The 72,089-nt window shown below is 40.4% G+C and overlaps 2 long non-coding RNA genes across 2 annotated transcripts; one reads left to right on the forward strand and one right to left on the reverse strand.

The window, feature by feature from the left end:
* The first annotated feature begins 23,581 nt into the window (after positions 1-23,581).
* On the forward strand, positions 23,582-39,904 carry LOC149752687 (uncharacterized). The gene is made up of 3 exons (XR_016396602.1): positions 23,582-25,133; positions 38,600-38,668; positions 39,793-39,904. It is a non-coding gene; the product is annotated as an uncharacterized LOC149752687 (long non-coding RNA).
* LOC148702247 (uncharacterized) lies at positions 26,117-38,476 on the reverse strand. Its single transcript, XR_015969263.2, has 2 exons — positions 35,580-38,476; positions 26,117-33,147 (listed from the first exon to the last, which is right to left on the reverse strand). It is a non-coding gene; the product is annotated as an uncharacterized LOC148702247 (long non-coding RNA).
* Positions 39,905-72,089: the final 32,185 nt, after the last annotated feature.

Here is a 72,089-nt window from a genome sequence, read left to right on the forward strand (position 1 = left end):
GTCACATTTAAGTGCTGTTAAAAGAATCCTTAGATATTTAAGAGGAACTACAAACATAGGATTATGATATTCGAGAGACTCCTGTCTAGATTTGCTTGCCTACTCAGATGCTGATTTTGCTGGATGCAAATTAGATAGGAAGAGCACTAGTGGAACATGTCAATTTTTAGAAAATAACTTAGTATCATGGTTTAGCAAAAAGCAGAATTCAGTGGCACTGTCGACAGCTGAAGCTGAATATATAGCTGCCGGCAGTTGTTGTGCTCAAGTACTATGGCTTAAGCAACAACTAGAGGACTATGGAGTTAAGCTAGATAACATTCCTATAAAGTGTGATAATACTAGTGCCATCAACCTTACTAAAAATCCGGTTCAGCACTCTAAAGCCAAACACATTGAAATAAGATATCATTTTATTAGAGATCATGTGCAAAATGGAAACATATGTATTGAGCATGTATGTACTGAGAAACAATTAGCTGACATATCCACAAAACCTTTGAGTGAAGATAGATTTTGCATGCTTAGGAGGGAATTAGGCATATGTGATCCTTTTTATTGAGGAGATATAAAAGGGAGCAAGCAGTCTCATGATACACTCCTCCCATTTCTAAAAACCCATGAAACATGAGTCAAACTTGTCATCTATAGATTCCTTACTCATGTATCATTGTCCCAGTAAGAATTTGTAAGAATTGGAAGAAAGAAAAATTTTTAAAAGAAAAAAGGAAGAGAAAGAAAAATTTCTGAACTTGGGTCGACCTAACCCAGAATAGGGTCAACCCAACGTTGAGTCGACCCAAGAAAAACCTAGGGTCGACCCAACGTCGGGACCCCACTGTTAAAAGGGGGACCCGTGAGCTATCTAGGGCACTATTTTCACTTTGTCCTCTTCCGAAAACCCTATTCCCCACTCTCAAATCTCCTCCAATCATCTCCAAATAGTAGATTACATCAAGATCTTGGAGAAATGGGACCAAGAGAGCCGTAGCCAAGCGATCCGGGAGAGTTTCGCGGATCACACGTGCGGATAGGGATGCTAGAGAGCCATCTACAGTGTCTCCACAAGGTGAGACACGTGTAGAGCCACCTCCTCCTCCCTCCCCTTCAGTACAACTTGCCAAATTTGCGGAGAGACCGGTTACCACGGGGAGAAGGATCCACTCCGAGTTTTTGGATCAAGAAGGGTTCCGTTTGGGGGAATGGATCCGAAGGCAAGGATGGGAGTATCTTTGCTCCCTAGATGTGGTGATCTACCCGGGATTAGTCCATGAGTTCTATGCCTTCCTCAAAACTGGAATGGGAGGGCTTATATCCGAAGTTCGCGGAGTAAGGGTTAGAGTCTCCGAAGAAAGTTTGAGTGAGTTGCTTCATCTCCCCTGCGAAGGAGCAACTCCAGAAAAGCCAGAAAACAAATTGAGAGCCTTGCAGTTGATTCTTGAGAATGAATACTTCGACTACTCAGAAAATGTAATAGCAAGCTCTCTTTCAGCGGAAATGAGGTTGTTGCACAACTTCATTGGTCGGATTTTATTTCCGAAGAGCGGGAGATTTGATCTCATTTCAGAGCGAGATCTGGTTGTTATGGAGCACATTATTCAGGGCATTCCCCTGAATCTCCCGGCTATGATACTGAGGCAGATGAGGAAGGTAATATGCAACTCCAGAGTCTCCCTGCCTTATGGTATGATACTCACCCTGATCTTCCGACAGCATAATATATCAGTAGAGGGAGAGATCTCCAGGCATCTACTATTCACTGACACATACACTGCACGAACCCTTATTCGCATGGGTTATGAGAAGGTGAACGGGCAGTGGGTACGTACTGGAGCTGGGATTCAGGGTGATGCACCAGAGATTGGAGACCCCATTCCTGAGGATGAGGAGCATACGGATCATCCTACTGCACCTTCAGAGGCTGGACCTTCGTCATCTGTTCCTGCGGGAGACACAGATGAGTTTTGGAGTAGGATGACTGAGCTTATGTCAGCTCAGGCGAGGACTATCACTGATGGGTTGACGAGCAGACTAGATATCATGACTGCTGAGATCAGTAATCTTAGAGAGCAGATAGGAGCTCTACGGAGAGAGAGAGAGGTTCATGGACCATCTGTGCCACAGGCAGCTGAGTCAGAGATTTCGGCACAGAGTCATCCAGCTCACCGAGCTCCACGCCAGACTCAGTCCCATCAGGCTCGACCTCCCCTCGCCACTTATGCTAGGAGGATGAGGACTAGATCACAGCCATTAGATACTCCTTAGGCTGATATTAGCATTTCTGATTAGAGCCTAGGATATGTATCTAGTTCTCATACGTATTTTGTGTTGATCATGTACTTTGAACTTTGATTGAGGAACATTGTATTTGTTTTTATTTTGGCATTATTGTACTACAATGTTCCATTTTGATCAATGAAGCTGAAATGTTTGTTAATTATTGTGTCTATTCCCATGCACCTATTTGATGATAACAAAAAGGGGGAGAAGCAAGGAAAGAGAAATGAGTTGAGCAAGAAAAGAGAAATAAGAGATAAATAAGTTGACAAACAAGTTGAAAATTATAATAGGAAAGCATATACATTTAAGGGGGAGCAATTAGTAACAATGAAAATGATCAAATCTAAAATTTATATTGAATTTCAGAATTTGGCACATAGAATTTTAGAATTTGGCACATACCTTTCACACCTCGATACATAATCTGAAACTCATGCTTTATCTCAAATTTTTGAAGTTTCATCTTTAATGAAATATAAAAGAAAGGGGGAGTAATTCAAAAGGTCAAATTGAAAACATTTGGATGAAATAGGGGGAGACTTCACTCTCAAATTTGAAAAGCTGAAATTCAGCAACTTGAGCCCTTTTAAAACTAATTTTAAGATAAGTATCAATAGGCTCATACTCTATATTTTGTAATCATCAAAAAGGGGGAGATTGAGGATGATAGTGGTATTTTGATGATTAATACAATAATCAAGAGTATGTTACAAGTTAATTCGATACATCATTTATAAGTCTGTCACTCTCAGTACAATTCGTATAATAAGATAAAGATGCATTTCATTGTTTATATAGATGAATCTAACCTTGAGTTGCAGCAAAGTGTGGATTGAGTCGACCCCAAGGTTGATTGGGTCGACCCCGGCACATCAAGAAAGCATCTAGCACACTTCTGCAAAAATGGCATGAATGAACAGTAGTTGGGTCGACCCAAGGAAAGGATGAGTCGACCCAAACCTCAAGCCTCTCAAGCCTCAAGAAAACAATTCTCTGGAAACACTGAGGGTCGACCCAAGAGGAAGTTGAGTCGACCCAACCTTGAGTCGACCCAAACACTAAGAGGGTCGACCCAAAGGCAATGACATTCAAAAATAGGTTCTCTGGAAATCCTGAGAGGGTCGACCCAAGTGGAAGTTGAGTCGACACAACTGAACCTTGAGTCGACCCAAAAAGATGTTGAGTCGACCCAAGTGAAGGGAGGCTGAAATGCAAGGTTCTATAGTTCTGAGAGGGTCGACCCAAGAAAAGGTTGAGTCAACCCAAGTGAAAGTTGGGTCGACCCCAGTAAAAGTTGAGTCGACCCAAGCACGGGCAGAAGCATAACGGCTAGTTCTGCAGAAGTACTTTTTGACCTTCCAACAGTGAGTAACGGCTAGTTTTTGAATTCTAACCATTGGGGCTTGTCCAATGGATGAAGGAAACTATTTAAAGTGGCACTATTCATCAGAGAAAATATTCTTTTGCAAAATATCAAAGAGTACACAAGAAAGACAAGTGCCCTAATCTTCTTCATCCAAGTGCTTCATTCAAGAGTCCAAAGAAAGTGGTTGAGCAGATTCCAAGAGTCATTAAGAGCTCCATCCACCCTTGAAAAGTGAAGCATCCTTGACAAAGAAGAGAGAAGTCTCATCAAGCGATAACTATTCTCTAAACTCTTCTTTGTAGATTATAATTGTTATATTTGCTCATCTAGGAGCTTAAATCTTCTTACTTCTTTTATTAATCATCTTGTAAAGGTTTGTTGGTAAGTCCGCAAAACCAACGGTGTAGGTTTATTGGTGAACTCGTAAAACCAATTGTAAAGGTTCGTTGGTGAGCCCGGAAAACCAACATAGGTTCGTTGGTGAGCCCGTAAAACCAACATAGGTTTTTGGTGAACCCGGAAAACCAAAGTGTAAAGGCTTTTGGATTGTGAGCCCGGAAAACAATCCAACTGTAATTCGCGGGATTATAGTGAATTTCCAAGGGGTCGCTTGGGGAGTGGACGTAGGTGCTTAGGAGAGCACCGAACCACTATACTTCTTGTGTGTTTGTATTGTGCTTTGTTAAATTCCACTAACTCATAAATTGACATAAGTAAGATAGTAAAAATTAAGAGAAACCAATTCACCCCCCCTCTTGGCTTGTCACCTTGGGCAACAACTTGGATGAAGAAGATTAGGGCACTTGTCTTCCTTCTGTAAGCTTTGATATTTTTGCAAAAGGATACTTCCTCTGATGAATAGTATCACTTTAAATAGTTTCCTTCATCCATTGGACAAGCCCCAATGGTTAGAATTCAAAAACTAGCCGTTACTCACAGTTGGAAGGTCAAAAAGTACTTCTGCAGAACTAGCCGTTATGCTTCTGCCCGTGCTTGGGTCGACTCATGCAACATTGGGGTCGACCCTCTCAGAACCACAGAACCTTGCATTTCAGCCTTCCTTCACTTGGGTCGACTCAACACCTTTTTGGGTCGACTCAAGGTTCAGTTGGGTCGACTCAACTTCCACTTGGGTCGACCCTCTCAGGGTTTCCAGAAAACCTATTTTTGAATGTTATTGCCTTTGGGTCGACTCATGTTAACTTGGGGTCGACTCAAGTTTCATTTGGGTCGACCCTCTCAGGGTTTCCAGAGAACTATTTTCTTGAGGCTTGAGGATTGGGTCGACTCATCCTTTTCTTGGGTCGACCCAAGTACTGTTCATCCGTGCCATTTTTGCAGAAGTGTGCCAGATGATTTCTTGATGTGCCGGGGTCGACTCAATCAATCTTGGGGTCGACTCAATCCACTTTGCTGCAACTTAAGGTTAGATTCATCCATATAATCAATGAAATAAACTTTAAACAATTTTGAATATATGTCATGGTAGTGCTACATACTCTAAACAATAAAAATTACTATTGTCCACTTAAGAGTATGTTTCACTTGAAACTTTGCCAAATTAGAATTTAGAGTTTACTATCCCTTTCCTATCGTAAATTTTATCTCATTATACTAATGTATCGAGGGTGACGGACTTATTAATGATGTATCGAATTAACTCGTAACATACTCTTAATCATTGTATTAATCATCAAAATACCACTATCATCCTCAATCTCCCCCTTTTTGATGATTACAAAATATTGAGTATGAGCCTATTGATACTTATCTTAAAATTAGTTTTAGAAGGACTCAAGTTGCTGAATTTCAGCTTTTCAAATTTGAGAGTGAAGTCTCCCCCTATTTCATCCAAATGTTTCCAATTTGACCTTTTGAATTACTCCCCCTTTCTTTTATATTTCATTAAAGATGAAACTTCAAAAATTTGAGATAAAGTATGAGTTTCAGATTATGTATCGAGGTGTGAAAGGTATGTGCCAAATTCTGAAATTCTATGTGCCAAATTCTGAAATTCGATTTAAATCTTAGACTTTAACATTTTCATTGTTACAAATTGCTCCCCCTTAAATGTATACCCTTTCCTATTATAATTTTCAACTTGTTTATCAACTTATTTCTCTTTTTTCTTGCTTCTCCCCCTTTTTGTTATCATCAAATAGGTGCATGGGAATAGATAAGTAGACACAATAATGAACAAACATTTCAGTTTCATTGATCAAAATGGAACATTGTAGTACAATAATGCCAAAATAAAACAAATACAATGTTCCTCAATCAAAGTACAAAGTACATGATCAACACAAAATACATATGAGAACTAGATACATATCCTAGGCTCTAATCATAATGCTAATATCAGCCTAGGGGGTATCTAATGGCTGTGATCTAGTCCTCATCCTCCTAGCATAAGTGGCGAGGGGAGGTCGAGCCTGATGGGACTAAGTCCGGCGGAGAGCTCGGTGAGCTGGATGACTCTGTGCCGAAATCTCTGACTCAGCTGCCTGGGGCACAGATGGTCCATGAACCTCTCTCTCTCTCTCCGTAGAGCTCCTATCTGCTCTCTAAGATCACTAATCTTAGCAGTCATAATATCCAATCTGCTTGTCAGTCCATCAGTGATAGTCCTCCCCTGAGCTGACATAAGCTCAGTCATCCTACTCCAAAACTCATCTGTGTATCCCGCAGGAACAGATGACGAAGGTCCAGCCTCTGAAGGTGCTGTAGGATGATCCGTAGGCTCCTCATCCTCAGGGATGGGGTCTCCAATCTCTGGTGCATCACCCTCTGGTGCATCACCCTGAATCCCAGCTCCCGCACGTACCCACTGCCCGTTAACCTTCTCATAACCCATGTGAATAAGGGATCGTGCAGTGTATGTGTCAGTGAATAGCAGATGCCTGGAGATCTCTCCCTCTACTGATATGTCATGCTGTCGGAAGATCAGGGTGAGTATCATACCATAAGGCAGGGAGACTCTCGAATTGCATATGACCTTTCTCATCTGCCTAAGTATCATAACTGGGAGGTTCAGGGGAATGCCCTGAATAATGTGCTCCATGACGACCAGGTCTCGCTCAGAAATGAGATCAAATCTCCCGCTTTTCGGAAACAAAATCCGACCTATGAAGTTGTGCAACAACCTCATTTCAGCTGAAAGAGAGCTTGCTATTACATTTTCTGAATAATCAAAGTCTTCATTCTCAAGAATCAACTGCAAGGCTCTCAATTTATTTTTGGGCTTTTCTGGAGTTACTCCTTCGCAGGGGAGATGAAGCAACTCACTCAAACTCTCTTCTGAAACCCTAACCCTTACCCCTCGGACTTCAGATATAAGCCCTCCCATTCCAGTTTTCAGGAAGGCATAGAACTCACGAACCAATCCTGGGTAGATTACCACATCTAGGAAGGAAAGATACTCCCATCCTTGCCTTCGGATCCATTCCCCCAAACGGAACCCTTCTTGATCCAAAAACTCGGAGTGGATCCTTCTCCCCGTGGTAACTGGTCTCTCCGCAAATTTCGCAAGTTGGACTGAACGGGAGGGAGGAGGAGGAGGCTCTACACGTATCTCACCTTGTGGAGACACTGTAGAAGGCTCTGTAGCAACTCTATCCGCACGGGTGGTCCGTGAAACCCTCCCAGATCGCTTGGCTACGGCTCTATTGGGTCCCATTTCTTCACGATCTTGATCTAACCTACTGTTTGGAGATGATTGGAAGAGATTTGAGAGTGGAAAATAGGGTTTTCGGAAGAGGACAAAGAGAATATAGTGCCCTAGATAGCTCACGGGTCCCCCTTTTAACAGTAGGGTCCCGTCGTTGGGTCGACCCTAGATTTTTCTTGGGTCGACTCAACGTTGGGTCGACCCCATTCTGGGTTGGGTCAACCCAAGTTCAGAAATTTTTCTTTCTCTTCCTTTTTCCTTTTTAAAAATTTTCTTTTCTTCCAATCCTTACAAATTCTTACTGGGACAATGACACATGAGTTAGAAATCTATAGATGACTAGTTTGACTAATGTTTCATGGGTTTTTAGAAATGGGAGGAGAGTATCATGATACAGCTTTCTCCTTTTTATATCTCCTCAATCAAAAGGATCACATATGCCTAATTTCCTCCTTAGCATGCAAAATCTATCTTCACTCAAAGATTTTGTGAATATGTCAGCTAATTGTTTCTCAGTACATATATGCTCAATACAAATGTTTCCATTTTGTACATGATCTCTAATAAAATGATATCTTATTTCAATGTGTTTAGCTTTAGAGTGCTGAACCGGATTTTTAGTAAGGCTGATGGCACTAGTATTATCACACTTTATAGGAATGTTATCTAGTTTAATTTCATAGTCCTCTAGTTGTTGCTTAAGCCATAATACTTGAGCACAGCAACTGCCGGCGGCTATATATTCGGCTTCAGCCGTTGACAGTGCTACTGAATTCTGCTTTTTGCTAAACCATGATACCAAATTATTTTCTAAAAATTGACATGTTCCACTAGTGCTCTTCCTATCTAATTTGTATCCAGCAAAATCTGCATCAGAGTAGGCAAGCAATTCTAGACAGGAGTCTCTTGAGTACCATAATCCTATGTTTGTAGTCCCTCTCAAATATCTAAGGATTCTTTTAACAGTATTTAAATGTGACTCCTTAGGATCTGATTGGTATCTAGCACATATTCCCATACTAAACACTATGTCTGGTTTACTAGCAGTAAGTGTTGGGGTATGTGGAGACCATTGGTGATGAAGAGAATTGAAGGAGAATCAATTCTGCATAATTCTGTCTAGCGGACTGTCGGAGTTGACTCGAGCTACAGTCGAGTCGACTCGGGAACAGTCGAGTCGACTCGGAAACAGTCGAGTCGACCCGGGAGGAGAAAGACCAGAAGACCGAGAAAACCATGTTTCTGTCTGGACTGTCAGAGTCGACTCGAGCTACAGTCGAGTCGACTCGAAGCATCATCGAGTCGACTCGAGCTACAGTCGAGTCGACCCTAGATCGTGCCAGTTTTGTCCAGACGTGCCAGAGTCGACTCGAACCACAGCCGAGTCGACTCGGGCTCGCGGAAAATCGTACGGACGATTTTCTTTTGGTGTTTTTTGGTAGCGTTTCGACGGCTATGATCATCTGAAGGTCTTGAGACTATATATAGGACTCATGAGAGCCTAGGAGGTGTGATATTCAAGGATATTTTGAGAGAGACTCTTGTTTTGTGCGGCTAGGGTTCTAGAGAAGAAGAGGATTGGGATCCTACTTCTTGTGCAAAGGGAATTCTGTGTGAATCTCTTGTAGAGCGATCGCGTGTGATCGTTCGGGTGTGTGCTATCTCTGTAATCTGTTCATCCTAACTGAGATTTGGAGCGGTGGAGGACGTAGGCTACTTGTAGCCGAACCTCGTTACATCTTTGTGTTTGCTTTGCTATTTTCTTCCTATTTCTTCTTCCTTTGGTTTGATAATCCGCTGCGGTGCTCAAGTGTTTTACCCTATTGATACCACGGGGTAATCTTTTGCCCTTCGTAGCGGAAGCGAAGCGGTGATCCTTGAGTCCGGTGTCGAGGGAGCGAGAGAGTGCTTATCCGTTTGCTTCTCTCTTTGCTTGTCCGACGTTGGTGGTTGTACCAGTGTGAGTGGGTTCCGGTGCAGGGCGTCGCCAACAAGTGGTATCAGAGCTATTGGTATTCTGCAATGGCGGATGAAGGAAAGTTGCGAATTGAGAAGTTCAATGGCACGAACTTCGGATTTTGAAAGATGCAAATAGAGGATTATCTTTATCAGAAGGATCTCTATTTACCTCTTGGAGGTAGAGCGAAGAAACCAGAGAAGATGTCCGATGAAGACTGGGAGGTCCTCGATCGGAAGACGCTCGGCACCATAAGATTGTCACTTGCATCCCAAGTGGCATTCAACATCAAAAACGAGAAGACGACGATGGAGTTGATGGCAACATTGTCGCGGATGTACGAGAAACCCTCAGCATCAAACAAGGTATTTCTCATGAAGAGGTTGTTTAATATTCGTATGAAAAATGGCGGCAGCGTAGCAGAATACCTCAACGAGTTCAATGGACTCACGGCCCACTTGGAGTCAGTGGAGATTAGTTTTGACGATGAGATTCGGGCATTGCTAATCCTCTCCAGATTGCCTGATAGCTGGGAGGGCCTGGTGATGGCGGTGAGCAACTCTTCGGCGACGGGAAAGTTGATCTTTGATGACGTTGTGGGAGTGCTTCTGAGTGAAGAAGCAAGAAGGAAATCTTCTGGAGCTACGGAGTCGTCTGGAAGTGCACTAAACATCTCTAACCGGAGAAGACAAAAGAAGGACGGTCGATTTCGAAGCGACTCGAAGTCGAGATCCAGCAGGTCTCGAGCACCTCAGAACAAGGGAGCGAAGTGCTGGAACTGCGGGAAGATGGGGCACTTTAGGAGGGACTGCAAATCTCCTAAAGGGAAGCAAGGCGACCAGACCGAAGGAGTCAGCAAGGATCTGGCAAATTTTGCTGAAAACGGTGACATGGATGCCCTCGTTCTATCTTTATCTACCGGTGACGAGTCTTGGGTGATAGACTTGGGCGCGTCTTTCCATGCTACATCCCAACGGAAGCTTCTTGGAGGATATGAGAAGGGAGACTTCGGCAAAGTCTACTTAGGGGATGGAGAGCCTTGCACCATACAAGGAAGGGGAAGCGCGGAAGTGAAGTTGATTTCTGGATCTTCACTTGAGCTTGAGGACGTACGGCACGTGCCTCAACTGCAGAGGAATCTAATTTCTATTGGACAGTTGGCGAGCCAGGGGTACAAGACTATTTTCACAGCTGATCAGTGGAAGATATCCAGGGGTTCGTTGATGGTGGCTAGTGGCAAGAAGGTTGGGACACTTTATATCGCCAACGGCACGGAGAACTCTATTGGAGTTGCTGCAGCAGATGTGGACGCCAAGTTATGGCATTGCAGACTTGGGCACATGAGTTATCAGGGACTGGAGGTGATGCACCAGTTGGGAAAGCTGCAGGGTCTCAGAAGTGTTGAGATGGACTTCTGTGAGGATTGTATTCTTGGAAAGCAGAAGCGTGTTTCATTCAACAAAGAAGGTAAACCTCGGAAGCAAGAAAAGCTAGATCTCGTGCACACGGACGTGTGGGGGCCTGCACCGGTTTCTTCCATTGGTGGATCTCAGTACTATGTTACTTTTATTGATGATGCTACCAGGAAGCTTTGGGTGTTCTTCTTGAAGCACAAGTCAGAGGTATTTGGGGTCTTCAGGAGATGGCGGGCAATGGTAGAACTCGAGACAGGAAGGAGGTTAAAATGCCTGAGATCAGACAACGGTGGTGAGTATTGTAGCAGGGAGTTTGAGGACTACTGTGCAGAGGCTGGGATCGTCAGGCAGAGGACAATTCCAGGGACACCACAACAAAATGGAGTTGCTGAAAGGATGAATAGAACAATTAATGAGCGTGCCAGGAGTATGAGGATACATGCTGGATTGCCACAGCAGTTTTGGGCGGAAGCAGTTAACACTGCTGCCTACTTGATCAACAGAGGGCCATCAAAGAAACTTGAATTTGGGATTCCTGAGGAAGCATGGACAGCGAAGAAGATTGATTTGGCGCACTTATGAGTATTCGGTTGTACCAGTTATGTCCATGTTGATTTCAGTCAAAGAAGCAAACTAGACGCCAAATCAAAGAAGTGCATTTTCGTTGGATACGGAGGTCAACAGTTTGGGTATCGGTTTTGGGATCCCGAACACAGGAAGATCATTCATAGTAATGATGTGGTATTTAATGAGAAAATGCAGCAGAGCACTGAATCAGAAACAAAACCTGTTGAGCCGTGTTTTGTGGATCCTGAAGAGGAGTCTACAAATTCTGGTCAGAAGACTCAGTCAGAGCAAGAACCTGAAGTATTGGCACCCTTTCCACAACTAAGAAGGTCCACTCGTAGTACTCATGGGAAGCCTCCTCAAAGATATGATGGGACTCTTAGTTATTTGCTGCTCACAGATAATGGCGAACCTGAATGCTTCACGGAGGCATTGGAGGTTGATACTAGGAAGGAGTGGGAGTTGGCCATGGATGATGAGATGGAGTCATTGGAGCAGAATCAAACGTGGGATTTGGTGGATCTGCCCAAGGGGAAGAAAGCACTGTCTAACAAATGGGTTTACAGGCTGAAGGAAGAGCAGAATGGGAAGAAACGGTACAAGGCCAGGCTGGTTGTAAAAGAATTTCAGCAGAGAGCAGGTATCGACTTCACGGAGATCTTTTCTCCTGTAGTCAAGATGAGTTCTATTCGGGCGGTGCTGAGCATGGTGGCAGTAGAGAATCTTCACTTAGAGCAGCTTGATGTGAAGACAGCTTTTCTTCACGGAGATCTCGATGAGGAGATATATATGCAGCAGCCGGAGGGATACGTTGCAGCTGGCACAGGTGACTTGGTTTGCAAATTGAAGAAAAGCCTCTATGGTTTGAAACAGGCGCCCAGGCAATGGTATCTCAAGTTCGATAGTTACATGCTTGAGATAGGATACAGGAGATGTCAGGAGGATCACTGTTGCTACTTCCGGGACTTCGGTACATCTTACATTATCTTGCTATTATATGTTGATGACATGTTAGTTGCAGGAGCTAGCATGCATGAGATTGCAAAATTGAAGCTGAAGCTGTCAAGAAAATTTGCAATGAAGGATCTAGGAGCAGCGAAACAGATCCTTGGGATGCGGATCAGCAGAGATAAATCTAAACATATCCTCAGATTATCTCAGGCGGAGTACATCAGCCGAGTACTCAAGAGATTCTGCATGGAGGGTGCCAAACCTGTTGGCACACCACTAGGTGCCCACTTAAAGCTTTCAAAAGGACAAAGTCCGAAGACGCGGGTGGAGGAGCTCAATATGTCAAAAATCCCGTATGCATCGGCGGTGGGAAGCTTGATGTACGCTATGGTCTGTACGAGACCTGACATTGCTCAAGCAGTGGGAGTTGTGAGTCGCTTTATGAGCTGCCCAGGCTTGGAGCATTGGCGTGCGGTCAAATGGATACTGAGGTATCTGAGAGGCACGGAGCACATGTCATTGTGCTATGGAGGTTCTGAGATCCGGTTACAGGGCTTTGTGGACTCAGACATGGCAGGGGACTTGGACGGCAGGAGGAGCACGACAGGGTACTTGTTCACCTTGGGCAGTGGAGCCGTCAGTTGGATTTCCAGGTTGCAACCAGTTGTTGCATTGTCGACTACGGAGGCGGAGTATGTGGCAGCCACAGAGGCGTGCAAGGAACTAATATGGCTTCAGGGCTTGATGAAGGAGCTTGGGAAGGAGCAGAAGGATTGCATGTTATATTCAGATAGTCAAAGTGCAATTCATCTGGCAAAGAATTCAGCTTTCCATTCAAGGATGAAGCATATTGACATACGGTACCACTTCGTGAGGTCATTGCTCGAGTAGGGACTCGTCAAGTTGGAGAAGATTCATACAAGTCAGAATCCTGCAGATATGTTGACGAAGGTCGTCACGGTGGAGAAGCTGAGGAGTTGTTCAGCTTCTGCTGGTCTTCATGCTTGAAGACGTTGAGGAGGCATCGTACCTATCTCACTAGGATGATTCAGTTTCGGTGGGAGCACAGAGGAGAGCCAAGTAACAAGAGGATATACCCAAAGTCTCCAAGTGGGAGATTGTTGGGGTATGTGGAGACCATTGGTGATGAAGAGAATTGAAGGAGAATCAATTCTGCATAATTCTGTCTAGCGGACTGTCGGAGTCGACTCGAGCTACAGTCGAGTCGACTCGGGAACAGTCGAGTCGACTCGGGAACAGTCGAGTCGACCCGGGAGGAGAAAGACCAGAAGACCGAGAAAACCATGTTTCTGTCTGGACTGTCAGAGTCGACTCGAGCTACAGTCGAGTCGACTCGAAGCATCGTCGAGTCGACTCGAGCTACAGTCGAGTCGACCCTAGATCGTGCCAGTTTTGTCCAGACGTGCCGGAGTCGACTCGAACCACAGCCGAGTCGACTCGGGCTCGCGGAAAATCGTACGGACGATTTTCTTTTGGTGTTTTTTGGTAGCGTTTCGACGGCTATGATCATCTGAAGGTCTTGAGACTATATATAGGACTCATGAGAGCCCTAGGAGGTGTGATATTCAAGGATATTTTGAGAGGGACTCTTGTTTTGTGCGGCTAAAGTTCTAGAGAAGAAGAGGATTGGGATCCTACTTCTTGTGCAAAGGGAATTCTGTGTGAATCTCTTGTAGAGCGATCGCGTGTGATCGTTCGGGTGTGTGCTATCTCTGTAATCTGTTCATCCTAACTGAGATTTGGAGCGGTGGAGGACGTAGGCTACTTGTAGCCGAACCTCGTTACATCTTTGTGTTTGCTTTGCTATTTTCTTCCTATTTCTTCTTTCTTTGGTTTGATAATCCGCTGCGGTGCTCAAGTGTTCTACCCTATTGATACCACGGGGTAATCTTTTGCCCTTCGTAGCGGAAGCGAAGTGGTGATCCTTGAGTCCGGTGTCGAGGGAGCGAGAGAGTGCTTATCCGTTTGCTTCTCTCTTTGCTTGTCCGACGTTGGTGGTTGTACCGGTGTGAGTGGGTTCCGGTGCAGGGCGTCGCCAACAGTAAGGTAGAGCAAGGATCCAATTAATCCTCTATAAAGCTTCATATCAATACTTTTTTCTTTCTCATCTTTGTCTAGCTTGCTAGTGGGATTCATTGGGGTGCCTACTCCCTTGTGATTTTCATTCCCAAACTTCTTTAATATTTCCTTTGTATACTTAGTTTGATGAATGAAGATACCTTCTTTAGTTTGTTTGATTTGTAATTCGAGAAAGAAATTTAGTTCTCTCATTAAACTCATCTCGAATTCTCCTTGCATTAAATTAGCAAACTCTTTGCAAAGATTGTCATCTGTGGCACCAAAAATTATGTCATCTATATATATTTGTACCACTAGCAGATTTTTGTCTTCTCTTTTAAGAAAAAGTGTTTTGTCTACATTTCCTCTACTGAAATCATTATTCAGTAGAAATTTGCTTAGTCGATCATACCAAGCCCTAGGTGCTTGTTTTAGTCCATATAATGCCTTATGTAGTCTAAACACATGATTTGGCAATTCATGATTTTCAAAACCAGGAGGTTGCTCTACATATACCTCTTCCTCTATAAAACCGTTTAAGAAGGCACTTTTTGCATCTATTTGATACAACTTGAAATCCATGAAACATGCAAAAGCTAGAAGTAACCTAATAGCCTCTAATCTAGCCACGGGAGCAAATGTTTCCTCAAAGTCTATCCCTTCTTGATTGTATCCCTTAGCTACAAGTCTAGCTTTATTTCTTATAACTACCCTATTTTCATCTAATTTATTTCTAAAGACCTATTTTGTTCCAATTACAGAGTTATTCTTTGGTCTCTCAGTTAATGTCCATACATTACTTCTTTTGAATTGATTTAATTCTTCTTGCATAGCATTTATCCAATTGGTGTCTTTTTCAGCTTCTTCATAAGTCTTAGGTTCTAACTGTGAAATAAAGGCAAGATAATCATTTAAATTTCTGAGAGAGGATCGAGTTCTTACCCCTTGAGATGGATCACCAATGATTAAGTCTTTAGGATGTCCATATGCATACCTCCATTCCTTTGGCAAGTCTTGAGATTGTGGTAGCACGCGATCATTTTCCTTATTTTGATTTGGCACGTCATCAAGATTCAATTTTTCAAAGTTAATAATTCCTGCATCATCATCAAGGATATTTTCTTTCCTAGCAGACTTACTATCAGACTCATCAAATATGATATTAACTAACTCTTCGACTACAAGAGTTCTTTTATTAAACACTCTATATGCCCTGCTAGATGAGGAGTATCCTAAGAAGATACCTTTATCTGACTTGGCATCAAATTTACTTAGATCCTCCTTGCCATTGTTTAAAATGAAACACCTACATCCAAATACTCTAAGATATTTAGCGGTTGGTTTCTTATTCTTCCAAAGTTCATAAGGAGTTTTCTTGGTTATAGGTCGTATTAAAACTCGATTTAGAATATGGCAAGCAGTGCTTATAGCTTCAGCCCGAAAGTACTTTGGAAGATTTGACTCGCACAACATCGTGCGTGCCATTTCTGCCAAGGTCCTATTTTTTCTTTCAACAACCCCATTTTGTTGAGGCGTTCTAGGTGCTGAAAATTGATGTGAGATACCATTTTCATTACAAAATTTCTCAAAGTGATGATTTTCAAATTCAGTTCCATGATCACTTCGAATTGCTATTAAAGTGAGCTTCTTTTCATTCATGATATTATTATAATATTTCAAGAATGCTGAAAATGCTTCATTCTTATGTGCCAAAAATGAAACCCATGTATATCTTGAAAAATCATCTACTATAACTAGTCCATACTTCTTCCCTCCTAGACTCACAGTTCTAGTGGGTCCAAATAGATCCATATGTATGAGTTCAAAAGGCCTAGTTGTTGATGCTATATTCTTTGATTTGAAGGATGATTTTGTTTGTTTTCCTAATGAGTATGGTCCACAAATTTTGTCCTTTTCAAAGATCAATTTTGGCACATCTTTTATTAATTCCTTCTTGACTAGTTTTGATATTAAATCCATACTAGCATGTCCTAGTCTACGATGCCAAAGCCAACTTGTTTTATTTTTCTTTTCTTCATTAGTAATTAAACATAATCCATTTTTCTTGCCTAATTCATGAAGATCTACCATGTAAATATTTCTTTGCCTTTATCCTATAAGTACAATGCTATTATCTTTAGGATTTGTGATTATGCATACTGATGCTTCAAATGTGACTTTAAACCCTTTATCACAAAATTGACTTATGCTAAGTAAGTTATGTTTCAAACCATTAACTAATAAGACATTTTCTATGAAGGTAGATGGAGTAATGAAAATTTTACCCTTTTCAATGATATACCCTTTTTCATTGTCTCCATAGGTTACTACTCCTCCCTTCTTAGACTCCAAGGTGACAAATTGGTTTACGTCACCGATCATGTGTCTTGAACAGCCGCTATCTAGATACTATCGTTTATCCACCTTATTAGCTGCAAGACACCCCTGCAATCAAGATTAAGAATGAGCTTTAGGTACCCAAACTATGTTGGGTCCTTTAGGGTTAGTACTTGATGTTCCTTTTGGAATCCAAACTTTCTTGGATTTAAGCTTATAATTGTTACTCAATTTGTTGTAGCTAGACTTTCTATAGTTACATTCATATGCTTTATGTCCTAATTTATTGCAACAATGGCAAGTTATATTTTCATTTTTAGCTTTTACAAATATGTTCTTTAAGTATTTTTGTTTCCTATTTGTTTTATATCCTAATCCAGCTTTATCATATACAGCTTTTTGACTATCAAGAATCATATTTAATTTGGTTGAGCTAAGTGTAAACTTGTCTACTAAGGATTTATATTTTTCAGCATCTTCTTTTAACTTGATATTTTCAGCAATTAGATTCTTGGTGTCATTTGTGAGTCTCCTACTTAATGTTTCATAATTATTAGATAGTTTCAACTTATCTTTGATAAGAGATTGATTTTCTTCTTTTAGAACTTTATTTTTATTGATCAGTTTTTTGTGTTCTTCCATGAGTTCTAAAAATGCATCATGTAATTCATCAATAGTAAAATCACATTCAAGTTCAGAATCTACCTCATCGTCATTGGCCATATGGCAGATTTGGGCCGTCTCTTGATGATCTTCCTCTTCCGAACTTGACTCCTCACTTTCACTCCATTCAGCCATGAAGTTCTTCTTCTTAAGTTTTCTTGCCATCCACTTTAATTCTGGGCAATCTATCTTAAAATGCCCGGGCTTGTTACACTCATAACAAATTGGTGTTTCCTTTTCTTTCTCTTTGTCCTTACCCTTTTCTTTGCTTGAGCTACCTTTGAAGAAGGGTTTCTTTTTATGAAATCTCTTCTTACCTCTCATAAATTTTCTAAATTTTCTTCCAAGCATAGCCATTCCTTCTTCATCAAGTTCATCATCATCATCAGATTCTTCCGATTCAGTTTCTTGTTTTGGAGTGGTAGACTTTAGGGCAATGGTCTTTCTTCTCTTGACCTTATCTTCTGAATTTTGCCTCATGGTCAACTCATGGGTCATGAGTGATCCTAGAAGTTCCTCCAATTGCAGTGCATTGAGGTCCTTTGCTTCCTGAATTGCGGTTACCTTGGCCTCCCAAACTTTTGGTAGAGACCTGAGAATTTTTTGCACTAATTTAGAGTTAGTGTAAGACTTTTCTAGACTCTTTAGCCCATTTATGATTTTCGTGAAACGAGTAAACATTTCAGTTATGGACTCAGTGGATTCCATTTTAAACAACTCATACTTATGTACTAATATGTTTATCTTTGACTCCTTAACTTGATTAGTTCCTTCATGTGTGACCTCAAGTTTATCCCAAATTTCTTTTGCGGAGATGCATGTAGATATTCTATTGAACTCACTTACATCTAGTGAGCAGTAAAGTACATTTATTGCTTTAGCATTTAATTGTGCTAGTCTTCTATCATTCTCATTCCAATCCGTTTCTGGTTTGGGAATGATAGTGCCCTCTATACTAATTGTGGGTGTGTGAGGTCCTCTAATTATAATATACCACAATTCATAGTCTAGAGCTTGAATGAATATCCTCATCCTAGCTTTTCAGTATGTGTAATTAGTGCCATTAAATAGAGGAGGTCTATTTGTGGATTGCCCCTCACTCATAGAACATCCCACTTGGGTTGTCATGATCTTTGTCTCTTGATTGTGAGATCAACAAATACTATATGAGAACCTGGCTCTGATACCACTTGTTGCCCAAGGTGACAAGCCAAGAGGGGGGGTGAATTGGTTTCTCTATATTTTTACTATCTTACTTCTGTCAATTAATGAGTGAGTGAAATTAGAACAATGCACAATACAAACACACAAGAAGTATAGTGGTTTGCTCTCCTAAGCACCTACGTCCACTCCCCAAACAATCCCTTGGGAATTCACTATAATCCCGCGGATTACAGTTGGATTGTTTTCCGGGCTCACAATCCAAAAACCTTTACACTTTGGTTTTCCGGGATCACCAAAAACCTATGTTGGTTTTATGGGCTCACCAATGAACCTTCACAATTAGTTTTACGGGTTCACCAATAAACCTACACCGTTGGTTTTGCGGGCTCACCAACAAACCTTTACAAAGTGATTAATAAAAAGAAAGAAGAAAGTTGAAGCTCCTAGATGAGCAAATATAACATATATAAGCTACAAAGAAGAGTTTAGAGAATAGTTATCGCTGATGAGACTTCTCTCTTCTTTGTCAAGAATGCTTCACTCTTCAAAGGTGGATGGAGCTCTTAATATCTCTTGAAATTTGCTCAACCACTTTCTTTTGACTCTTGAATGAAACACTTGGATGAAGAAGATTAGTGCACTTGTCTTCCTTGTGTAAGCTTTGATATTTTTGCAAAAGGATACTTCCTCTGATGAATAGTATCACTTTAAATAGTTTCCTTCATCCATTGGACAAGCCCCAATGGTTAGAATTCAAAAACTAGCCGTTACTCACAGTTGGAAGGTCAAAAAGTACTTCTGCAGAACTAGCCGTTATGCTTCTGCCCGTGCTTGGGTCGACTCAACTTTTACTGGGGTCGACCCAACTTTCACTTGGGTCGACTCAACTTTTAGTGGGGTCGACCCAACTTTCACTTGGGTCGACTCATGCAACATTGGGGTTGACCCTCTCAGAACCACAGAACCTTGCATTTCAGCCTTTCTTCATTTGGGTCGACTCAACACCTTTTTGGGTCGACTCAAGGTTCAGTTGGGTCGACTCAACTTCCACTTGGGTCGACCCTCTCAGGATTTCCAGAAAACCTATTTTTGAATGTTATTGCCTTTGGGTCGACTCATGTTAAATTGGGGTCGACTCAAGTTTGGGACGACTCAAGTTTCATTTGGGTCGACCCTCTCAGGGTTTCCAGAGAACTGTTTTCTTGAGGCTTGAGGATTGGGTCGACTCATCCTTTTCTTGGGTCGACCCATGTACTGTTCATCCGTGCCATTTTTGCAGAAGTGTGCCAGATGGTTTCTTGATGTGCCGGGGTCGACTCAATCAATCTTGGGGTCGACTCAATCCACACTTTGCTGCAACTTAAGGTTAGATTCATCCATATAATCAATGAAATAAACTTTAAATAATTTTGAATATATGTCATGGTAGTGCTACATACTCTAAACAATGAAAATTACTATTGTCCACTTAAGAGTATGTTTCACTTGAAACTTTGCAAAATTAGAATTTAGAGTTTACTATCCCTTTCCTATCGTAAATTTCATCTCATTATACTAATGTATCGAGGGTGACGGACTTATTAATGATGTATCGAATTAACTCGTAACATACTCTTAATCATTGTATTAATCATCAAAATACCACTATCATCCTTACAAACCCTGTGCTAAGTGTGCCAATGGTGTGCCAAGCTTGCCAATGATGTGCCAAATGTGCCAGGGTCGACTCCAATCTTCTCGAGTCGACTCCAACTCTATGCCAAATGTATCAAGGTGTGCCATAGCGTGCCATAGCATGCCAAATGTATCAGAGTTGACTCCAAACTTTCTGGGGTCGACTCTAACTCTAATTTTCTGCATCTTAAGGTTAGTTTAGCATATTAAAGCAATAAAAGACATCGCAATTAATTTAGGATGCATGGTACATGAAAGTTTCATCTCTTTGACTGGTAAAAAGATAAAAAGTCAATTTCTGATACACTGAGGCCGAGTCGACACTTGAAGGACGCGAGCCGTCTCCCATTTTTGGCAAGTCGACTCCGAAATGTTGTGAGCCGTCTCTTGGAAGAGCGCCTATACAATACTTCTAAATATGCCGTGAGCGAGTCGACTCTTGAAGAATACGAGTCGTCTCCAGTTTCAGCCGAGCCATTTTCGAGATGCGCGAGTCAACTTCGATCTCAATGGTAACATTGTCAGGCTGCACAATCATGTCAGAATGGCTCTTTTACTCCTTCCAACGGCTATTTTTTGAAAATTAAAGCTCTGAAAAGTGGTTATAAATAAAGTAGAGACAAGAATACAAAGACCGATCAAGAGGATTCAAAGTTTACAACCATCAAAGAAGAATTAGAGCCTTTCCAAAGAGAAAAGAGAAGTAACTGCGCCTACATTGATTTCAGAAGTATTCCTCACATTCAAGGCTCGATTTATTAATCCTCAACCACCGGTATATTGAAGAGAAGATCTAGAAAAGGAGAAGCCACATCTTCCTTTAGTAAAAATCTGTTTGAAAGCTTCTTCCTTTTTCATATTGCTCACATTGTTAAATCTGCTTTTTTAGAAGCTGCAGCTCTTAAATATTTAAACTCTAATTTTATTACTTGATTCAATTAGGGGATTGAATCAAGAGGATTGAGGTTTGTTGGTGAGCCAGTGAAAACCAACGTTGTAAGGTTGTAGTTCGTGAGCCAAAAAAAACCAACTGGGCTGGATTAAGAGCCCAAAAAAATAATCAGATTGGTTCTAGTCGGTGAGCCTGTGAAAACCGACCGAATTTGTTGTGATCTCGTAAAAACAACAAGTTTGGTTGTGAGCTTGTAAAACAACTGGTTGTAATATGAGAAATTATAGTGAACTCCCAAGTGAGACTTGGGGACTAGACATAGGACAGGGTTTGAAGGGTTTTAACATGTCATAATGGGTAGCGGAAGCTAGAAATTTTAAAAATTTCTTAATAAAGTCCCTTAACATAAAATCCTTATAAGCCTAGATCACCTTAATGGTAACAATCAAATAATATATAAATATAAATGTAGGAATAGAAGAATACCTCTAATGCTAATTCAATATGAATGATCTCCACGAGGTGTCCAAGTGTCCGCCCTCCAATGGTGATCCACACGAAAACTTGGTTCAAGACTTTAGCTCCAAAGACATCCTTAATGCAGAATTCTTCTAAAGAACTCTAATGGCTTGCTTTTCTTCCTTTCTATTTTTCTTTTTCTTTCTAAAATCACTTCTAATCCTTTTGTCCTAAAGAAGACCACCTTGTCTTGGATTAAGACATCCTAGAAGCAATGCCAGAAAGAGACAAAGCCTTGTAAGAAAGAAGGGATAAGGGAGAGAGAATACAGTGGAGTTGGAATGAAGAATACGGTGGAATGGTTCCCTATATATAGATGTGAAAGGATGGCATCCTTTCATGCATCAAGGGGTGTGTGAGAACCAAGGGAGGCATCCCATATGAACAACTGTATCATGAATGGGGCACCATCAAAGTAGGGAGGCGTATCATGATAAGTGGATAAGGATGATTCATCCTTATCCAAACTTTCCAAGGGGCGCCACATCTCTTTTACGCTTTTCCCTTCACGTAAAAATTCTGAAATGCTTATCACACCTCCTTCATCATGCCTCAGCCCATCACGCCATCATTCTCCACCTTTTGTTGCATCTCCATATGATCCAAGGGCTAATAATCATGGCGCCATCAAGGGAAGGAATTAAGTGATCATCCAATGGTTCTAGGATGATCCAATGGTCCTCCTTCATGGCGCCATCCCCTTGACCCATTATGTCTTCATCCAATGGTGGGATTAAGATCCAATGGTCAATTATGATAGCCTTCCACTAACCCAATCCAATTGGGTTAAACCAATTCACCATTATGTCTTCATCCAACGGTAGATCAAGATCTAACGGTCTAGATTGAATGATTTATCAAATCTAATCCAATTAGACTCAAACCAAGCCAATTAGGTGCCAACTCTTGGTTAACCCATATTAGGATATGATCTAATCAAATTAGATCAATTAAGAATCAGCTTCGAATCGAATTCGAATCGAATTTGAATCAGGAGCTCAGGTTTGCAACACCTGCTTGGATGTTTATCTTGCAAACATGATCTAATCCAATTAGACCCTTGATCAGTTTTCTTATGTGTGACCCATTTGGTTCCATACTTAGCCAGCAATAGGTGTGAGTGCGAGTTGACCCAACTTGATTAGAATTCTTTTAATCAATTTAGGTCCAAACTGCGCGAACCCGAACTTAACAATTAGAATCCTTTCTAATTGGTGATCGAATTAAACTCTTTAATTCGATCAAACCTATAAGATAAGATTGATGTCTAGCAACGTGTCATGTCTACCCGAAAAATATGAAATTTGATAGAAATACCAAAAATACCCTTCCATGGCAAGTTACCGTGCAATTCAATCCTTCAATCAAACTGTATTCCGAATATGTATATGAGTATGAATGGTTGTCAAACTCAATTTCATATTCATATTTCTCTTAATCTTCTAATGATAATTCGAATCATGAAATATTAGAAACTCTTTCTAATTTTCATTCTGCTTTGAATAAAAGCTTCCTGAATTATCATATGATTAGAATAAATGGGATGCGATCTTCTTTTACTAGAAGTGATTGATTTCTTGTTGACCTACTCATAATCTTCGTACACAATCCACCATATCCAGAAGACCTCGTACACAACTTATTGTCATGAATGAGTGTAAACCAAAACATGGATTCATGTGCATAAGATACCATGGTGATCTCAGGTCAAAGGATCAGTTGCACAACTCCCACTAAGAGAATCATCTTTTGACATGTAAGTAAGACTTCATAAGATATTCTCTAGGTAGGTCAATTTAGTGAACTCATTCCTTCAATGAGCACCCACATATTTGTATTAGTGTCTCACACAAGTGATTGTGAGATCAATCACCCTCTGCAACGAGCATACATAAAATGTGCCAATCTTGTCGGTAACATTGATCCCCAACTTAATGAACCAATGACTGAGAATATTTAAGATTAGGATTTTAGAATTTTAGGTCTCACTAGTATGATCTTATTATAGCCCTAAAACCATTATCCTAATCTAAGGGGTTCATCACAAATATAACAAACAGCGTATGATGAAACACAATGCCTTTATTCATAATTAAATGTCATGTACATGATTTGGACAAATCAAAAGAAAAACCCTTCACAATACATATTGTGATTGGCTTGTAGGGCATCTATTCTTTCAATCTTCTACTTGCACTAAAGTCAATCGCCTTTATATTTTATCCCCATACAATCGAGATGACGATCGAACTGCTGTTGGTAGAGCTTTAGTGAACGGGTCTGCTAGATTGTTCTTTGTGTCTACTTGTTCAATGACTATGTTTTGTCTCTCGACAATCTCTCGAACGAGATAGAAGCATCTTAGAATATGCTTGGATTTGTAACGAGATCTTGGTTCCCTCGCTTGAGCAACAGCTCTAGTGTTATCACAATAAACTGGGACTGGTTCAACAATCTCAGGAGTTACTCCTAACTTAGTGATGAACTTCTTCATCCAGACAGCTTCCTTAGCGGCTTCACTCACAGCAGTGTATTCTGTCGCAGTAGTTGGGTCAGCTACAGTTTGCTGTTTGGAACTCTTCCAACTCACTGCACCACCATTTAGAACAAAGACATACCCTGAAGTGGACTTGCTATCATCTAGATCTGACTAAAAACTAGAATCAGAAAATCCTTCTAGTTTTAACTCAAATCCTCCATAAACTAGAAAAATATCTTAGTCCTTCTCAAGTACTTAAGAATATTTTTCACAGCTATCCAATGATCCTCCCCTGGATCAGCCTGTGTAACACCCTGAACCAGGGTTAGGGTAGCTTAAGTAATTTTTACGAGTTATTAAGCATCTTCATGATTTTAACCTAGTTTATTATGAGAATCCGAAGGCACATGAAAGGTGAGGGAATATCAAAATTTTATGATGCAAATTGGATGGAAATTTCTCAGGAAGTTTGATTCAAAATCAATTCAAAAAGGTCGGAATTTCAGCTGTTACAGAAAATTTTATGGTTCTACGGATTGAGAGTGCAATAACTCTGTATATAGTCCATGAATCTAAGTAAAATTTTAAACACATAATCTACATTTAGTGAGGGATTTAATGTTGGAATTTAAGCTCAAATGGATTATCCTACAGCCTGGGACAAAACAAGTTAGGTGAGTCCCTCGGAAGCCTGTCATTACAGAAAACTGCAGACCTAGATTTGTCCAAAATTTTTGTAAAAAGTAGGAAGCATGTCGTGGCCTAAAACCTAGATTTTAAAACCCCTGAGAACCACTCTTTTGACACGTTAGGTATCTGGGAAGCTAACGTGTCAAAAGGGGGGGGGGGGTATCTAGTATGTTTTCAGCAGGCAGCAACTTGTGCTGCTGCTGTTCAACCGTTAGGAGAAGTTCAGTTGTTGGTTGTAGGTGCCAGCCCAAATCAGGCCAGAAAAAGCTCCAGGGAGGGAGAGAGGAAGCTAGGAAAGAGAGAGAGCTACTTGGGGAATCCAAAGAATTTGTGGAAGAAGGTTTAAAGTAAAGAGGAAGAGCATCTTGCTGTTGGGCTGCAGAACAGAAATACAAAAATTTCTGGTGCACCCAGGCTTCCCAGCGAATTTCAAGTGAGTTTTCCAAACTTTTTAGTGATTCTAATTGTAGTCCCATGTAGGAGGGTGATAAAGGAAGATTTTAGTTATTGTAGATGAATTTTTAGGTATAAAAAAGGATTTGAACTATGGTTCCGAAGTTGTTGAAAGCAGTCTGAAATTCTACAGAATGAAGCGATGGGATTTCTTTGTGTTTTAGGTGATTAAATTGTTATTTAAAGCTGAAAGTTTGTAGGTTGTGTTAGGAATTTCCTAGTCCTAACACAGAGCCTAATAAGTGGAATTGATTGTTTAAGAACCTTCGGAAATTAAGAGGTTTAATTGGCTCGAAAACAGAACAAACAAGCTGAAAACAGGAGATTTGAATTCTGATTTATTTTTGATGTTAAGTAGTTGTTTGGCAGCTGAAAATTTATAGATGATATAGAAGGTTTTTTAGTCCTAACCTAGGGTATCAAAGAGGGAGATAAAAGCTTGGAAACCTTTGAGAATTGAGAGGTTTTATTTATCCTAAAACAAGACAAGTGATAGTCAACTTTAAAGACCACGCAATAGCACGTATTTGGTAGGATAGTGATTACGGGTATCGATCCACAGGAATTTGGGTACAGTTATTTTTCTTTAAAAATAAAAATATTTGAAAAAGAGAATTTGTGAAGACTATTAAACTAAGTAATTTATAAGAAATGCAATTAAAATGATCAGTTTGGAGGAACCTAGGGCAAGGAATTCACCACTAACATCGGAACAAGGATTAATTATATTTTAATTTATTCTTGGATAAACATGCAAATTGGCTACAAGCCTAATAAGCATTTAAATAGAAATTCACAAAAGTAATTTAGGCATAATCCATCTTTAGTTAGCATGAAATGTCTACCCTAATCTAAGGTGGCAGCACATCGCATCTTCCTTAAACATGGACTATCTTATATTTACCTAGTGATCATGAAGAACAATTGTATAAACGTCATATTTAAAATCACAGAAATTAAATATGATTCAAAAGAAGATATCCATTAAAAACAATAAGTTCATACAACCCCAAGAATAAAAATAAAAAAATAAATACAAATCCCTTATCCTTTTGTTAGGGCTGCATCCAGCCCTAGAGAAGAGCTTAAGCTTCCATGCAGTGGTAAACGGCAGCAGCAGCACAGCAGCGGGCTCCCGTCACTTTCTTGTCTTCCTCTTGTGATTCCCTGAGACCGATTCCTTCCTTTGGAAAATCATTCCCAAAATGCCCAGACTCTTCTCCCTCCTCTGTTTCCCGTGGAACTTGGCCTGTGAGAGATAGATGGGATCAACCCCCGGTGGGGGAAGAGGGAATGCCCCCCCGGTGGGGAAGGAGGAATGCCCACTCTGATCAGAAGTTCTCCCTTATATAGGCAGCCCATCTCTCTCTCTCTCTTGCTTGTAGCTGTTCCGAATGGGTGGATAAGGCATGAGCTGATCCGGGCGTTTGAAAGAGGCTGAGCTGGGAGATGAAGCTCGATCAAATGATTCGGGAGGATGAGGATGAATATGGAGACGTGGGAGTTTGGATTCTAAACGGGATCTGGGACGGCTGGGAACTTATCCGGAAGGACCTTGAATCGCGGACGGCTTCTAGTTTTAGGGAAGATGGGTTGCTCTGTTTTGAGGCTGGGAAGCTAGATCAATGCATGTGTCTAATCCGCACGCGGCTGGGAATGGGATAAGGACGATTACTAACGGGATGAAGGCTGAGAAGAAATGAGATGAGTCGTTGCTGCTGATCCGCGGATGCTTTGGGCTTGGTTGGGAATGAACACTGGAAACAGGGGATAAGCTTGGATTCAGCTGGCAGTTTAGATGAAGCTTGCTTGGAAGCTTGGGAATGGCTGACCATGGGATAAGGATGCATTTGTTGGCTTGACCCGAGATGAAGGGATGATGGGATGCACGCGGAGATGGTTGAGAAGATCCCGGCTGTTCCGAAGCAATGGAAGACCGTGGACGTTGGGAGGATCTCATGCGAACGGGTGGACGTGGATGCAGGGAGATGCTTGGAGTTGAGCAGCTGGACACGGGGATGATGTATACGGTCTGTTTCAAAGCAGGGGAGGATGCATTTGAACGCCGTGAAGCTCGGGAAGATGAAGCCAAATCGCAGATGATTCGGGATGCTTACTGGCTGGAAACAAGGGATGATGAATCGCATGAGGATGATGATAAGGTGAGCTGGGAGCAGGGGATGCTGTTTACGGTTGAAGATGCCGATGGGAAGAGGGTGAGGATGCTGGATTCGGATGCAATGCTGGGAGCTACTTTCCGTGGAGTTTGGAACAGGGGAAGATGCAGGACGTGGCCGACTCGGGTTGCACGCATGAACTCGTGGAGCGGAATAGCTGGGACGTTGGGAGATTTGAGAATCCGTAGGTGATGGGATAAGGTTTGAGATGCAATCCTTGGGAGGTGATCTAATCTGGGAGATAAGATTTGATGGCTGGGAGGTTTGGGATGTTGGATTTGGTTGAGATGAAGACGCGTGAAACAGGGGATTTGTTCAGAAGTTGATCTCGACTTTGTGCTGGGTGAATGTCGTGGAACGCAAGAGATTTGGGAGGAGCTTTGACATGAGGTGAAGATGAATCGCGGATGATGGAATGCTGGGATTTGTTCCGAAGAAGGGATAAGAGAGGCTTTGATTTGCGGTTGGCTGGGAACATGTCCACTCGACTGGAAACATATCCAATCGAGACAATTTGGCTGGGAAGAGGTTCATGTGGCTGGGAAGCTCGGGAGGAATCATGAAAGGTGGGATGCTGGGAGGAAATTGGATATGGGGAACGGCTTGGTTCTGGCTAGGACACGGAGCAGGGGAGGACATGGAAGCTTGATCTCTAAGCACTAAAAAAGGTGACGTGGACATGGGTTCATCTGCAAACGCGACCTGCACACATTAGTTCAGACATCATCCCAATTAGTTCGACTTGACCTGCACACATTAGACCCGACCAATAAAATCAGGCAAACTCGAATTATTTTTAATAATTTATTAAAATGCAATTATGAAGGTAACACATTTTTTTTGGTTGAATTTATAAAATATGTAAATTAAAATAATGATAAGTGCTATGAATAAGATATTAATTTATGCATTATTTAGCACTTATCACACCCCCCAACCTACATTTTGCTAGTCCTCGAGCAAAATAATAATAATAAAAAAAAAACTAACTCACTTTCGCAGGAATCGTGATTGCATTTACCGTATGCAATAAGGCTTTAAACCCCTAGGTGGCCCTAGTGGACGAGTTTTGTCTCGTGAGGGTTTCCGGCGCAGATACCCACAAACTGCTGTCGAAAGAATTTATTTTATTGTTTTATAAAATCTAATTTCAAATGCATAAGTGCCAATAATTTCAAAAGCACACAAAGTTTTAATTACTAAGTTAGCCCAAATCATAGATCAGTATGCAACTTAAGTTGAGGTTATTAAGCTTCCGTTAGAGAGTTGTAAGGTTTATTTATACTTGGGTGCTTGGTGATATCTGGACCATACACAAGCTAAGGCTTTAGATTCCCCAAAATACTACTAAAGCTAGTAGTTTCCAAGAATTGGTCAGATAAGACCTAATCACTGATTCAAAATCATCCTATTTTGCAGAATTTCGAGAGTTGTGGATATTTACTTTAATACCTCATGGGCTTTATCTGTAATATTCCAGTTTACTCAAATTTTTACAACGACGACTTTCACACTATCGTCTTTTTCAAGGTCAATATTATTTTTTTCTTTCACTATATTTTTTTTTATATTTATAAATAATTATGCACTTTTACTCTTGTAATGATTCCTCCGTGTAGCGAGCATTCAGTCAACAACTCCCACACCAGATGGCATAAGGTGTTAGGCATCAAGACTCCCCTACGGACCTATGCTCGGGTTCATCATCACAAGCCCGCTGACCTTTGACAATAGGTAGCCCTTTTCGATGTACCTGACTAAATTCACTCTCTCTCTTTTTTTCTTTTTTTTCTTTTTCGTTTTTTTTCTTCTTTTGTTTTTTTAAGATGAGATCATGGTGAATTAGATAGGTATGATTCATCAGGACTCAAGGTTGCTACCAGACTTAACAACATAATGTTGAACCTAACCCTTAGAAGTGCAGGCCATGTATGTTGTAAAATTCCAAAGTAAAAATGATCTTACAACTCACTAAAAGAACTTTTAATAAAAAGAACTCAAATTGACTTACTCCTGACTAGTCATTGGGCTTTTTAGATTTTATATACTTTGCGTATTTATCATTTCAGCACTAAGGCATAGAAATTAGGTTTTTTTTTCGAAAAACTTATTCAATAATGCGAAAATGCGAAAAAATTTCTTATAAAATTCGAATCTTATACCCCTCAACCTAGATCAGACATTGTCCTCAATATTTTTTTTTGAAGATATTATTATTATTATTATTTTATATTATTTTACTTTGGACGAAAATATGATGCATATGGAGGATAGAAGCATTTTACCGTAGTTGCATCAGTAATATGAGGGATCCTGCTAAGAAATTGAAAAAAATGCAATAGGAAAAAAAAATGCAAAAATGACCTACGAAAATTGGGTTGCCTCCCAACAAGCGCTAAGTTTAACGTCTTCAGCCAGACGCAGCGCATCCTTATCAAATCATACCGGGTATAGTTGATTCTAATGTTCTGATCTCAGCTCGAATATTTTTAAGGGTCCGTTCTATTTCAGGATCAAAAGGTAATAGTTCAAGTGATCTGGAACAACACCCTAGCATGCACCAATACTTTTCGGATCAGTCACGTACAGTCAAGCATGCACTAAAAGAAAAATACATCAAATCCTTGTATTTGCCCTAAAATCATTAGACAACTCCTAACTGGTTTGAAGAGGGCACCTAAGCCTCCAATCCGGTCTAATGAACTTAGTTGACCAGGTAAGCTCCCAGGAAAGTGGGGGGGTCACGATGCATTCGCAAAGGTCCCACTTAAAAACCACTTGCCTCGAACAGATGAACTGTCTCTCTTAAGGGACAAAGCTTGCCTAGACATCAACTGAGCCACAAAGCGAAATTGGTGCAACTTTCGGTGATCTTCGTCCTATGAGCTCGAATGTCCCTAGGGGCCAATGTCTAATTGATTTTAATTAAAGTGATGCTATGTGAGAATTGATTCACCTAATTTGAGCAAGAATCTGGTGATGAAATTTAGTTCTTATCTTGTTGGGGTGATTGCCCTTACTATGTGCGGATTAATTGGTGTATGTGTATCAGGCATGCATTCACACTTTTTGCTGAATTTAAAATCAAACAATCACCACAAAAGGGAATTAATTTAAATAAGAAAGGTTTAGAGGTTACCAAAGAAAATTTCCCTAGCAATTTTTTTATTTATTTTTTTAGGCAAACCTCTACAGCATTTCTTTTCCAGCAGTTTCCTTTTTGATAGTCCCAGAGTTCCTCTTCGATTCCTGATCAAATAATATCGAGAAAAAAATCAAAAATTAGTAAAAGAAAAAAAGAGATAAGGAAAGTAACAAAAATAGAAAATATTTTTATTTTATTTTAAATATATATTTTTTTAAAATTTTTTTTTAATGAAAAGGAAAACAACTATGCTAGCAATCCCCGGCAACGGCGCCAAAAATTGATAGTCAACTTTAAAGACCACGCAATAGCACGTATCTGGTAGGATAGTGATTACGGGTATCGATCCACAGGAATTGGGGTACAGTTGTTTTTCTTTAAAAATAAAAATATTTGAAAAAGAGAATTTGTGAAGACTATTAAACTAAATAATTTAATAAGAAATGCAATTAAAATGATCAGTTTGGAGGAACCTAGGGCAAGGAATTCACCACTAACATCGGAACAAGGATTAATTATATTTTAATTTATTCTTGGATAAACGTGCAAATTGGCTACAAGCCTAATAAGCATTTAAATAGAAATTCACAAAAGTAATTTAGGCATAATCCATCTTTAGATAGCATAAAATGTCTACCCTAATCTAAGGTGGCAGCACATCGCATCTTCCTTAAACATGGACTATCTTATATTTACCTAGTGATCATGAAGAACAATTGTATAAACGTCATATTTAAAATCACAGAAATTAAATATGATTCAAAAGAAGATATCCATTAAAAACAATAAGTTCATACAACCCCAAGAATAAAAATAAAAAAATAAATACAAATCCCTTATCCTTTTGTTAGGGCTGCATCCAGCCCTAGAGAAGAGCTTAAGCTTCCATGCAGTGGTAAACGGCAGCAGCAGCACAGCAGCGGGCTCCCGTCACTTTCTTGTCTTCCTCTTGTGATTCCCCTGAGACCGATTCCTTCCTTTGGGAAATCATTCCCAAAATGCCCAGACTCTTCTCCCTCCTCTGTTTCCCGTGGAACTTGGCCTGTGAGAGATAGATGGGATCAACCCGCGGTGGGGGAAGAGGGAATGCCCCCCCGGTGGGGAAGGAGGAATGCCCACTCTGATCAGAAGTCCTCCCTTATATAGGCAGCCCATCTCTCTCTCTCTCTTGCTTGTAGCTGTTCCGAATGGGTGGATAAGGCATGAGCTGATCCGGGCGTTTGAAAGAGGCTGAGCTGGGAGATGAAGCTCGATCAAATGATTCAGGAGGATGAGGATGAATATGGAGACGTGGGAGTTTGGATTCTAAACGGGATCTGGGACGGCTGGGAACTGATCCGGAAGGACCTTGAATCGCGGACGGCTTCTAGTTTTAGGGAAGATGGGTTGCTCTGTTTTCAGGCTGGGAAGCTAGATCAATGCATGGGTCTAATCCGCACGCGGCTGGGAATGGGATAAGGACGATTACTAACGGGATGAAGGCTGAGAAGAAATGAGATGAGTCGTTGCTGCTGATCCGCGGATGCTTTGGGCTTGGTTGGGAATGAACACTGGAAACAGGGGATAAGCTTGGATTCAGCTGGCAGTTTAGATGAAGCTTGCTTGGAAGCTTGGGAACGGCTGACCATGGGATAAGGATGCATTTGTTGGCTTGACCCGAGATGAAGGGATGATGGGATGCATGCGGAGATGGTTGAGAAGATCCCGGCTGTTCCGAAGCAATGGAAGACCGTGGACGTTGGGAGGATCTCATGCGAATGGGCGGACGTGGATGCAGGGAGATGCTTGGAGTTGAGCAGCTGGACACGGGGATGATGTATACGGTCTGTTTCAAAGCAGGGGAGGATGCATCTGAACGCCGTGAAGCTCGAGAAGATGAAGCCAAATCGCAGATGATTCGGGATGCTTACTGGCTGGAAACAAGGGATGATGAATCACATGAGGATGATGATAAGGTGAGCTGGGAGCAGGGGATGCTGTTTACGGTTGAAGATGCCGATGGGAAGAGGGTGAGGATGCTGGATTCGGATGCAATGCTGGGAGCTACTTTCCGTGGACTTTGGAACAGGGGAAGATGCAGGACGTGGCCGACTCGGGTTGCACGCATGAACTCATGGAGCGGAATAGCTGGGACGTTGGGAGATTTGAGAATCCGTAGGTGATGGGATAAGGTTTGAGATGCAATCCTTGGGAGGTGATCTAATCTGGGAGATAAGATTTGATGGCTGGGAGGTTTGGAATGTTGGATTTGGTTGAGATGAAGACACGTGAAACAGGGGATTTGTTTAGAAGTTGATCTCGACTTTGTGCTGGGTGAATGTCGTGGAACGCAAGAGATTTGGGAGGAGCTTTGACATGAGGTGAAGATGAATCGCGGATGATGGAATGCTGGGATTTGTTCCGAAGAAGGGATAAGAGAGGCTTTGATTTGCGGTTGGCTGGGAACATGTCCACTCGACTGGGAACATATCCATTCGAGACAATTTGGCTGGGAAGAGGTTCATGTGGCTGGGAAGCTCGGGAGGAATCATGAAAGGTGGGATGCTGGGAGGAAATTGGATATGGGGAACGGCTTGGTTCTGGCAAGGACACGGAGCAGGGGAGGACATGGAAGCTTGATCTCTAAGCACTAAAAAAGGTGACGTGGACATGGGTTCATCTGCAAACGCGACCTGCACACATTAGTTCAGACATCATCCCAATTAGTTCGACTTGACCTGCACACATTAGACTCGACTAATAAAATCAGGCAAACTCGAATTATTTTTAATAATTTATTAAAATGCAATTATGAAGGTAACACATTTTTTTGGTTAAATTTATAAAATAGGTAAATTAAAATAATGATAAGTGCTATGAATAAGATATTAATTTATGCATTATTTAGCACTTATCACACCCCCCAACCTACATTTTGCTAGTCCTCGAGCAAAATAATAATAATAATAAAAAAACTAACTCACTTTTGCAGGAATCGCGATTGCATTTACCGTATGCAATAAGGCTTTAAACCCCTAGGTGGCCCTAGTGGACGAGTTTTGTCTCGTGAGGGTTTCCGGCGCAGATACCCACAAACTGCTGTCGAAAGAATTTATTTTATTGTTTTATAAAATCTAATTTCAAATGCATAAGTGCCAATAATTTCAAAAGCACACAAAGTTTTAATTAGTAAGTTAGCCCAAATCATAGATCAGTATGCAACTTAAGTTGAGGTTATTAAGCTTCCGTTAGAGAGTTGTAAGGTTTATTTATACTTGGGTGCTTCGTGATATCTGGACCATACACAAGCTAAGGCTTTAGATTCCCCAAAATACTGCTAAAGCTAGTAGTTTCCAAGAATTGGTCAGATAAGACCTAATCACTGATTCAAAATCATCCTATCTTGCAGGATTTCGAGAGTTGTGGATATTTACTTTAATACCTCATGGGCTTTATCTGTAATATTCCAGTTTACTCGAAATTTTACAACGACGGCTTTCACACTATCGTCTTTTTCAAGGTCAATATTATTTTTTTCTTTCACTATATTTTTTTTTGTATTTATAAATAATTATGCACTTTTACTCTTGTAATGATTCCTCCGTGTAGTGAGCATTCAGTCAACAACTCCCACACCAGATGGCATATGGTATTAGGCATCAAGACTCCCCTACGGACCTATGCTCGGGTTCATCATCACAAGCCCCCTGACCTTTGACAATAGGTAGCCCTTTTCGATGTACCTGACTAAATTCACTCTCTCTCTTTTTTTCTTTTTTTTTTTCATTTTTTTTTCTTCTTTTGTTTTTTTAAGATGAGATCATGGTGAATTAGATAGGTATGATTCATCAGGACTCAAGGTTGCTACCAGACTTAACAACATAATGTTGAACCTAACCCTTAGAAGTGCAGGCCATGTATGTTGTAAAATTCCAAAGTAAAAATGATCTTACAACTCACTAAAAGAACTTTTAATAAAAAGAACTCAAATTGACTTACTCCTGACTAGTCATTGGGCTTTTTAGATTTTATATACTTTGCGTATTTATCATTTCAGCACTAAGGCATAGAAATTAGGTTTTTTGTTCGAAAAACTTATTCAATAATGCGAAAATGCGAAAAAATTTCTTATAAAATTCGAATCTTATACCCCTCAACCTAGATCAGACATTGCCCTCAATATTTTTTTTTGAAGATATTATTATTATTATTATTTTATATTATTTTGCTTTGGACAAAAATATGGTGCATATGGAGGATAGAAGCATTTTACCGTAGTTGCATCAGTAATATGAGGGATCCTGCTAAGAAATTGAAAAAAATGCAATAGGAAAAAAAATGCAAAAATGACCTACGAAAATTGGGTTGCCTCCCAACAAGCGCTAAGTTTAACGTCTTCAGCCAGACGCAGCGCATCCTTATCAAATCATACCGGGTATAGTTGATTCTAATGTTCTGATCTCAGCTCGAATATTTCTAGGGGTCTGTTCTATTTCAAGATCAAAAGATAATAGTTTAAGAGATCTGGAACAACATCCTAGCATGCACCAATACTTTTCGGATCAGTCACGTACAGTCAAGCATGCACTAAAAGAAAAATACATCAAATCCTTGTATTTGCCCTAAAATCATTAGACAACTCCTAACTGGTTTGAAGAGGGCACCTAAGCCTCCAATCCGGTCTAATGAACTTAGTTGACCAGGTAAGCTCCCAGGTAAGTGGGGCGGTCACGATGCATTCGCAAAGGTCCTACTTAAAAACCACTTGCCTCGAATAGATGAACTGTCTCTCTTAAGGGACAAAGCTTGCCTAGACATCAACTGAGCCACAGAGCGAAATTGGTGCAACTTTCGGTGATCTTCGTCCTATGAGCTCGAATGTCCCTAGGGGCCAATGTCTAATTGATTTTAATTAAAGTGATGCTATGTGAGAATTGATTCACCTAATTTGGGCAAGAATCTGGTGATGAAATCCAGTTCTTATCTTATTGGGGTGATTGCCCTTACTATGTGCGATTAATTGGTGTATGTGTATCAGGCATGCATTCACACTTTTTGCTGAATTTAAAATCAAACAATCACCACAAAAGGGAATTAATTTAAATAAGAAAGGTTTAGAGGTTACCAAAGGAAATTTCCCCAGCAATTTTTTTTATTTATTTTTTTAGGCAAACCTCTACAGCATTTCTTTTCCAGCAGTTCCCTTTTTGATCGTCCCAGAGTTCCTCTTCGATTCCTGATCAAATAATATCGAGAGAAAAATCAAAAATTAGTAAAAGAAAAAAAGAGATAAGGAAAGTAACAAAAATAGAAAATATTTTTATTTTATTTTAAATATATATTTTTTTGAAATTTTTTTTAATGAAAAGGAAAACAACTATGCTAGCAATCCCCGGCAACGGCGCCAAAAATTGATAGTCAACTTTAAAGACCACGCAATAGCACGTATCTGGTAGGATAGTGATTACGGATATCGATCCACAGGAATTGGGGTACAGTTGTTTTTCTTTAAAAATAAAAATATTTGAAAAAGAGAATTTGTGAAGACTATTAAACTAAGTAATTTAATAAGAAATGCAATTAAAATGATCAGTTTGGAGGAACCTAGGGCAAGAAATTCACCACTAACATCGGAACAAGGATTAATTATATTTTAATTTATTCTTGGATAAACGTGCAAATTGGTTATAAGCCTAATAAGCATTTAAATAGAAATTCACAAAAGTAATTTAGGCATAATCCATCTTTAGTTAGCATAAAATGTCTACCCTAATCTAAGGTGGCAGCACATCGCATCTTCCTTAAACATGGACTATCTTATATTTACCTAGTGATCATGAAGAACAATTGTATAAACGTCATATTTAAAATCACAGAAATTAAATATGATTCAAAAGAAGATATCCATTAAAAACAATAAGTTCATACAACCCCAAGAATAAAAAAAAAAAAATAAATACAAATCCCTTATCCTTTTGTTAGGGCTGCATCCAGCCCTACAGAAGAGCTTAAGCTTCCATGCAGTGGTAAACGGCAGCAGCAGCACAGCAGCGGGCTCCCGTCACTTTCTTGTCTTCCTCTTGTGATTCTCCTGAGACCGATTCCTTCCTTTGGGAAATCATTCCCAAAATGCCCAGACTCTTCTCCCTCCTCTGTTTCCCGTGGAACTTGGCCTGTGAGAGATAGATGGGATCAACCCCCGGTGGGGGAAGAGGGAATGCCCCCCCGGTGGGGAAGGAGGAATGCCCACTCTGATCAGAAGTCCTCCCTTATATAGGCAGCCCATCTCTCTCTCTCTCTTGCTTGTAACTATTCCGAATGGGTGGATAAGGCATGAGCTGATCCGGGCGTTTGAAAGAGGCTGAGCTGGGAGATGAAGCTCGATCAAATGATTCGGGAGGATGAGGATGAATATGGAGACGTGGGAGTTTGGATTCTAAACGGGATCTGGGACAGCTGGGAACTGATCCGGAAGGACCTTGAATCGCGGACGGCTTCTAGTTTTAGGGAAGATGGGTTGCTCTGTTTTGAGGCTGGGAAGCTAGATCAATGCATGGGTCTAATCCGCACACGGCTGGGAATGGGATAAGGACGATTACTAACGGGATGAAGGCTGAGAAGAAATGAGATGAGTCGTTGCTGCTGATCCGCGGATGCTTTGGGCTTGGTTGGGAATGAACACTGGAAACAGGGGATAAGCTTGGATTCAGCTGGCAGTTTAGATGAAGCTTGCTTGGAAGCTTGGGAACGGCTGACCATGGGATAAGGATGCATTTGTTGGCTTGACCCGAGATGAAGGGATGATGGGATGCACGCGGAGATGGTTGAGAAGATCCCGGCTGTTCCGAAGCAATGGAAGACCGTGGACGTTGGGAGGATCTCATGCGAACGGGCGGACGTGGATGCAGGGAGATGCTTGGAGTTGAGCAGCTGGACACGGGGATGATGTATACGGTCTGTTTCAAAGCAGGGGAGGATGCATTTGAACGCCGTGAAGCTCGGGAAGATGAAGCCAAATCGCAGATGATTCGGGATGCTTACTGGCTGGAAACAAGGGATGATGAATCGCATGAGGATGATGATAAGGTGAGCTGGGAGCAGGGGATGCTGTTTACGGTTGAAGATGCCGATGGGAAGAGGGTGAGGATGCTGGATTCGGATGCAATGCTGGGAGCTACTTTCCGTGGAGTTTGGAACAGGGGAAGATGCAGGACGTGGCCGACTCGGGTTGCACGCATGAACTCGTGGAGCGGAATAGCTGGGACGTTGGGAGATTTGAGAATCCGTAGGTGATGGGATAAGGTTTGAGATGCAATCCTTGGGAGGTGATCTAATCTGGGAGATAAGATTTGATGGCTGGGAGGTTTGGGATGTTGGATTTGGTTGAGATGAAGACGCGTGAAACAGGGGATTTGTTTAGAAGTTGATCTCGACTTTGTGCTGGGTGAATGTCGTGGAACGCAAGAGATTTGGGAGGAGCTTTGACATGAGGTGAAGATGAATCGCGGATGATGGAATGCTAGGATTTGTTCCGAAGAAGGGATAAGAGAGGCTTTGATTTGCGGTTGGCTGGGAACATGTCCACTCGACTGGGAACATATCCATTCGAGACAATTTGGCTGGGAAGAGGTTCATGTGGCTGGGAAGCTCGGGAGGAATCATGAAATGTAGGATGCTGGGAGGAAATTGGATATGGGGAACGGCTTGGTTCTGGCTAGGACACGGAGCAGGGGAGGACATGGAAGCTTGATCTCTAAGCACTAAAAAAGGTGACGTGGACATGGGTTCATCTGCAAACGCGACCTGCACACATTAGTTCAGACATCATCCCAATTAGTTCGACTTGACCTGCACATATTAGACTCGACCAATAAAATCTGGCAAACTCGAATTATTTTTAATAATTTATTAAAATGCAATTATGAAGGTAACACATTTTTTTTGGTTAAATTTATAAAATATGTGAATTAAAATAATGATAAGTACTATGAATAAGATATTAATTTATGCATTATTTAGCACTTATCAACAAGCAAGGTAAAAATCAGAAAGTTGAGATGAGGGTGTTGGATTTCTTTTTGGAACATGTATAATCATGTTGCATCATATAGATTATAATTTTGATCGACTCTTTTAATTGTTTAGGAGGAGAAGAGAGTCCCAGAAGTGTGCTGGGAGTATCAAGCACTAGGGTGGTGCGTTAGCCATCACAAGGTGAGTGGTTTTCTTCTTAACAATGGTATTTTATTTTGTAATTCCAGATAAATGAATGATGTCTCCAAATTCAGAATGAATATGTTACGGCATGGAAATAAGAAGTATTAATTCTCATGATTAAATTGCTTTTTATCAGTGGATAAATGATCTGATTTGCAAAATATATGCTATGCTTGAAAATACTTTAAATTCATGTTTGTTGATTCGTAAGTTTATGAACTTGTTTGGGAATGGATTAACCCAAAGTGACGGAACCACTTAAAACCCCTTATCTCGGCCAAGAGAGTCATTTCAGTTTGACTCCAAGCTATTCTGGAGTCGACCCCAGTAGAACAGGAGTCGACCCCAGCAGAGTATGAGTTGACCCCTGTAATTCACGAGTCGACCCCTATAACTCTAGAGTCAACTCCAACCCTGTTACAGTAACTAATATTTGCACTTTTACCTTGGATACATCACATCAGAGTTTATGATATGTGCCTGGTAGGGCAGAGATGGGACGCCGGGAGGGCGTAGCTATGATATGTGCCTAGTAGGGCAGAAATGGGACGCCGGGAAGGCATAGTAATGATATGTGCCAGTGGGGCAGAATTGGGATGTCGGGAGGGCGTAGTAGTAGCACCAAGCATAGGACTGTCGGGCTACTCATGAGAATGGTGCCTCATGCGAGTGGCCGGCAGTAGGGCTCGCGGGAGCCATAATTTTCAATATTTAAGCTATGTATACATATGACTGAGCAACAAATATATTATTTTTAGGCATAATGATTTCAGAACCTATGTGAATGTTCTATATATCAAATTCCTCAGTGAAGGAAAGTGGACTCTACGGTCCAGGAAAAATGACTTGAGCAAGGAGATTTTATTAATGCTTTATTTTAAAGCAACAGCTTTATTTCCTGCTAGTTGTAGTACTATTGGCAAATAGCAGATTTCTTATGTGGTTGAAATCTAAGTGCTTTAAAATCAAATGCAAATGTTTCATATGTGGCATAAACACGTTATATTTAATGTATGTAAATAAGTATCACAGCTGAAACCTCTTATTTCCTCATGGTTAACAGATTATCCACTCACTGGGACTTAGGTCTCATCCCTCTCTTTTTCTGTAAATTTTTGCAGATCGGCAGAGTCATAACATTATAAAAGTACCGCATCAGCATCATCCTAGAAGTTTGTCATAGAAGGTTGGCCATGCCCCTCTGAGTGAAAGAAAAAAACCTTTGTATTATGTATGTAGGTGGGGTGTGAATATAAAGTAACTTGAGATAGATGTAAAGTTTGTTATATTTTGAGCTATGTATAGTAGACTTTAAGTTATAAATGAAAGCTTGGGTTGCTTTTAGTTATGATTAAAGTGAGTTAAATAAATTAAACTGACAGGTTTAGGATGTGTAAATTCTTATTTGGTTGGTTGGTTGGATATAGTAATTGACAAGATTTTAATAGTAACTTGTGAACCGCGGCACAAGCTACTAATAGAAACTCTGCTCGGTACTATACCCGACTAACCTACTATGGGAGGGGATATCACAGCCTGAAATCTGCTTGTTATGCCTAAGGCATAAGCAACATCAGGCCTGGTACATAGCATAGCATACATAATTGATCCTACTGCCGAAGCATAGGGAATAGAATTCATTCTATTCCTCTCTTCAGATATCTTAGGAGACATCTTCTTAGAAAGATGTATGCCATGACTCATAGGCAAATAACCTCTTTTACTTTCTTCCATGCTGAATCTTTTCAGCACATGATCTATGTACCTAGACTGGGACAAGCCTAGCATCCTTTTAGATCTATCCCTATAGATCTTTATACCAAGTATATAGGATGTTTCTTCCAAGTTTTTCATGGAAAAGCTTTTTGATAGCCAAGTCTTGACCAATTGTAACATAGGAATGTCATTTTCTATAATTAGTATGTTATCTACATACAATATTAAGAAGACAACGGCACTCCCACTAGTCTTCTTGTACACACATGGTTCATCCACATTTTTGATAAAACCAAACTCTTTGACTGTTGTATCAAAACGGATGTTCCAACTCCTCGATGCTTGCTTTAATCCATAAATGGATCTCTTAAGCTTGCATACTTGATTTGCTCTCCCTCTTGAGACAAATCCTTCTGGTTGTGTCATGTAAACCTCTTCCTCAAGATGACCATTAAGGAAGGCGGTTTTAACATCCATCTGCCAGATTTCATAATCATAGTATGCAGCTATTATAAGTATAATCCGAATAGATTTGAGCATAGCTACTGGTGAAAAAGTTTCATCATAGTCAATTCCTTGCTTTGGCCCAAAATCTTTTGCCACCAATCTAGCCTTGTAGGTTTCTACTTGGCCATCTGCTCCAATTTTTTTCTTATATACCTATTTGCAACCTATAGGGTTTACACCCTTTGGTGCATCAACCAAAGTCCATACTTGGTTGGTATATATAGAATCTATTTCGAATTTCATGACTTCCAGCCATTTGTTAGAGTCACTACTCATGACAGCTTCCGAATAGGTCAGAGGATCATCATTTTCAACGATGTGGGCTTCATCATTCTCAATGATAAAACCATACCTCCTAGGTGCATTTCGCACTCTATCTGACCTTCGGAGAGGAGATGTGTGTTGTGGTTGTACCTCATCAATGGGTACATCTGGTTGAGGAATATCTTGTGTCTTCATTTGTAGGTCTTGAATTTCATCAAGTTCAATTCCTCTATCCTTGCTCTTTTTAAGGAAAAACTCTTTCTCCATGAAAGTGGCATGCCTACCTACAAAAACCTTTTGTTCGGTAGGATGATAGAAGATGTATCCTATACTATTTTTAGAATAACTCACAAAAATATATTTATCTGATCTAGCACTTAGCTTGTGTCCAAAATTTTTTTTGACATAAGCTTGACAGCCCCATATCTTAAGATACTTAAGATTAGGCTTCTTTCCTCTCCATATCTCATATGGAGTGCTAGGTATAGACTTAGAAGGTATCCTGTTTAATACTAGTGCAGCAGTCTCTAGGGCAAAAGTCCAGAATGAAATAGGAAGATCTGTAAAGCACATGATGGACCGTACCATATCTAATAGAGTACAATTTCTCCGTTCGGCTACATCATTTAATTGTGGCGTATACGGAGATGTCTATTCAGAGAGAATATCCTTTTCCTTAAGATGATTTAAAAACTCACTAAAAAGTTATTCACCTCCTCGATCAGATCGAAGAATTTTAATATACTTTCCAGTTTATTTTTCAACCATATTTTGATACTCTTTAAACTTATCAAAGGCTTTGGATTTATATTTCATAAGATACACATATCCGAACCTTGATAAATCATCAGTGAATGTGATAAAGTAAGAGTATCTACCTCTAGATGGAGTTGTCATAGGACCACATACATCTGTATGCACAAGTCCTAATAACTCACTTGCCCTTTCTCCATGTCCAGTGAATGGAGACTTGGTCATTTTTCCAATAAGACAAGATTCACAAGTTCCTAATGATTCAAAATCATAAGGATCAAAGAACTCTTCTTTGTATAACTTGGGTATTCTTGACTCACTAATATGACCTAGTCGGCAATGCCAAAGGAGGGTATTATTCACCTCTTCTCTCTTTCTTTTATTATTTTCATCAATATGAAATACATTATCATTAAGAGATAGAACATGAAGACCATTTTCCATAATACCATTGCAATAGACTTTATTAGAAAATGAAATTGAGCAACCATTGCTCTTTACATTAATTTCAAATCCTTTCTTTAACAACAAAGGAATAGAAATTACATTTCTAATAATCTTGGACATATAATAACAATCTTCTAATTTCAGGAATTCTCCCGAAAGCAATTCCAAGTAGTAGGTTCCAACAGCTTCAGCCTAGATGGACTCTCCTCCAACGCCATAAAGCTTGAAGTCACCTTTTTCCAAACTTCTAATTTTCTGCAATCCATACAAAGATTTGCAAATATGAGAACCATAGCCAGTATCCATACCCATGAATTTGAATTTAAAGAACTTAATGACAAATTGGCATGTAACATAAACATACCTTTTGATGCAACTTTTGCATCCTGCTTTACACTTGCAAGAAAACTTTTGCAATTCCTCTTCCAGTGGCCTTCCTTGCTGCAATGGAAACATGTACTGGGTTTGGAATTTTTCTTTCCTTTCTTCTTCTTGATCTTGCTACTATTAGGGTTCAACATTTTCTTAGAACCCTTATTGCCTGATTTCTTCCTTGAGCCACTATCAATAAGAAGGATCAGACCCTTTTCCTTTTTAATATGGGTCTCAGCTGTCTTTAACATATTTAACAGCTCAGGCAGTGAGATGTTCAGCTTGTTCATGTGAAAATTCACAACAAACTGAGAGAATGATTCAGGTAGTGATTGCAGGATCAAATCCTAACTGAGCTCACTGTCCATAGCAAAACCTAATTGACTTAATTTGATGATCAAGTCTATAACCATAAGACAATGGTTTTGCACAGACGTTCCTTCATTCATTCTAGCACGGAACAATTGCTTAAATATCTCATATCTAGCAGTTCTACTCTGCTCTCCATACAACTCCTTTAAATTGAGAAGTATGGATTAAGTGTCCATGTTTTCATGTTGTCTCTGTAGCTCATTGCTCATGGAGGCAAGAATGATATATTTGACAGTTAAACTGTCATTCTTCCACATCTTATGTATGGCTACCTCCTATTCTGTAGCATCATCCCCTAGATCTCCAAGATCAGGAGTTTCAAGAATATAGAAAATTTTCTTCTGAGTGAGTACAATCTTAAGATTCCTCAACCAGTCCATATAGTTTGGATCGGTCAACTTGTTGGCATCCAAGATGCCTCTTAGTGATAGTGAAGATGCCATTTAATTCAGAATTAATTCTACATAAGTAAAGAACAAAACTAAATAAGCAAACCAATCATGATGACGTATATACAATTAGACAAGAACTTTATCTAATTGTTACTTCCACTATTTTTATCGAATATCATAGCCCTCTCCTATGATAAATGAGAAAACCTAATTTTTCTTAGTAGGGTTGAGATCCTAATTCTTCATAAAAGCCTTGTGGTTGCACAACAAACCTTTATGAGTTTAGAGGTAGGAAACTCTTTCCAATTACATCTTATGCAATTCTCAACTTTATCTTGTCCTCTTAAAACACTTATAGCATTGTGGTTGCACAACAAACTATAATGTTTTAGTTAAGTCTAACCCTTCAATTCCATACAGTCATATTCAAATAATATTGCTCTTGTGGTTGCACAACAAAATAACATATTAAAATATGCCATAAGCATCCCTATGCACCAAGACAGTATAACATCAGCCCCCATTGCAAGCCTTGTGGTTGCACAACAAACTAGCATGGATCTTGACATAATAATGTCGAGGCATGAAGGAAGGCTAAGAGTAGTGTTTTATCAACTTTAAGCTTATCCATAATAGATAATCAAATAATTGGCCAGATAAGTAGATGGGAGGCTCTCCTTACTCAAAGAGTAAGGTCCTAATTAGAGAACCACCTTTAGTGCTTTTCTTAGACACCAATAAGATTAATTGTTCTAGAATGGGTCAGCTCAAAGTTTTTCAACACTATGACTTAATATAATTTTTATTGATGGCTTACTAGTCTCATGCACATTCTATAATTGTAACAAATTGAACATGTCTTTGTATATGCTACAACAAATTATATATCTATCTCATAGCATATATAAATCATAACCAACTATCATGCATCATGGCTATCTCATAGCATGTATAAATCATTATTAATTAACTAAATCAATTAACATATCTTCATATGAAAATTCATATCATGATATTTATAACATAATACTATCTCATAGCATATATACATCATGGCTATCTCATAGTATTTACAAATTATTACCAATTTATTGGATCAATTAATATGCTTCAACATATCTTCATATAAAAAATTCATATCATGACATTTTATTATATATCATATCATATATGAATCATATAATTCAGTATTCTTCTAAACATATGACATTACTATCTCATAGTAATTTAACAATCATACATCATGCATAATCACTTGATTGAACCAATTAAGGATGGCTCTGATACCACTGAAGGATTTTAACTTGTCATAATGGGCAATGGAAGCTAGGAATTTTAAAAATTTCTTAATAAAGTCCCTTAACATAAAATCCTTATAAACCTAGATCACCTTAATGGTAACAATCAAATAATATATAAATATAAATATAGAAATAGAAGAATACCTCTAATGCTAATCCAATATGAATGATCTCCATGAGGCGTCCAAGTGTCCGCCCTCCAATGGTGATCCACACGAAAACTTGGTTCAAAACTTTAGCTCCAAAGACTTTGATCCACAATGCAGAATTCTTCTAAAGAACTCTAATGGCTTGCTTTCCTTCCTTTCTATTTTTTTTTCTTTCTAAAATTACTTCTAATTATTTTGTCCTAAAGAAGACCACCTTGCCTTGAATTAGGACATCCTAGAAGCAATGCTGGAAAGAGACAAAGCATTGTAAGAAAGAAGGGATAAGGGAGAGAGATTGCGGTGGAGTTGGAATGAAGAATACGGTGGAATGGATCCCTATTTATAGATGTGAAAGGATGCATCCTAGCCATCCTTTCATGCATCAAGGGGTGTGTGAGAACCAAGGGAGGCGTCCCATATGAACAACCGTATCATGAATGGGGCACCATCAAAGTAGGGAGGCGTATCATGATAAGTGGATAAGGATGAATACTTTCCAAGGGGCACCACATCTCTTTTACGCTTTTCCCTTCACGTAAAAATTCTGAAATGCTTATCACGCCTCCTTCATCAAGCCTCAGCCCATCACGCCATCATTCTCCACCTTTTGATGCATCTCCATATGATCCAAGGGCTAATAATCATGGCGCCATCAAAGGAAGGAATTAAGTGATCATCCAACGGTTCTAGGATGATCCAATGGTCCTCCTTCATGGTGCCATCCCCTTGACCCATTATGTCTTCATCCAATGATGGGATTAAGATCCAATGTTCAATTATGATATCCTTCCACTAACCCAATCCAATTGGGTTAAACCAATTCACCATTATATCTTCATCCAACGGTAGATCAAGATCTAACGGTCTAGATTGAATGATTTATCAAATCTAATCCAATTAGACTCAAACCAAGCCAATTAGGTGCCAACACTTGGCTAACCCATATTAGGATATGATCTAATCAAATTAGATCAATTAAGAATCAGATTCGAATCGAATTCGAATTAGATTCGAATCCAATTCGAATTAGGAGTTAAGGTTTGCAACACCTACTAGGATGTTTATCTTGCAAACATGATCTAATCCAATTAGATTCTTGATTAGTTTTTTTGTGTGTGATCCATTGGGTTCCATACTTAGCTAGCAATAGGTGTGAGTGCGAGTTGACCCAACTTGATTAGAATTTCTCTAATCAATTTAGGTCCAAACTGCGCGAACCCGAACTTAACAATTAGAATCCTTTTTAATTGACGATCGAATTAAGCTTTTTAATTCGATCAAACCTATAAAAAAAGATTGACGTCATATCTATCCGAAAAATATGAAATTTGGTAGAAATACCAAAAATACCCTTCATTGACAAATTACCGTGCAATTCAATCCTTCAATCAAACTGCATCCCGAATATGTATATGAGTATGAATGGATGTCAAACTCAATTTCATATTCATATTTCTCTTAATCTTCTAATGATAATTCAAATCATGAAACATTAGAAACTCTTTCTAATTTTCATTCTGCTTTGAACAAAAGCTTCCTGAATTATCATATGATTAAAATAAATGGGATGCGATCTTCTTTTACTAGAAGTGCTTGATTCCTTGTTGACCTACTCATAATCTTCGTACACAATCCACCATATCTAGAAGACCTCGTACACAACTTATTGTCATGAATGAGTGTAAACCAAAATATGGATTCATGTGCACAAGATACCATGGTGATCTCAGGTCAAAGGATCAGTTGCACAACTTCCACTAAGAAAATCATCTTTTGACATGTAAATAAGACTTCATAAGATATTCTCTAGGTAGGTCAATTCAGTGAACTCATTCCTTTAATGAGCACCCATATCTTTGTATTAGTGTCTCACACAAGTGATTGTGAGATTAATCACCCTCTGCATCGAGCATACATAAGATGAGCCAATCTTGCTGGTAACATTGATCCCCGACTCAATGAACCAATGACTGAAAATATTTAAGATTAGAATTTTAGAATTTTAGGTCTCACTAGTATGATCTCATCATAGCTCTAAAATCATTATCCTAATCTAAGGGGTTCATCACAAATATAATACACAGCATATGATGAAATACAATGCCTTTATTCATAATTAAATGTCATGTACATGATTTGGACAAATCAAAAGAAAAATTCTTCGCAATACATATTGCGATTGGCTTGTAGGGCATCTATTCTTTTAGGATTGGCTCCGAACCACTATAAAATTTGTTATGTTTATGTTTTGGTTTCTTGAGTATTTCTTCTCTATTGCTTTCTTTATAGTTTGGCTAATCTCTTTAGATTAAAATCAAGAAAGCTTTTATAACCATATTAGACAATCTAAAAAGAAACTAAAGTCTTATTTAGAACCCAATTCACCCCCCCCCCTCTTGGATTGTCTACTGGGCAACAGTATCGCATTTTGAGCAACTCTGAGATTAATATTCTCCACATCAGGTATGACCTAGGAGGTCTAACAGCACCATGTACTAGCAAGCTGCCCGAAAAATGCACTTGGTGGAAGAGTGTTTCAATTTCTTGACTTGCTCAATACTCTAAGAATTGTAATGTGCATGCCTGCATGGAGTTTGGATCCTCTGTAGTATGTCTTTTGCACAGCAGAGTGTTGTACAGGCTTGTAAAGCTACCACATCATACATCTTGATGACGGATAGCTGTCGTGACTCTAGAGAATTGATGTGGTCATGTTGGGTGCCAAACATGGCGTGCCGTGATGATTGTCCATCTTCTGGATAGATGATGTGGCAAATACCTAGGCCTATACAATCACCTGCTGTGCAGAAACATGCACAGCAGAGGACCCGGCTCGCTTGCATGTTTTACGTGTACATCACAAACCCCACCATCCAACACGTTATTTATGCTGATGCATGTGCCATTGTACGTAACAGTTTTTTACCCATGTGAGAAGACATGCAACAAACATGCAAAACATGGGACTTGGGAGGAGTGGGATTGTACCAACTGCTGGGCCATGCCCCTGTCAATGACTCAAAAGCCTGCTAAATGTTCTAAATAACAACAAACCCACAGCTCATCAACAGCTACATCTAATAGAAAACTATAGAAAGGAGTAAATAGTGATATAGAACCTAACATTAAGCTACAAAATAAGTCGTCAAGTTGCCCTGCAGCAGAAACCTGCTGTTAGCCGTTGCCTCAGCTTGATCCAAAATTGTTAGCTTTACCACAATTCCGCATGCCTCCAATTTCTTTCCAAGTCTGGGTTAAGAAACAATGATCATTTAAGCATGATAGAGTTGGTTCACCGCATTTTTCTATAAAACCTATGAATTCTCCATTCTAGGTTCGCTGGCAAACAACACTCACTTCCCAAGGGGATATTTCTGGTGGATACCCATTGTTGTGGTTCAAATTTGGCCCGAGGGTGACCAGGCCGGAGGAGATGGGGGAGCTGTCGGAAGGTCGAGGAAGAGAGTGAGCCACTTTCCGCATGATGGCGTACCTACACAAAGCCTCACCGGTGGTTCCGATGAGGGCCCTCCGACGCCCAAGTTAGAGAGTAGATTTTAGATGGATTCCAAAAGTCTCCCCCTAATGAGCATCTGTCGGAGTTGCTTTATATTAAAAGGCAACCCTGCAGACAAAGAATGGTCGTACTTCTCCTTCTGAGGAGGCTGCAAGCTCTTCTGGAGCATTCTTTCCTCTATTCATGGGTAGAAGGATAAATTCTTCTTTGTTTTCTCCGAGCGGTCGTGGGGGTTTAATCCAACCTGGAGCTTTCCATTGGCCTCGGTGGATAACAAGCTTCCCCAATTATTGTAGTCCGAGCAGGGCACTCTAGACAGTTTGCTCAGGCTGGAAAGGACTCCACGGCTTCCTGACCTGCTCAGTGAGGAGGCCTTAGTAAATATTGGCCTGAGCCCGACTCGTCTGGAGGGTAAGAGTAGCGTGGTTGCTCCTCTTTTTCTTTTTCCGTGTTGGGTTCTAACAAGGTCTTTTATTGCCAGACATTGCAGGGATGATCTTCAGTGCTAAGACGTTGATGGCCAGATACAGGAAGAGAGTGGCTGCCTTAGAAGGAGCTCAATCCGAAAGTAAGCCGAAGAGAGCTAGAGCTGCCTCTGGCTTCGGGGTTGAGCAGGGTGAGCTCGCTCTGATTGAGGGCGTCGTCCCTACTCGAGCTGGATCCGATCGGGTTCCTTCAGCAGAGGTCGAGGTTCCCCCATCGGTAGCAGAAGGAGGTTCTTTTGAACAAGTGGCGGCCGTGTCTGTCGGCCGAACTCAGGAGGCTCGCGGGGCCGCCTATCTGCACAAATCAGGTCCCGAGCCAGGGAGCGAGGCCGAGATCCCAACTTCTTCCAAGGTCCCAACTTCAACTGGCGTCGCGACTCCTTTCAGGGCCCCGACTTTGGTTGGGTCCTCGGCTCCTCCTGAGGCTCTGACCTCAGCTGGGGTCGACTCCGTTCCTTGCGAGCTCGAGCAGAGGCGATTCCAGCCTCAGTGTTGTGTATTTGAGGACGACGTGGCCCTTAAGTCTGGCGATGTCGCTTGGGAGCTCGCGCGCAGTATCATGCTCCCGCGCCATCGAGCTCTGATGGAGGAGAAGGACTTTGATGACTTCGCCCGCCATGCTTATTCAACCAGCGTCATGGTGAGTGACGCAACCTTCCTGTTCCTTAAGTGCACGGCCTCAGCTAACATTTTATCTTCTATGCCAGTTCCTCCATGTAGTCGACATGCTAGTGTCCGGCATGCTGGCCTACCGGGGGGAGATGAGAGTACTCCGGCTGAGGATGGAGCATGCCATGCTTCGGAAGTAGGAGGCTGAGGCTCGAGCGATAACTGCCACGCAGTGGCAACAAGAGGTTGAGGAACGGGCGGCAGTTGCCGAGCAACAGTGGCGCGAGGTTAAGGAGAAGGCCGCGGTTGCCAAGCAGCGACTTCAAAGGGCTAGGAAGAAGGTACGGGAGGCCGAAGTCCTGATTAAGGACAGGCTCGCTCGGATCCAAGATATGGAGGTCGAGCACTCCTGAGCTTGCTCGTCTATTGAAGGTCGTATTTCCAAGCAAGAAGCTACTCTAGATGGCCAGTAGGACGAAGCTGAGGCCTGGAGGCTGGAGGCCGCGCGACTTGCCTGCGAGGCTGTTAAGAAGTTCCGGTAGTTAGAGGAGTACCTTGACGAGCTGGCAGAGGGGGCTACCAGTGCTATGATCCAGGGTTTTGACAACTACCTTGGTCAAGCCCAACGGCTCTACCCTGGAGTCGACCTTAGTGGCCTTCAGCAGAATTTGGGCGAAGCTGCCGAAGTAGATAGGGGTGCTGCAGCGGCCATCACTGAAGTTAGGCCGGAGATCGTCCCCGAAGCCATCACCGGGATGGAGTCAGAAGCCGTTCTCGAGGCAGGCGTTGAAACCAGAGCTACCCCTAAGATTGGTGCCAAGGTCATTCAAGTTGACTGAGCCAACCTTTTATTTTTTTTGTAAAATCGGCCACTCGAGCCTTCTATCTTTAACCCAACCTCAAGGTCAAGTCCTTTTGTGTAGGACCAAGCGTTTACCATTACACCAAAAGCAATTGCTGTTAGTGAAGGCGTTACTCTAATACCTCAACCGTCCAGGGGCCCTTGTAGCGCGAAGCGCCTCGAGTCGACTCGACCGACATCCAGCCAGCCTCCGCCATGTGTGACCCACATGTCAGAGACACCAGGCATTCACGCTGGCAGGCGGCAGGACTGACTCGGCCTTTCAGGCCTTCGCCAACATTCTTGTTACCCAGCAAGCAGCCCAAGAGGGGGGGTGAATTGGGTCTTAATTAAAATGTGAAATTTTTAACTTGTGATTAATTTAAAATGTCAGTCTGGAATATTAGAGGAATGAAGTTAAATAAATAATGGAAAGCAAGGCACAAAGACACAAGATTTATAGTAGTTCGGAGCTAACCTTGCTCCTACGTCCACTCCCCAAGTTTCACTTAAGATTTTCACTATAATCCTAGAATTACAGCACGGTTGTTTTACAAGCTCACAACCAAACTTGTTGTTTTACCGGCTCCCTAACAATCCGGTTGGTTTTCACAAAGGATCACCAACTACAACCTCAGACCTCCTGATTCAATCAAGGGATTGAATCAAGCACCCAAATATAAAAATGAATGTGTAAGTACAAGCTTCTAAAAAGCAGATAAAATAATATTAACAAGAATAAGAAAAAGAAGCTTCTCCGAGAATTTTTGCTGATTGAGATGCTGCTTCTTTTCTTTTGGATGCTCTCCTGAATGAGTCAGCAATGGAGGATCTTTTTATTTTGCCTCTGGTGCGGAGAAAGGATGGGTTCTCGATGAAGAGTTGCTTTCTTTCGATTTTTTTTTGAATATCCTTTGAGCTCTTGTTTCAAACAATTTGCTTGATCTTTTCTTTTTGGATTTTTCGTGTGTATTTTTGTTTCACTCAGAACAGGTCTTCTTATAGCTTCATTTTGAAAAACTAGCCGTTAGACTCAAAAGAATAGCCATTTTGTCGCGCCTGGTATTTCTGACAAAACGTCTGTTGAAATTGGAGTCGTCTCACCCGTCCAGGAGTCGGCTCGACTGAAGTGGGAGACGTCTCGCATGATTCTAGAGTCGGCTCTGGCTCGAGATCCCTCTGACAGATTATCGGTTGATTCTCGTTGGAGTCGGCTCGCGCGGTTCGAGAGTCGTCTCGGTCCTGATCCACGGAAAAAAGAGTTCTCTGCCTTGTTTGAGAAAGTCAACTCGTAATAGTTGGGAGTCGACTCGTGCTTCATCCGAAAGATGGGAGATGTCTCGCGCTTGACTCAAGTCGACTCGTGCTTTGCGACCCGAAATACCACTTTCTGTCTCTCTGAGAGAGTCGTCTCGTATCAGTTGGGAGTCATCTCGTGCTTTGTCCGAAAGATGGGAGACGGCTCGCGCTTGACTCGAGTCGACTCACGCTTTGCGACCCAAAATAGCTCTTTCTGTTTGTCTGAGAGAGTCGACTCGCGCTTTGTGGAGACGGCTCGAGGGTGTGCCAGTATGCCATGCTTGTGCAGGAGTCGACTCGTACTTCCTGGGAGTCAACTCGAGTTATGGAAAAATGCTTGAATAGTTCCAAAACTTGAGTCTAAGATCCATGAACCATTTCTAAGATATTCGTTTGAAGTTATAGCATTGTTACCCTGAAAATACTTGTTTAAAACTGTTAGTCCAACAAGGAATGCACTCCAAATGTTTTGGCACATCAAAACCACGTAGGGGATCAATCAATTACTCAGCAATCTCTTCCTTTTTGATGATGACAAAATATTGAGTGTTTACAACCAAGTATCAATTACATAAATATCTCCAATCAAGAATGTATGCTCAATTTTAATTTATCCAAGATATGAAAGATGTGAGCAACAACTTCAATATTATAATGCTCCCCCTTTCACTTGGAATTGTGTAGTTATGTGAGTTGTTTTGTTTAACCATTGTGAATCTTTATATCCATGATGAAAACTTATCTCCCCCTTAATTTGAGCATTTGTATAAACATACTTCATTTAGCTCCCCCTAAATTAGTGCATTTATTTTGCCTTTACCATTTGTATTTAGTTTGTATTTAGTTCTTCTCTTCCTGACTCTTCTCCCCCTTTTTGTTATCAGCAAAATATATTAAAGGAGGGCAGTGATCATAAGACACTCAGAAGATGAGGAAGGAAATTGATCATTTCATTTCATCAAAAGGTTGTATACATGACTGATTCAAAATGTGGTACAATAGATCTGAAGAACTTTCTCCTATACATGGACTAAGTTATAGGGGATGAATTCTTGAGGAGGACCCTGGTTGACTTGTGAGTAGTTGGGTGACTGCTGTGAGGATATCTCCAAGACTTTTGAGGATCTCGAAGCTCTCCAACCGCTAAAACTTACTGAGTTGACTTATTGTCTCATTGTTCTTGTGTAGTTCCTCCAGCAGTTGGTTGGTAAGTTTTTCGGCATTCTTGTTTAGCTTCTCCACGTCTCTTTGGACCGAAACTTGCAAACTCCGTGTGTTTTCTTCTATATCTAGAAACCGTTGGTATTGAGCTTGAAGAAGGAAACAGAGGCTTGTTAACTCAGCTTTTATCTCACTCACGGTCTGGGTGAGAGCCACTGAAGAGGGTATGAGCTCTGAAGAAGATGCTCCACTATGCAGACCTCGGGAGGCCATCTCATCAACCATGAAGGAGGCCATCCTTTGCAGCTGATCATCACTCAATGTAGGTGGAGGAATCTGAGTAGGAAGTTCGGGAAGTTCTGTGGCTGAAGTAGGAGGAGGTGGAGGAGGAAGGGGTGGTGAAGGTGGAGCTCTGGAGGGAGAGGTCTCCTCGGTGTGACCGGGATTCCTAACCCAACCATTTTCTAACTTTAGGAAACCCATTCTTTGAAGAGTCTTCTCGTCTACATAGTCAGTGTGTCGTAGCTCTCGAGAAATATCCTCTTCAGATATGGAGACTCTGGATTCCCTAAAAATTAAGGTGAAGGCCATGCCATAGGGTAAAGTGATTTTCTTTTTGGGCACGGCTTCTAGGATGTGAAGATACATCAGTCTAGCGAAGTTCAAAGGCAGTTCATTTATAATGTGATACATGATTGCCAGGTCTCTTTCTGAAATGAAATCAAATCTTTTCATTTTCGAGAAGAGGACCCGACCTATAATACTGAGAAGCAGCCGCATTTCAGCTGAGAGCTGATTGGCGAAAACTTCTTCCATTGGACTAATAGGCTATCGTCCTAATATTGTCCTTAGTGCTTCTGCCCTATCAGGATGGGAAGAAGGTGAAGGCCCTATATTGGGAAGGCAAAATACCCTAGACAGTAGGGCTTCGGTTACAACCACCTTAACATTTTTGACCCATCCTACCAAGGCACCGTCTCCCCTTACTATGGTGCTAAAAAACTTTCTAACTAGGCTTGGGTATGTAGGGACGTTCAGTGAGTAGAGAAGTTCTAAACTTAGGGCTTTTAGATGATTGCCTAGGCTAAATCACTCGCGAGAAAGGAAGCGGAAATCGACCTTTGTACCAGTCGTGACCGCCCTCGTGTCGCACGAGCGAAGGATCTCAGGACTAGGAGAGGAAGGAGCCACAGAAGGATTTGCCTCATTCCTTGCTTTTGACCGTCGCTCCGACTTGTTTGCCACGATGGGACGTTTTTCGCGTGAGCTGGAGGATTTCTTGGGAGCCATGGAGACCCAACCTTGGTTAGACTTGGAGGTGAACCTAGGGTTTTGGGAATACTGGATGATCCTAAGCTCGGGGACAGAGAAGACCTCAAATGGAAGGCTCACGAAAAATGAATGAAGAGACGACTCGGGTACATAAAAAGACATCGATTCGAACTCAAGACGTTTCGCGCAAGGATCGAGACGACTCGACAGTGTCAGCTTTTCTTCGAGACGTCTCACGCAAAAGTTCAAGACGACTCGGCAAAGATAGGTCATTGTGAGTCCGACCTCGAGATGTCTCACACGATAGCTAGAGACGACTCGCACGCGAGTCGACTCGAATTCTTCTCGAGTCGGCTTGAGGTCTGCTTTTCTTCAAACCATTTATAATGGTTAGTCCAAAAGGTTCTAGAATTGATTTGATTGACTTTTACCTTTAGAAAATACTTATGAAGGCGCAATTTGATTGTGAATTAGGACATGAAGGAATGAATTGAGGGAAGTAAAAACATGATCATTGAAAGGGGTCAATTACTCCCAATTTTCTTCTAAGAGTATGGAACCTATCTTCATTCAAGGGTTTTGTAAAGATGTCAGCTATTTGATCATCGGTGCGCACAAAATCAAGTGATATGTCTCCATTTGAGACATGATCCCTTATAAAGTGATATCGTATTTCAATGTGTTTGGTTCTTGAGTATTGAACTGGATTCTTGGATAAATTTATAGCACTGGTATTATCATAGTTAATGGGTATTTTTGTTTGCTTGATCCCATAATCTTCTAATTGTTGTTTAATCCATAAGATTTGAGCACAACAACTTCTGGCTGCAACATATTTGGCTTCCGCTGTTGATAATGCAATCGAATTTTGTTTCTTACTAAACCATAAAATTAAGTTTTCACCTAAAAGTTGATGTGCCACTAGTGCTTTTTCTATCTAATTTACATCCTGCAAAGTCAGCATCTGTGTATCCTATTAATTTCAAACTAGAGTCTTTTGAGTACCATGACCCTATATACTGAGTTCCAACTAAATATTTAAAAATTTTTTTAACTGCAAGTAGGTGTGACTCTTTTGGATTTGATTGAAATCTGGCACACATGTATACACTAAATATAATATCTGGCCTACTTGCAGTAAGATACAAAAGGGATCCAATCATACCCCTATAGAGCTTTTGATCTACACTTTTACCTACCTCATCCTTGTCTAACCTGCATGACGAGCTCATGGATGTACCTATGGACTTATTATTCTCCAAACCAAATTTTTTTAGCATTCCTTTGATATATTTGGCTTGATTAATAAAGATTCCATCCTTTAGTTATTTGATTTGTAATCCAAGAAAGAAATTCAGTTCAACCATCATACTCAATTCAAATTCACTTTGCATTAAATCCACGAATTCTTGACATAAATTGTTGTTGGTAGCTCCAAATATAATGTCATCTACATAGATTTGAACTATCAACATATCCTTGTCTTTTCTTTTCAAAAATAAGGTTGTTGCCCAAGGAGACAATCCAAGAGGGGGGAGAATTGGGTTTTAAACAATTATTGATCCATTAAAAATAAGTTGAGTGATTAAGTAAATCTATTGCAAATATATTAGTTAGATCACTAGATGCAATGAGTGAAGAGAGTGTAAGAGACAAAGTGCAATACAAACACAGAAAGATTTATAGTGGTTCGGAGCCAACTCTTGCTCCTATGTCCACTTCCCAAGCCGCACTTGGGAGTTCACTATAATTTCTAGGATTACAGCCGGTTGTTTTACAAGCACACAATCCAACTTGTTGTTTTCACGAGGTCATAACGAACTCGGTCGGTTTTGACAAGCTCACCGACTAGAACCACTCGATTATTTTTTCGGGTTCACAATCAAACCCAGTTGGTTTTCTCCAGTTCACCAACCACAACCTTATACCATTGGTTTTATCTTTGGCTCACCAACAAATCTTACTGTAGAGTGGTTGATTATACCCCTATTTGATTTTGATGAGTTCAAAGCATTTGAGTATACTTAATATTGTACTAATAAATTCAATCTAGTGTTTCAGGCAAATATATGTGAATTTATCTTTAAAAGCATCGAGCCTTGGTTCAGAGTATTTTGGCTAAGTGTTGAACTCAATTGAGCCAAAGTCTGAAGCTCGAGTCGACTCCGGAAGATTGCGAGTCGACTCTAAGTGTTTCAGAGATTCTAGCACAAGCTCGAGTCGACTCCGGTACACTACGAGTCGACTCCGACTGAGAACAGACAAAAGGATAGAACGATGAATTTCAGATCCTGTCACCGAGTCGACTCCAGAAGGCTTCGAGTCGACTCCGATGCTTGATGAGTCGACTCCCGATGGTTCCGAGTAGACTCCAAGAAGTAACAGACAGAAAGATAGAGAAGTATTTTCTAGACCCTGTTACCGAGTCGACTCTAGAAGGATGCGAGTCGACTCCAACGTTTGGCGAGTCGACTCCTAATCATGCTAGAGTCGACTCTCAGAGGAAAGCAGACTGAAAGGCAGAAAACCAAACTCAGTGATCCTGTAAACGAGTTGACTCCGAGAATTTCAGAGTCGACCCCAACAAAGTGCGAGTCGACTCTGTTGACCCCCTAATGGATTTTGATGAATACAAAACACTAGAGTATAATTTCATTTATTTTAACAATTTATTTGAGAATTTCAGGTGATTAATTAATAATATTGTTAAGAAATGTCTAGGCAAGTTCCCATAATTTTTAAGGATTTATTGAAGAATTTTTTAGTTGAAGAAAATAGATCAGGGACAGCCGAGACGTCTCCGGGTTGTCTCAGAGACATCTCTGGCACAAACAGGAAGAACTGGCACGTCTGAAGACGTCCCCGGCACCTGGCGAGGCGTCTCGCAGGGTCGGAGTCGACTCTCTCAGAGGCGGAGTCGACTCTCTCAGAGGCGGCAGAAAGGCCGATTTCAAGGGATGCGCGCGAGTCGTCTCCACAGGACACGGAGTCGTCCCCGCGAGTAAAAAGCAGACTTCTGGAGTCGTCCCCGAGGTAGCGGAGTCGACTCTCTCAGGGTATTCCAGAGGATGTCTTTTTCGATGATAAGGCAGCGGAGACGTCCCCTGAAAAAGCGGAGTCGACTCTCTCAGAGAATTTCAGAGGACTTGTTTTTCGAAGATAAAACAGCGGAGTCGTCCCCGAGGCAGCGGAGTCGTCCCCATGCAAAAAGTGCAAACATCCCGAGACGTCCCCGTAAAGTGCCGAGGCGACCCTCTCAGAAAAACAGAAAAACAAGCATTCAAACGGTTCATCATCAGAGTCGTCCCCGTAAAGCGCCGAGTCGACCCCAAACAACGTCAAAAGAAAAATCTTACAGCCGAGACGTCTCGCGTTGAAGCGGAGACGTCTCCGGAGCGCCTGGGACGCGACTAACACCTTTTTGCAGGTTTGTTTGAATTTCAAACGTTTCTTTCTTTGTGTCTAACGGCTATATTTGCTTTTTGGGCTATAAAAGGGAGCTCTTAAGTGCCTTCCAACAACTTCTCACCAACCTAACATAAGATCATTCAAGAGAGAAGAAAGAAAAAGAGGTTCAAGGGAGTTAGTGCATTCAAGTAAAGAAACCAAGTGCCTTCAAACTTTCCAACTGATTTCGTGCTCAACTACTCTCTCCCGCTCGACATTCAAAGCTCACATTCAAGCCAACGCAATCCACATCGGAAGAACCACCACTTCCCACGCTTCCAACGGCTAAAAGGGTTCTTCCGGGTTTTATTATTTCTCACTGTTTTATTTGCTTCTTAAGAGCTTTTGAATCCTTGTAAAACTTTTCATTATTGTGCTTGTTCCAGTCAAGAGACTTGGAACAAGGAAAAGGCGTCCCAAGCCTAGATGAAATTGGGGGTTGTAGGATTCGTTGTTAGCCCGGTGTAAAACAACGAGTTGGGTAGTGCACTCGCAAAACTACCGGACTGTAATCTTGGATTATAGTGGAAATTCCCAAAGGTGCTTTGGGGAGTGGATGTAGGAGCAGTGGAAGCTCCGAACCACTATAAAACCTTGTGTTTGCGATTGTCTGTTTTTATACCTCTATTTTTACTTTAGCTCATACATTTGTGTGTTTTATTTTTAATTGGACAAAAAGTTTTAAAACACCCAATTCACCCCCCTCTTGGGTGACCATCTCTGGGCAACAAGTGGTATCAGAGCAGGTGCTCTGTGTATTTCTTGAAGACCTAACCGTCTTGGCCAAAGATCTAGATGGCAACACCCTTCAACAATGTTCCTGCTGAGGGACAGGCAACCAATAGACCTCCACTCCTCAATGGGACAAATTATACCTATTGGAAGACTAGAATGAGGATCTTTATTCAAGCACAAGATTATGCCTTGTGGAGGGTCATAATCAAGGGACCACACGAACCATCTCACATGGTTAATGGCATTCAAATTCCCAAACCTGAGGAGGATTGGGATGAGAATGATAACAGGATGGTTCAACTCAATGCTAGAGCCATGAACTCATTATTTTGTGCTCTAGATGTGAATGAATTTAATAGAGTCTCCACATGTAGTTCCGCTAAGAAAATATGGGATAGGCTTGAAGTTACCCACGAGGGTACAAATCAAGTCAAAGAATCTAAAGTGAACATTCTAGTTCACAAGTATGAGTTATTTAAAATGGAACCCAACGAAACCATCTCATGCATGTTCACACGCTTCACCGATATAATAAATGGTCTAAAGAATTTGGGCAAATCCTACACTAACCCAGAACTTGTGAGTAAAATTCTCAGATCCTTGCCAAAAGCATGGGAAGCGAAGGTCACGGCGATCGTGGAAGCTAAAGACCTCAACACATTGGGACTTGAACAACTATTGGGCTCATTGATGACGCATGAGCTCACAATGAAGCAACATGAAGAAGAGTTGCCAAAGAAGAAGACAATCGCACTCAAGGCTACTTCGAGTGTGTGTGAAGAAGAAAGTAGTGAGAGTGAAGAAGAAAGCGAAGATGAGGACTTGGGTTTAATAGTAAGGAAATTTAAGAAATTCATGAGAAGAAAGAAACCCTTCCCAAGAAAGAAGTTTGGAGGGAGAAATGATTGGGAAAAGGAAAAAGAAAAGGAAAGAGACCCAATCATTTGTTATGATTGCAAGAGACCGGGACACATCCGTTCCGAATGCCCTCAACAGAAGAAGCATTTTGGAAAGAAGAAGAAGAAGGCATTGAAAGCAACATGGGATGATAGTGACACATCATCCTCCGAGGAAGAGAAGGAAGAGACCGCCAATTTGTGCTTCATGGCATTCGAAGACGATGAGGTAAGTCATAGCTCAACTACAAAATTTACTTTAGAAGAATTATATGAAGCTTTTCAAGAACTCATGAGTGATTGTAGTATGTTAGGAGCAAAGAATAAAGAATTAAAAGCCTCCAATCAAAAACTAAAGGATGATATTGAAAACCTATTGATTGAGAAGGAGAGCTTCAAAAATGTTAATACCATTGACCTAGAAAATAAAAATTCAAAACTCAGCATTGAAAATGAAACGACAAAAACACAAATTAAGGAATTAAATCTAAAAGTTAAATTCCTACTCAATAGTAATACCTTACTTGCGCAAAATGTTGAACTCCTTAAAAAGGATAAGGAAGAATTAGTTAAAGAAAATGTGGATCTCAAGAATGAGGTACATAAGTACAAACCAATTGTTGAAAAATTTACACATAGCTCTGAAAAGTTAAATCTTATTCTATCCAATCAAAGAGCTGTTTTTAATAAAGCCGGTCTAGGATATAAAACTAGCAAACAACAAAAGTATCTAAAGAATTTCTTTGTGAAAGCAAAAGATGTAAAATCTGAAAAACCTATATGCTTTCATTGTGGAAAAAGTGGACATAAAGCCTACTCTTGCATTCAAAGAAAGATTCAAACTAACAAGAGTACATTTGTAAGAGGTAAAAACATAACTAAAGTATGGGTGCCTAAGGGAACCAACTATACTAACCAAGAAGGACCCAAGAAGACTTGGGTACCTAAGAGCATCACTTGATTATTTTGCAGGTATGCCTTGCAGCCGGAAATAGAAAGAGAATGTGGTATCTTGATAGTGGTTGCTCAAGGCATATGACCGGTGACAAGAGTCTCTTCGTCACCTTGAAATCAAAAGAAGGAGGAGTAGTCACATTTGGAGATAATGCTAAAGGTCAAATCGTTGGTATTGGTAAAATCTCCATATCACCCTCCTCTTTTATTGACAATGTATTGTTAGTTAATGGACTAAAACATAATTTATTAAGTATAAGTCAATTTTATGACAAGGGCTTTAAAGTGTCATTTGAATCATCACTATGCATAATTAGTAGTCCAATTGACAATGAGATCATACTCACAGGACATAGGCATGGAAATGTTTACATGGTAGATCTTGATGATCTCACCATGAAGGATGGCCAATGTCTTGTAGCCATGGATCCCAAAGTTAATGAGACTAGTTGGTTATGGCATCGTAGGTTAGGGCATGCTAGCATGGATTTAATCTCTAAATTAATTACAAAAGATCTAGTCAAAGGACTACCAAAAATAGACTTTGAAAAGAACAAAATTTGTGCTGCATATCAATTAGGGAAACAAACAAGAAGTTCTTTCAAGTCTAAGAACATAGTCTCAACATCAAAACCCTTAGAACTAATTCACATGGATTTGTTTGGACCCACTAGAACTGCTAGTCTAGGGGGTAAGAAATTTGGTCTTGTAATTGTTCATGATTTTTCACGTTTTACATGGGTTTCATTTCTTGCACATAAAGATGAGTCCTTTTCCGCTTTTATCAAGTTTCATAATAGGGTTTCGAATGAACTCAATCTTAAACTAAAAACAATTAGGAGTGATCATGGTACCGAGTTTGAAAATCAACACTTTGAAAAATTTTGTGACGAAAATGGTATCAATCACAATTTCTCGGCCCCTAGGACACCCCAACAAAATGGGGTGGTAGAAAGAAAGAATCGCACACTAGCAGATATGGCTCGTACCATGTTGTGCGAATCGGATCTACCAAAATATTTTTGGGCTGAAGCGATAAATACTGCATGTCACATTTTAAATCGTGCATTAGTCAGATCTATTTTAAAGAAAACACCTTATGAGTTGCTGAATAATAAGAAGCCAAATATATGTTACTTTCATGTTTTCGGTTGTCGGTGTTTTATTTTAAACAATGAAAAGGACAATCTAAGTAAATTTAGTGCTAAATCAGATGAGGGGATCTTCTTAGGTTATTCCTCATCTAGTAGAGCATACAGGGTCTTCAACAAGAGAACTCTCGTTGTTGAAGAATCCATTCATGTTGTTTTTGATGAAGCTAATGGAGATTCTTCTAGAAAAGAAGAAGATAGTGATGCAGGTATACTTGAAGACAGAATGAAGGAGTTCTCCATACAAGACAAACAACTTGAAGATGAAGTCAAGGAAGATACAATTCAGCAAGATGAAGAAGATCAACCTCAAGCAAGAAATCAAGATCTTCCGAAGGAATGGAGGTATGCACATGGTCATCCAAGGAATTTAATCCTTGGTGATCCCTCACAAGGGGTAAGGACAAGATCCTCTCTAAGAAATACTAGTAATTATCTTGCTTTCGTTTCACAAATAGAGCCTAAGTCACTAGAGGAAGCCGAAAAGGATGAAAATTGGATAAATGCTATGCAAGAGGAATTAAATCAATTTGAAAGAAATCAAGTTTGGACTCTAATGAAAAGACCCCCTAATGTTTCAATCATAGGCACCAAGTGGGTGTATAGAAATAAACTAGATGAAGATGGAATAGTTATAAGAAACAAAGCTAGACTAGTTGCCAAAGGCTATAATCAGGAGGAAGGAATAGATTTTGATGAAACTTTTGCTCCTGTTGCTAGGTTAGAGGCTATTAGGCTACTTTTGGCATATGCTTGCTTCATGGATTTTAAACTCTATCAAATGGATGTAAAAAGTGCATTTTTAAATGGTTATATAATGGAGGAAGTTTATGTAGGACAACCTCCAGGTTTTGAAAACCACTTACATCCAGATTATGTTTATAAATTACATAAAGCATTGTATGGACTGAAGCAAGCCCCTAGGGCATGGTATGAAAGATTAAGTAATTTCCTAATTGAAAATAAATTTAAGAGAGGAAATGTAGACAAAACCCTCTTCATTAAAAGAAAAGGAAATGACTTATTGCTTGTACAAATTTATGTGGATGATATAATTTTTGGTGCTACTAATGATAGCTTTGTCAAGAGTTTGCCAAGCTTATGCAGGGAGAATTTGAAATGAGCATGATGGGTGAGCTCAACTTCTTCCTTGGGCTACAAATAAAACAATCAGAGGAAGGCATCTTCATCAGTCAGTCCAAATATATCAAGGAAATGTTGGAAAAATTCAAGATGAAGGATGCAAAGGAAATCAGCACACCCATGGGCTCAAGTTGCAAACATGACAAAGATGAAAAAGGTAAAAGTATAGACTGCAAATTGTACAGAGGTATAATAGGCTCTTTACTTTACCTTACTGCTAGTAGACCAGACATATTATTCAGTGTTTGTATGTGTGCTAGATACCAAGCATGTCCTAAGGAATCACACTTGCAAGCTGTTAAAAGAATTTTTAGATATCTAGTAGGGACATCTAATGTAGGCTTATGGTATTTTAAACAATCTGACATAGATTTAATTGCTTATTCCGATGCTGATTTTGCCGGGTACAAACTCGACAGAAAAAGCACAAGTGGCACATGTCAATTCTTGGGTGCTAATTTGGTTTCTTGGTTTAGCAAGAAACAGAATTCAGTTGCCTTGTCCACAGCTGAGGCTGAGTACATTGCAGCTGGAAGCTGTTGTGCCCAAGTTCTATGGATTAAGCAACAACTTGAAGACTTCGGTATCAAAATGGACAATATACCAATTAGATGTGATAATACAAGCGCAATTAATTTAACAAAAAATCCTGTCCAACACTCAAAATCAAAACATATAGAGATTAGGCATCACTTTATTAGGGATCATGTGCTGAAAAATGATGTGATGATTGAGTATGTATGTACTGAAAATCAATTGGCCGATATCTTTACAAAGCCCCTTTGTAAAGATAGGTTCAACTATTTAAGGAATACTTTGAGCTTGTATGATCCTAGCAAATAAATTGAACTTGTATTGCAATGCTTTGCTACTCAAACTAATAATCCACCTCAAAGTCACAAATAGCAAACCTAGTATCTATTAAGTGAAAGCATGAATCTATCTAAGTTAAATGACGAACTGTTTGACTTTCCGGAGGATGGTTACCCTCCCTTGGACTCTTCATGGAGATATTTTCAGAGCCTATTTCATAGGTATTCGAAATTTGGTCAAACATTCCTCATTTCAATATTAATAATTTAAAAAAAATTATTATCAAACTTTTATAGGATATATTATTAATGGGAAGGATCACAAACAAACTCACTCTATATTCACCAAAAAAAATCATGTTGATTAGTGTGGTTAAATAAAATAAATTGGGAAAAGATAGAATTCAGTCTGAAATTTTTCAGTGCCGGAGACGTCTCTGGCAAATCGCAGAGACGTCCCCCCGGCGAGACGTCTCGCGTTAGTCGCGGAGACGTCTCGGGGACCGAACGAGGTTTTTTTTAAAATAGGTCGAAACAGCTCGAGCCGACCCGAGCTATCTCTTTCGTCCCCAACAAAATACAAAACCCTAGCCTCCATTTTTCTCTCCACCTCAAACCGAACCAAAACTCCCCATTTCCCTAGGATTTCCGAGCCATGGCACCTAAAAGAGCTAGGAGAACAAGTGGGAGGCGTCCTAGGGTAGCGACCGACGCCGAGGAACGGAGGGAAGAACCTTCCGCACCGTCTCCTCCGGTTGCTCCGCCAACCACGACCATTTCCTGTGCGAATCGCACAGTAACCACGGGTAGGTTTATAGATTTCCATTTTTTAGAGAGTGAGGGGTTCTCTATTGGAGAGAGACTCCGTGCCCAAGGTTGGGAATATCTTTGTACTCTCAACACATCAACCTACCCCGGTCTAGTTAGAGAGATGTTTAGTAATATGGCCTTAGGGGACTCGGGGTACACTGCCTATGTCCGAGGGACATTGATAGAGATCAATGAGGATACCCTATCTAGTGTATTACAAATCCCTAAAGACGGTGAGGCTCCGACCTCACATCCCCAAAGGGAAATAGCCCTAAACCTAGTTTTAGGACGAGAGGACTGCGGCCCTCTTGATGTGGTTAACTCACAAGACCTAAATGCCGAGATGAGACTACTTTTGAGTATTGTCAACCGGGTCTTGTTTCCAAAAATCGGTCGCTTCGATTTTGTTTCGGAGCGAGATTTAGTCATCATGCACCACATCCTACTAGGGATTCCCCTAAATCTCCCTAGACTTATGCTGAACTACATTTCTATATGTCATAGGTATTCTAGGTTTAGCATACCCTATGGGATGATCTTTACCCTAGTATTCAAACATTTCAAGGTTCAAATTTCAGAAAATGAGCCTGCAAAACCCTTGAGAAACACCGACTACTATAATGAAAGCACAATGCGTAGAATGGAGTTTCACAAGGTAGATGGGTCTTGGGTCAAGGTACCAAAAAGAAAATCTCAAACCTTAGAGCCCGAGATCCCACATCAGGAGCCTGACCACCACTCTCCTCCACATAGCCACATGGCCTTCCCTGATGTACCCTCCAGCTCAGCTGGACCTTCCACATCTGTGCCTCCTCCTCCTCCAGTCAGTGGGCCCTTCTCCCTATCAGAAGAACAGATGCGCACTTTAGCATCTGTAATATGCCAGCAGATGAGGGAGGAGATGAGATCGATGATTTCTGCTGAGTTGGCCCCCATCAGAACCTCACATGAAGGGCTTCTACAAGAGTTGAAGGAAATTAGAGCTCAGATAGAAGCTACAGCGACAGAACTAGTTCATGTGAGTGCCACCCAATCCTTCAGATCAATTGAGCTACAGGATGACTTGAAGAGCATATCAAAAAGCCTTCAAGAATTGACAAGCCCTGGAGGCAATGTGGGCACTGTGGTTGCCCAACTTAGAGGAAGAATTGAAAGGGCAAGCATTGAATTTGAAGCACTAGTGGCAGCCTTCCATCAGTCTCAGGGAGATCAGTTCAGAACACTGCTAGATTCAATTAATGCATTTATAGATGCAGCTGCTAGGGCTTATGAGCAACGTCGCCGATGAGGGACATTTTGTAGACATCTAGGGTTCATCTGTTTTTGTAAAACCCTAGGCTCATTTTGACACTTCTTTTGTATTAGGAATCAATACTTGTAATGATTTCCTCTTTTTTTTTAACCTTGTAATGCCTTCAAATGATTGCAATGACATATGAATGACATACAATTTCTTTTGAAATCTTGTGTTTGTTTCAAATCCTGTGGAATCAAACCTTGTGTATGTGATTCTGTGTTGTGCCATAAAAATCTCATAACATACCTTAAGTGTTCAAATTTGACACAATTTATCAATGCATATAAAACAGGGGGAGCACATCTTGTGATAACTATTTTAAACAAAAAGAGGAGTCTGAAATGAATTCCAAAACAAAGGGGGAGTGAAATGAATGCTGAATTCTTTAATAAAAATAACTTGAATATCCTTGAGTGGTTCATGGTAATATGCTGAATTCTACTAGGAATTGAGTTTTAAGTACCTAAGGATAATTTGTCCCCTTCATTGTTGATGACAAAAAGGGGGAGTAGAACCAATATGGATATTGGATATATTGGAATGCAAAATTTATGGAGTGTATTGAGTAGATATATATATATGGAGTATATGGAGTAGAACCTAAATATGGAATGCAAAATCTACACTCATACTTAAAAAAAATTGAATTAGAAAAAGATAAAATTGAAGAATATTGGCTTTAAGATAATTGCCCTTCTGGAAAAGAAAGGGAGAGTCAAAAAGAACTTAGCCTTCAATTGTCTTTAGCATCAATATTTCATTAATTTAAATTTTAACTTGATTCAAATTCAGTTGATATGCTAAAATTGCTTAAGAGCTATTAAGATCAATCTTATGCATAAGGATAGAACTGAAAGTTGACTGTTTTGAATTATGCACACTGTATCTAGCTCAAATCAAAATATTATACTTGTACATTTGATCAAATACTGTGTATATGTTTAAATTTCGAATTTTGCATATACTCAGTGTTTTGTCATCATCAAAAAGGGGGAGATTGTTGACCTCCTAATGGATTTTGATGAATACAAAACACTAGAGTATAATTTCATTTATCTTAACAATTTATTTGAAAATTTTAGGTGATTAATTAATAATATTGTTAAGAAATGTCTAGGCAAGTTCCCATAATTTTTAAGGATTTATTGAAGAATTTTTTAGTTGAAGAAAATAGATCAGGGACAGTCGAGACGTCTCCGGGTTGTCTCAGAGACGTCTCTGGCACAAACAGGAAGAACTGGCACGTCTGGAGACGTCCCCGGCACCTGGCGAGGCGTCTCACAGGGTCGGAGTCGACTCTCTCAGAGGCGGAGTCGACTCTCTCAGAGGCGGCAGAAAGGCCGATTTCAAGGGATGCGCGCGAGTCGTCTCCACAGGACGCGGAGTCGTCCCCGCGAGTAAAAAGCAGACTTCTGGAGTCGTCCCCGAGGTAGCGGAGTCGACTCTCTCAGGGTATTCCAGAGGATGTCTTTTTCGATGATAAGGCAGCGGAGACGTCCCCTGAAAAAGCGGAGTCAACTCTCTCAGAGAATTCCAGAGGACTTGTTTTTCAAAGATAAAACAGCGGAGTCGTCCCCGAGGCAGCGGAGTCGTCCCCATGCAAAAAGTGCAAACATCCCGAGACGTCCCCGTAAAGTGCCGAGGCGACCCTCTCAGAAAAACAGAAAAACAAGCATTCAAACGGTTCATCATCAGAGTCGTCCCCGTAAAGCGCCGAGTCGACCCCAAACAACGTCAAAAGAAAAATCTTACAGCCGAGACGTCTCGCGTTGAAGTGGAGACGTCTCCGGAGCGCCTGGGACGCGACTGATACCTTTTTGCAGGTTTGTTTGAATTTCAAACGTTTCTTTCTTTGTGTCTAACGGCTATATTTGCTTTTTGGGCTATAAAAGGGAGCTCTTAAGTGCCTTCCAACAACTTCTCACCAACCTAACATAAGATCATTCAAGAGAGAAGAAAGAAAAAGAGGTTCAAGGGAGTTAGTGCATTCAAGTGAAGAAACCAAGTGCCTTCAAGCTTCCCAACTGATTTCGTGCTCAACTACTCTCTCCCGCTCGACATTCAAAGCTCACATTCAAGCCAACGCAATCCACATCGGAAGAACCACCACTTTCCACGCTTCCAACGGCTAAAAGGGTTCTTCCGGGTTTTATTATTTCTCACTGTTTTATTTGCTTCTTAAGAGCTTTTGAATCCTTATAAAACTTTTCATTATTGTGCTTGTTCCAGTCAAGGGACTTGGAACAAGGGAAAGGCATCCCAAACCTAGGTGAAATTGGGGGTTGTAGGGTTCGTTGTTAGCCCGATGTAAAACAACGAGTTGGGTAGTGCACTCGCAAAACTACCGGACTGTAATCTTGGATTATAGTGGAAATTCCCAAAGGTTCTTTGGGGAGTGGATGTAGGAGCAGTGGAAGCTCCGAACCACTATAAAACCTTGTGTTTGCGATTGTCTGTTTTCATACCTCTATTTGTACTTTAGCTCATACATTTGTGTGTTTTATTTTTAATTGGACAAAAAGTTTTAAAACACCCAATTCACCCCCCTCTTGGGTGACCATCTCTGGGCAACAGACTCCGAGGCAGCTCAGATCAACAGACAGAGGATCGATTTTTCGAGCTCTGAGAGCCGAGTCGGCTCCAAGAGGATCCGAGTCGACTCAGAAAAAAATGCAGAAAAATAAATCACTGGAATCCTGAGAACGAGCCGTCTCCAAAATGCTGAGTCATCTCCAGATCTTGGCGAGTTGACTCCAGGATTGGACCGAGTCGACTCCAGGTTGGGACGGCACTTTAATTCAAATCCTGAACAGTGGGCGAGTCATCTCCAGTAAAGCATGAGTCGACTCCAGCAACAGCCGAGTCGACTCCAGATCGAGCGAGTCGACTCCAACCCCAACGGATACATTGTCAGGAGGTGCAGACTGTGCAGAATGGCTACAAATCAGTGTCTGACTATTTTTCAAAAGAGACTAGTTAAATAGCTCGAGTAAATAGTAATAGACAACAAGAGAGTTACTCCAACTGTGCATTAAGTGTTTTCCAACTACCAAGAGTCTATTGAGAGAAAAGTCAAGCAAAAGAAGGAAGAAACGCATTCAATACATTCCAAGAAGTCTTTTCTTCGCATTCAAGGCTCTTCTTCTGACATCAAATCTTCAGTGCACTCAAAGAGGAGACTCAGAGTTCAAGAAGCCCTTTCTTCCTCTTCCGAAATTTATTTGAGGGCTTCTAACTTTACTCTATTCATATTGATTCATATTTGCTTGTTAAGAAGCTTTTCTTGTATCTTTTCCCAAACTGTTTTCTTACTTGATTCAATCAGGGGATTGAATCAAGGGTTGTAAGGTTAGTTGGTGAGCCGAAGTTAAAACCAACGGTGTTAGGATTTGATTGTGATCCCGGAAAAACGATCGGATGGTTCTAGTCGGTGAGCCTGTGAAAACCGACTGAGTTCGTTGTGATCTCGTGAAAACAACAAGTTGGGTTGTGAACACAAAAACAACCGGCTGTAATCCAAGAAATTATAGTGAACTCCCAAGTAAAGCTTGGGGAGTGGACGTAGGAGGAAGGGTTGGCTCCGAACCACTATAAAATTTTCTTGTGTTTGCATTTGCTATTTGTCTCTTCCAATCTCCTCATCAAGTAGCTTAATTAACCTGCTTGCATTAGACTTAATTATTTACTAATCAAGTTTTTAATTGGTCGAGAATTAATCCAAACCCAATTCACCCCCCCCCCCTCTTGGGTTGTCTCTTTGGGCAACAAGTGGTATCAGAGCCGGAGCTCTTATATTAAAAGAGTAAAAGATTAAAATGACAACCCCTTTTGGATCTTCTCTTAGTGAGGGGCAATCCACCAAAAGGCCTCCATTCTTCAAAGAAACTAACTACACCTATTGGAAGGCTAGAATGAGGATATTTATCCAAGCCCAAGACTATGATGTTTGGAGCATCATAGTTAATGGACCATATATTCCTTCTATCTATGTAGATAACATTACTATACCCAAGCTTGAAAAAGATTGGAATGATAGTGATAGAAGGAAGGCACAACTAAATGCCAAAGCAATGAATGTACTTTTTTGTGCCTTAGACCATAATGAATTCAATAGAATATCTACTTGCAATTCTACAAAAGAGATATGGGATAGACTTGAAGTGACCCATGAGGGCACGAATCAAGTCAAGGAATCTAAAATAAACATGCTAGTTCATAAGTATGAACTGTTTAAAATGGAATCTAATGAAACCATCACTTGCATGTTCACTAGATTTACTGATATTGTCAACGGCTTAAAAAGCCTTGGCAAAAGTTATACTAACAGTGACCTTGTCAGAAAAATTCTTCGATCTTTACCAAGGTCATGGAAAGCCAAGGTAACGGCGATCCAAGAAGCTAAAGACTTGAACAAGCTACCACTCAAGGAGCTCCTTGGATCTTTGATGACACAAGAGCTCACAATGAAGCAACACAGTGAAGAAGAGTCCTCCCACAAGAAAAAGGTAATTGTCCTTAAGTCTACTTCTTCTAACAAGGATCCCTCTTGCACTAGCAGCAGTGAAGAAGAAGACAATGAGGGAGATGAAGATGAGGCTCTTCTCGTGCGAAAGTTCAGAAGATTCATCAACCGGAAGAAGTCCTTTCATCAGAAAAGAGGTTCCTCAAGTTCCTACAACAAGGATAAAGGTAAGAAAAGGGAAAGTGATGGAATCGGATGCTATGAATGTAAGAAGCCGGGACATTTTAGAATCGACTGTCCCTTGCTGAAAAAGGGAAGCAAATACAAGAAGAAGAAAGCTCTTGTCTCCACTTTGACAGACTCCGATCAATCATCATCATCATCGAATGAGGAACAAGAGGAAAAAGCAAATTTTTGTTTTATGGCGAACGAAAATGAGGTAATATCTGAAACACATTTAGATTTTACTTTTGATGAATTGTATGATGCTTTTAATGAACTAATGGATGAATATAAGACAATAAACCTTAAAAATAAAGAATTGAAGCTAACTAATCAACCTTACACTCATAAGTACGATAAATTAATTAAGGATAAGGACTCTATCATCAAAGAAAACTTAGAACTTAAAACAAGCAACCAATTGCTAACTCAAAAAACTAATACTTTAATTAAAGATAACGAAAGATTAACTAAGGAAGTTTCAGAACTTAAAAATAGTAACCGAACTCTAAAAGATAACGTTACAAAAGATCTAAATTTACTAAAAACAGAAAAAACTGAACTTAACAAAAGAACTTGAAAAATATAAACCTATAGTTGAGAAGTTTACCTTTAGTTCTGAAAAACTAGAAATGATTCTTGATAGTCAAAGAGCTGCATTTAATAAAGCCGATTTAGGGTATAAGCCTAACAACAAGCAAAAATTTCTTAAAAACTTTTTTGTAAAAGCCGGAGAAAGTAAAACCAAAAATGTAACTTGTTTTTGTTGTAGTAAAGTAGGACATATAGCACATGTATGTAACCACAAAAAAACTGAAGTTAAAAGAATGATTAAAAAGATTTGGGTTCCAAAAGGAACCAACATTACTAACCTTGAAGGACCCAAGAAAACTTGGGTACCTAAAACTGTATGATTTCCTTGTGTAGGAGTGTCTTGCAGCCAAGGTCAACAAACACTGTTGGTACTTAGATAGTGGCTGCTCAAGACACATGACGGGTGACAAGGAGCAATTCTTTACCCTAGAGCCTAAAGAGGGAGGTGCGGTGACTTTTAGAGATAACAACCAAGATCTCATCATTGGTATAGGTAAAATACAAATCATCCCTTCAACCTTTGTTGATAATGTACGGTTTGTAGATGGTCTTAAGCATAACTTACTTAGCGTTAGTCAATTATGTGATAGAGGTTTTGATGTTCTGTTTAAGCCATCTTTATGCATTATAACCAACTCAATTGACAATAGCTTAGTATTCAAAGGAATAAGACGTGGCAATGTTTATGTAGTAGATCTTGAAGATCTCGGCAAAAATAGTCGTTGCTTAGTAGCTAGTGATTCTAAAGTCAATGATGCAAGTTGGTTATGGCATCGTAAATTAGGTCATGCAAGTATGGATACAATATCAAAATTAGTTAAAAGAGATTTTGTGATTGGTTTGCCAAAGCTAAAATTTGAAAAAAATAAAATTTGTGAAGCATGTCAATATGACAAACAATCTAGAAGTTCCTTTAAATCCATAAATTGTGTCTCTACTACTAGACCACTTGAACTACTTCACATGGATCTTTTTGGAGCAACTAGAACCACAAGCCTTGGTGGAAACAAGTATGGCCTTGTCATTGTAGATGATTTTTCTAGATACACATGGGTCATGTTTTTAGCTCATAAAGATGAAGCATTTTCAGTATTTAAGAAATTTCATAAGAAAGTAACTAACTCAAGAAATGCTTCAGTTATAGCTATTAGGAGTGATCATAGAACGGAATTTGAAAATCATCTATTTGATGAATTCTGTAGTAAAAAGGGGATAACTCATAATTTCTCTGCACCTAGGACACCACAACAAAATGAAGTTGTGGAAAGAAAGAATAGAACCCTAGAGAAAATGGCTAGGACCATGTTGTGTGAAAGTGACCTCCCAAAGTATTTTTAGGAAGAAGCCATTAACACATCATGTCATATATTAAATAGAGTTCTATTAAGACCAATTATAAAGAAAACACCTTACGAACTTTGGAGAGATAGAAAGCCCA

The sequence above is a fragment of the Phoenix dactylifera genome, chromosome 10, assembly GCF_051530095.1.
Source record: "Phoenix dactylifera cultivar Ajwa chromosome 10, Ajwa_hap1_PhDact_Kaust_v1.1, whole genome shotgun sequence".
Lineage (NCBI taxonomy): Eukaryota > Viridiplantae > Streptophyta > Magnoliopsida > Arecales > Arecaceae > Phoenix > Phoenix dactylifera.